Here is a 72,089-nt window from a genome sequence, read left to right as displayed (position 1 = left end):
CTTCATCGTCCAGGAAGGGTATAAAAGGGGGCCGCGCCGCCCTGAGAGTCACTAGATAGATAGATAGAGATAGAGACATATAGATAGATAGATAGATAGATAGATAGATAGATAGATAGATAGATAGATAGATAGATAGATAGATAGATAGATAGATAGATAGATAGATAGATAGATAGACACAGCAGCCAATGAGACTGTTCCTACACAGCAGCCAATGAAGATGTTCCAACACAGCAGCCATTGAGGATGTTCCTACACAGCAGCCAATGAAAATGTTCTTACACAGCAGCCAGATTGTGACATCACAGGGATGCTCTGTGATGTCACAATCTGGCTGCTGTGTAGGAACATTTTCATTGGCTGCTGTGTAGGAACATCCTCAATGGCTGCTGTGTAGGAACATCTTCATGTGCAGGAACATCTTCATCGTCCAGGAAGGGTATAAAAGGGGGCCGCGCCGCCCTGAGAGTCACTAGATAGATAGATAGAGATAGAGACATATAGATAGATAGATAGATAGATAGATAGATAGATAGATAGATAGATAGATAGATAGATAGATAGATAGATAGATAGATAGATAGATAGATAGATAGATAGATAGATTGATAGACACAGCAGCCAATGAGACTGTTCCTACACAGCAGCCAATGAAGATGTTCTTACACAGCAGCCATTGAGGATGTTCCTACACAGCAGCCAATGAAAATGTTCTTACACAGCAGCCAGATTGTGACATCACAGGGATGCTCTGTGATGTCACAATCTGGCTGCTGTGTAGGAACATTTTCATTGGCTGCTGTGTAGGAACATCCTCAATGGCTGCTGTGTAGGAACATCTTCATGTGCAGGAACATCTTCATCGTCCAGGAAGGGTATAAAAGGGGGCCGCGCCGCCCTGAGAGTCACTAGATAGATAGATAGAGATAGAGACATATAGATAGATAGATAGATAGATAGATAGATAGATAGATAGATAGATAGATAGATAGATAGATAGATAGATAGATAGACACAGCAGCCAATGAGACTGTTCCTACACAGCAGCCAATGAAGATGTTCCTACACAGCAGCCATTGAGGATGTTCCTACACAGCAGCCAATGAAAATGTTCTTACACAGCAGCCAGATTGTGACATCACAGGGATGCTCTGTGATGTCACAATCTGGCTGCTGTGTAGGAACATTTTCATTGGCTGCTGTGTAGGAACATCCTCAATGGCTGCTGTGTAGGAACATCTTCATGTGCAGGAACATCTTCATCGTCCAGGAAGGGTATAAAAGGGGGCCGCGCCGCCCTCAGAGTCACTAGATAGATAGATAGAGATAGAGACATATAGATAGATAGATAGATAGATAGATAGATAGATAGATAGATAGATAGATAGATAGATAGATAGATAGATAGATAGATAGATAGATAGATAGATAGATAGATAGATTGATAGACACAACAGCCAATGAGACTGTTCCTACACAGCAGCCAATGAAGATGTTCCTACACAGCAGCCATTGAGGATGTTCCTACACAGCAGCCAATGAAAATGTTCTTACACAGCAGCCAGATTGTGACATCACAGGGATGCTCTGTGATGTCACAATCTGGCTGCTGTGTAGGAACATTTTCATTGGCTGCTGTGTAGGAACATCCTCAATGGCTGCTGTGTAGGAACATCTTCATGTGCAGGAACATCTTCATCGTCCAGGAAGGGTATAAAAGGGGGCCGCGCCGCCCTGAGAGTCACTAGATAGATAGATAGAGATAGAGACATATAGATAGATAGATAGATAGATAGATAGATAGATAGATAGATAGATAGATAGATAGATAGATAGATAGATAGATAGATAGATAGATAGATAGACACAGCAGCCAATGAGACTGTTCCTACACAGCAGCCAATGAAGATGTTCCTACATATCAGCCATTGAGGATGTTCCTACACAGCAGCCAATGAAAATGTTCTTACACAGCAGCCAGATTGTGACATCACAGGGATGCTCTGTGATGTCACAATCTGGCTGCTGTGTAGGAACATTTTCATTGGCTGCTGTGTAGGAACATCCTCAATGGCTGCTGTGTAGGAACATCTTCATGTGCAGGAACATCTTCATCGTCCAGGAAGGGTATAAAAGGGGGCCGCGCCGCCCTGAGAGTCACTAGATAGATAGATAGAGATAGAGACATATAGATAGATAGATAGATAGATAGATAGATAGATAGATAGATAGATAGATAGATAGATAGATAGATAGATAGATAGATAGATAGATAGATAGATAGGTAGATTGATAGACACAACAGCCAATGAGACTGTTCCTACACAGCAGCCAATGAAGATGTTCCTACACAGCAGCCATTGAGGATGTTCCTACACAGCAGCCAATGAAAATGTTCTTACACAGCAGCCAGATTGTGACATCACAGGGATGCTCTGTGATGTCACAATCTGGCTGCTGTGTAGGAACATTTTCATTGGCTGCTGTGTAGGAACATCCTCAATGGCTGCTGTGTAGGAACATCTTCATGTGCAGGAACATCTTCATCGTCCAGGAAGGGTATAAAAGGGGGCCGCGCCGCCCTGAGAGTCACTAGATAGATAGATAGAGATAGAGACATATAGATAGATAGATAAATAGATAGATAGATAGATAGATAGATAGATAGATAGATAGATAGATAGATAGATAGATAGATAGATAGATAGATAGATAGATAGATAGATAGATAGATTGATAGACACAGCAGCCAATGAGACTGTTCCTACACAGCAGCCAATGAAGATGTTCTTACACAGCAGCCATTGAGGATGTTCCTACACAGCAGCCAATGAAAATGTTCTTACACAGCAGCCAGATTGTGACATCACAGGGATGCTCTGTGATGTCACAATCTGGCTGCTGTGTAGGAACATTTTCATTGGCTGCTGTGTAGGAACATCCTCAATGGCTGCTGTGTAGGAACATCTTCATGTGCAGGAACATCTTCATCGTCCAGGAAGGGTATAAAAGGGGGCCGCGCCGCCCTGAGAGTCACTAGATAGATAGATAGAGATAGAGACATATAGATAGATAGATAGATAGATAGATAGATAGATAGATAGATAGATAGATAGATAGATAGATAGATAGATAGATAGATAGATAGATAGACACAGCAGCCAATGAGACTGTTCCTACACAGCAGCCAATGAAGATGTTCCAACACAGCAGCCATTGAGGATGTTCCTACACAGCAGCCAATGAAAATGTTCTTACACAGCAGCCAGATTGTGACATCACAGGGATGCTCTGTGATGTCACAATCTGGCTGCTGTGTAGGAACATTTTCATTGGCTGCTGTGTAGGAACATCCTCAATGGCTGCTGTGTAGGAACATCTTCATGTGCAGGAACATCTTCATCGTCCAGGAAGGGTATAAAAGGGGGCCGCGCCGCCCTGAGAGTCACTAGATAGATAGATAGAGATAGAGACATATAGATAGATAGATAGATAGATAGATAGATAGATAGATAGATAGATAGATAGATAGATAGATAGATAGATAGATAGATAGATAGATTGATAGACACAGCAGCCAATGAGACTGTTCCTACACAGCAGCCAATGAAGATGTTCTTACACAGCAGCCATTGAGGATGTTCCTACACAGCAGCCAATGAAAATGTTCTTACACAGCAGCCAGATTGTGACATCACAGGGATGCTCTGTGATGTCACAATCTGGCTGCTGTGTAGGAACATTTTCATTGGCTGCTGTGTAGGAACATCCTCAATGGCTGCTGTGTAGGAACATCTTCATGTGCAGGAACATCTTCATCGTCCAGGAAGGGTATAAAAGGGGGCCGCGCCGCCCTGAGAGTCACTAGATAGATAGATAGAGATAGAGACATATAGATAGATAGATAGATAGATAGATAGATAGATAGATAGATAGATAGATAGATAGATAGATAGATAGATAGATAGATAGATAGATAGATAGATAGATAGACACAGCAGCCAATGAGACTGTTCCTACACAGCAGCCAATGAAGATGTTCCTACACAGCAGCCATTGAGGATGTTCCTACACAGCAGCCAATGAAAATGTTCTTACACAGCAGCCAGATTGTGACATCACAGGGATGCTCTGTGATGTCACAATCTGGCTGCTGTGTAGGAACATTTTCATTGGCTGCTGTGTAGGAACATCCTCAATGGCTGCTGTGTAGGAACATCTTCATGTGCAGGAACATCTTCATCGTCCAGGAAGGGTATAAAAGGGGGCCGCGCCGCCCTCAGAGTCACTAGATAGATAGATAGAGATAGAGACATATAGATAGATAGATAGATAGATAGATAGATAGATAGATAGATAGATAGATAGATAGATAGATAGATAGATAGATAGATAGATAGATAGATTGATAGACACAACAGCCAATGAGACTGTTCCTACACAGCAGCCAATGAAGATGTTCCTACACAGCAGCCATTGAGGATGTTCCTACACAGCAGCCAATGAAAATGTTCTTACACAGCAGCCAGATTGTGACATCACAGGGATGCTCTGTGATGTCACAATCTGGCTGCTGTGTAGGAACATTTTCATTGGCTGCTGTGTAGGAACATCCTCAATGGCTGCTGTGTAGGAACATCTTCATGTGCAGGAACATCTTCATCGTCCAGGAAGGGTATAAAAGGGGGCCGCGCCGCCCTGAGAGTCACTAGATAGATAGATAGAGATAGAGACATATAGATAGATAGATAGATAGATAGATAGATAGATAGATAGATAGATAGATAGATAGATAGATAGATAGATAGATAGATAGATAGATAGATAGATAGATAGATAGATTGATAGACACAGCAGCCAATGAGACTGTTCCTACACAGCAGCCAATGAAGATGTTCTTACACAGCAGCCATTGAGGATGTTCCTACACAGCAGCCAATGAAAATGTTCTTACACAGCAGCCAGATTGTGACATCACAGGGATGCTCTGTGATGTCACAATCTGGCTGCTGTGTAGGAACATTTTCATTGGCTGCTGTGTAGGAACATCCTCAATGGCTGCTGTGTAGGAACATCTTCATGTGCAGGAACATCTTCATCGTCCAGGAAGGGTATAAAAGGGGGCCGCGCCGCCCTGAGAGTCACTAGATAGATAGATAGAGATAGAGACATATAGATAGATAGATAGATAGATAGATAGATAGATAGATAGATAGATAGATAGATAGATAGATAGATAGATAGATAGATAGATAGATAGATAGATAGATAGATAGATAGATAGACACAGCAGCCAATGAGACTGTTCCTACACAGCAGCCAATGAAGATGTTCCTACACAGCAGCCATTGAGGATGTTCCTACACAGCAGCCAATGAAAATGTTCTTTCACAGCAGCCAGATTGTGACATCACAGGGATGCTCTGTGATGTCACAATCTGGCTGCTGTGTAGGAACATTTTCATTGGCTGCTGTGTAGGAACATCCTCAATGGCTGCTGTGTAGGAACATCTTCATGTGCAGGAACATCTTCATCGTCCAGGAAGGGTATAAAAGGGGGCCGCGCCGCCCTGAGAGTCACTAGATAGATAGATAGAGATAGAGACATATAGATAGATAGATAGATAGATAGATAGATAGATAGATAGATAGATAGATAGATAGATAGACACAGCAGCCAATGAGACTGTTCCTACACAGCAGCCAATGAAGATGTTCCTACATATCAGCCATTGAGGATGTTCCTACACAGCAGCCAATGAAAATGTTCTTACACAGCAGCCAGATTGTGACATCACAGGGATGCTCTGTGATGTCACAATCTGGCTGCTGTGTAGGAACATTTTCATTGGCTGCTGTGTAGGAACATCCTCAATGGCTGCTGTGTAGGAACATCTTCATGTGCAGGAACATCTTCATCGTCCAGGAAGGGTATAAAAGGGGGCCGCGCCGCCCTGAGAGTCACTAGATAGATAGATAGAGATAGAGACATATAGATAGATAGATAGATAGATAGATAGATAGATAGATAGATAGATAGATAGATTGATAGACACAGCAGCCAATGAGACTGTTCCTACACAGCAGCCAATGAAGATGTTCTTACACAGCAGCCATTGAGGATGTTCCTACACAGCAGCCAATGAAAATGTTCTTACACAGCAGCCAGATTGTGACATCACAGGGATGCTCTGTGATGTCACAATCTGGCTGCTGTGTAGGAACATTTTCATTGGCTGCTGTGTAGGAACATCCTCAATGGCTGCTGTGTAGGAACATCTTCATGTGCAGGAACATCTTCATCGTCCAGGAAGGGTATAAAAGGGGGCCGCGCCGCCCTGAGAGTCACTAGATAGATAGATAGAGATAGAGACATATAGATAGATAGATAGATAGATAGATAGATAGATAGATAGATAGATAGATAGATAGATAGATAGATAGATAGATAGATAGATAGATAGATAGACACAGCAGCCAATGAGACTGTTCCTACACAGCAGCCAATGAAGATGTTCCTACACAGCAGCCATTGAGGATGTTCCTACACAGCAGCCAATGAAAATGTTCTTACACAGCAGCCAGATTGTGACATCACAGGGATGCTCTGTGATGTCACAATCTGGCTGCTGTGTAGGAACATTTTCATTGGCTGCTGTGTAGGAACATCCTCAATGGCTGCTGTGTAGGAACATCTTCATGTGCAGGAACATCTTCATCGTCCAGGAAGGGTATAAAAGGGGGCCGCGCCGCCCTCAGAGTCACTAGATAGATAGATAGAGATAGAGACATATAGATAGATAGATAGATAGATAGATAGATAGATAGATAGATAGATAGATAGATAGATAGATAGATAGATAGATAGATAGATAGATAGATAGATAGATAGATAGATAGATTGATAGACACAACAGCCAATGAGACTGTTCCTACACAGCAGCCAATGAAGATGTTCCTACACAGCAGCCATTGAGGATGTTCCTACACAGCAGCCAATGAAAATGTTCTTACACAGCAGCCAGATTGTGACATCACAGGGATGCTCTGTGATGTCACAATCTGGCTGCTGTGTAGGAACATTTTCATTGGCTGCTGTGTAGGAACATCCTCAATGGCTGCTGTGTAGGAACATCTTCATGTGCAGGAACATCTTCATCGTCCAGGAAGGGTATAAAAGGGGGCCGCGCCGCCCTGAGAGTCACTAGATAGATAGATAGAGATAGAGACATATAGATAGATAGATAGATAGATAGATAGATAGATAGATAGATAGATAGATAGATAGATAGATAGATAGATAGATAGATAGATAGATAGATAGATAGATAGATAGATAGATAGATAGATTGATAGACACAGCAGCCAATGAGACTGTTCCTACACAGCAGCCAATGAAGATGTTCTTACACAGCAGCCATTGAGGATGTTCCTACACAGCAGCCAATGAAAATGTTCTTACACAGCAGCCAGATTGTGACATCACAGGGATGCTCTGTGATGTCACAATCTGGCTGCTGTGTAGGAACATTTTCATTGGCTGCTGTGTAGGAACATCCTCAATGGCTGCTGTGTAGGAACATCTTCATGTGCAGGAACATCTTCATCGTCCAGGAAGGGTATAAAAGGGGGCCGCGCCGCCCTGAGAGTCACTAGATAGATAGATAGAGATAGAGACATATAGATAGATAGATAGATAGATAGATAGATAGATAGATAGATAGATAGATAGATAGATAGATAGATAGATAGATAGATAGATAGATAGATAGATAGATAGATAGACACAGCAGCCAATGAGACTGTTCCTACACAGCAGCCAATGAAGATGTTCCTACACAGCAGCCATTGAGGATGTTCCTACACAGCAGCCAATGAAAATGTTCTTTCACAGCAGCCAGATTGTGACATCACAGGGATGCTCTGTGATGTCACAATCTGGCTGCTGTGTAGGAACATTTTCATTGGCTGCTGTGTAGGAACATCCTCAATGGCTGCTGTGTAGGAACATCTTCATGTGCAGGAACATCTTCATCGTCCAGGAAGGGTATAAAAGGGGGCCGCGCCGCCCTGAGAGTCACTAGATAGATAGATAGAGATAGAGACATATAGATAGATAGATAGATAGATAGATAGATAGATAGATAGATAGATAGATAGATAGACACAGCAGCCAATGAGACTGTTCCTACACAGCAGCCAATGAAGATGTTCCTACATATCAGCCATTGAGGATGTTCCTACACAGCAGCCAATGAAAATGTTCTTACACAGCAGCCAGATTGTGACATCACAGGGATGCTCTGTGATGTCACAATCTGGCTGCTGTGTAGGAACATTTTCATTGGCTGCTGTGTAGGAACATCCTCAATGGCTGCTGTGTAGGAACATCTTCATGTGCAGGAACATCTTCATCGTCCAGGAAGGGTATAAAAGGGGGCCGCGCCGCCCTGAGAGTCACTAGATAGATAGATAGAGATAGAGACATATAGATAGATAGATAGATAGATAGATAGATAGATAGATAGATAGATAGATTGATAGACACAACAGCCAATGAGACTGTTCCTACACAGCAGCCAATGAAGATGTTCCTACACAGCAGCCATTGAGGATGTTCCTACACAGCAGCCAATGAAAATGTTCTTAAACAGCAGCCAGATTGTGACATCACAGGGATGCTCTGTGATGTCACAATCTGGCTGCTGTGTAGGAACATTTTCATTGGCTGCTGTGTAGGAACATCCTCAATGGCTGCTGTGTAGGAACATCTTCATGTGCAGGAACATCTTCATCGTCCAGGAAGGGTATAAAAGAGGGCCGCGCCGCCCTGAGAGTCACTAGATAGATAGATAGAGATAGAGACATATAGATAGATAGATAGATAGATAGATAGATAGATAGATAGATAGATAGATAGATAGATAGATAGATAGATAGATAGATAGATAGATAGATAGATAGATAGATAGATAGATTGATAGACACAGCAGCCAATGAGACTGTTCCTACACAGCAGCCAATGAAGATGTTCTTACACAGCAGCCATTGAGGATGTTCCTACACAGCAGCCAATGAAAATGTTCTTACACAGCAGCCAGATTGTGACATCACAGGGATGCTCTGTGATGTCACAATCTGGCTGCTGTGTAGGAACATTTTCATTGGCTGCTGTGTAGGAACATCCTCAATGGCTGCTGTGTAGGAACATCTTCATGTGCAGGAACATCTTCATCGTCCAGGAAGGGTATAAAAGGGGGCCGCGCCGCCCTGAGAGTCACTAGATAGATAGATAGAGATAGAGACATATAGATAGATAGATAGATAGATAGATAGATAGATAGATAGATAGATAGATAGATAGATAGATAGATAGATAGATAGATAGATTGATAGACACAGCAGCCAATGAGACTGTTCCTACACAGCAGCCAATGAAGATGTTCTTACACAGCAGCCATTGAGGATGTTCCTACACAGCAGCCAATGAAAATGTTCTTACACAGCAGCCAGATTGTGACATCACAGGGATGCTCTGTGATGTCACAATCTGGCTGCTGTGTAGGAACATTTTCATTGGCTGCTGTGTAGGAACATCCTCAATGGCTGCTGTGTAGGAACATCTTCATGTGCAGGAACATCTTCATCGTCCAGGAAGGGTATAAAAGGGGGCCGCGCCGCCCTGAGAGTCACTAGATAGATAGATAGAGATAGAGACATATAGATAGATAGATAGATAGATAGATAGATAGATAGATAGATAGATAGATAGATAGATAGATAGATAGATAGATAGATAGATAGACACAGCAGCCAATGAGACTGTTCCTACACAGCAGCCAATGAAGATGTTCCTACATATCAGCCATTGAGGATGTTCCTACACAGCAGCCAATGAAAATGTTCTTACACAGCAGCCAGATTGTGACATCACAGGGATGCTCTGTGATGTCACAATCTGGCTGCTGTGTAGGAACATTTTCATTGGCTGCTGTGTAGGAACATCCTCAATGGCTGCTGTGTAGGAACATCTTCATATGCAGGAACATCTTCATCGTCCAGGAAGGGTATAAAAGGGGGCCGCGCCGCCCTGAGAGTCACTAGATAGATAGATAGAGATAGAGACATATAGATAGATAGATAGATAGATAGATAGATAGATAGATAGATAGATAGATAGATAGATAGATAGATAGATAGATAGATAGATAGATAGATAGATAGATAGATTGATAGACACAGCAGCCAATGAGACTGTTCCTACACAGCAGCCAATGAAGATGTTCCTACACAGCAGCCATTGAGGATGTTCCTACACAGCAGCCAATGAAAATGTTCTTACACAGCAGCCAGATTGTGACATCACAGGGATGCTCTGTGATGTCACAATCTGGCTGCTGTGTAGGAACATTTTCATTGGCTGCTGTGTAGGAACATCCTCAATGGCTGCTGTGTAGGAACATCTTCATGTGCAGGAACATCTTCATCGTCCAGGAAGGGTATAAAAGGGGGCCGCGCCGCCCTGAGAGTCACTAGATAGATAGATAGAGATAGAGACATATAGATAGATAGATAGATAGATAGATAGATAGATAGATAGATAGATAGATAGATAGATAGATAGATAGATAGATAGATAGATAGATAGATAGATAGATAGACACAGCAGCCAATGAGACTGTTCCTACACAGCAGCCAATGAAGATGTTCCTACATATCAGCCATTGAGGATGTTCCTACACAGCAGCCAATGAAAATGTTCTTACACAGCAGCCAGATTGTGACATCACAGGGATGCTCTGTGATGTCACAATCTGGCTGCTGTGTAGGAACATTTTCATTGGCTGCTGTGTAGGAACATCCTCAATGGCTGCTGTGTAGGAACATCTTCATGTGCAGGAACATCTTCATCGTCCAGGAAGGGTATAAAAGGGGGCCGCGCCGCCCTGAGAGTCACTAGATAGATAGATAGAGATAGAGACATATAGATAGATAGATAGATAGATAGATAGATAGATAGATAGATAGATAGATAGATAGATAGATAGATAGGTAGATTGATAGACACAACAGCCAATGAGACTGTTCCTACACAGCAGCCAATGAAGATGTTCCTACACAGCAGCCATTGAGGATGTTCCTACACAGCAGCCAATGAAAATGTTCTTACACAGCAGCCAGATTGTGACATCACAGGGATGCTCTGTGATGTCACAATCTGGCTGCTGTGTAGGAACATTTTCATTGGCTGCTGTGTAGGAACATCCTCAATGGCTGCTGTGTAGGAACATCTTCATGTGCAGGAACATCTTCATCGTCCAGGAAGGGTATAAAAGGGGGCCGCGCCGCCCTGAGAGTCACTAGATAGATAGATAGAGATAGAGACATATAGATAGATAGATAAATAGATAGATAGATAGATAGATAGATAGATAGATAGATAGATAGATAGATAGATAGATAGATAGATAGATAGATAGATAGATAGATAGATAGATAGATAGATAGATTGATAGACACAGCAGCCAATGAGACTGTTCCTACACAGCAGCCAATGAAGATGTTCTTACACAGCAGCCATTGAGGATGTTCCTACACAGCAGCCAATGAAAATGTTCTTACACAGCAGCCAGATTGTGACATCACAGGGATGCTCTGTGATGTCACAATCTGGCTGCTGTGTAGGAACATTTTCATTGGCTGCTGTGTAGGAACATCCTCAATGGCTGCTGTGTAGGAACATCTTCATGTGCAGGAACATCTTCATCGTCCAGGAAGGGTATAAAAGGGGGCCGCGCCGCCCTCAGAGTCACTAGATAGATAGATAGAGATAGAGACATATAGATAGATAGATAGATAGATAGATAGATAGATAGATAGATAGATAGATAGATAGATAGATAGATAGATAGATAGATAGATAGATAGATAGATAGATAGATAGATTGATAGACACAACAGCCAATGAGACTGTTCCTACACAGCAGCCAATGAAGATGTTCCTACACAGCAGCCATTGAGGATGTTCCTACACAGCAGCCAATGAAAATGTTCTTACACAGCAGCCAGATTGTGACATCACAGGGATGCTCTGTGATGTCACAATCTGGCTGCTGTGTAGGAACATTTTCATTGGCTGCTGTGTAGGAACATCCTCAATGGCTGCTGTGTAGGAACATCTTCATGTGCAGGAACATCTTCATCGTCCAGGAAGGGTATAAAAGGGGGCCGCGCCGCCCTGAGAGTCACTAGATAGATAGATAGAGATAGAGACATATAGATAGATAGATAGATAGATAGATAGATAGATAGATAGATAGATAGATAGATAGATAGATAGATAGATAGATAGATAGATAGATAGATAGATAGATAGATAGATAGATAGATTGATAGACACAGCAGCCAATGAGACTGTTCCTACACAGCAGCCAATGAAGATGTTCTTACACAGCAGCCATTGAGGATGTTCCTACACAGCAGCCAATGAAAATGTTCTTACACAGCAGCCAGATTGTGACATCACAGGGATGCTCTGTGATGTCACAATCTGGCTGCTGTGTAGGAACATTTTCATTGGCTGCTGTGTAGGAACATCCTCAATGGCTGCTGTGTAGGAACATCTTCATGTGCAGGAACATCTTCATCGTCCAGGAAGGGTATAAAAGGGGGCCGCGCCGCCCTGAGAGTCACTAGATAGATAGATAGAGATAGAGACATATAGATAGATAGATAGATAGATAGATAGATAGATAGATAGATAGATAGATAGATAGATAGATAGATAGATAGATAGATAGATAGATAGATAGACACAGCAGCCAATGAGACTGTTCCTACACAGCAGCCAATGAAGATGTTCCTACACAGCAGCCATTGAGGATGTTCCTACACAGCAGCCAATGAAAATGTTCTTTCACAGCAGCCAGATTGTGACATCACAGGGATGCTCTGTGATGTCACAATCTGGCTGCTGTGTAGGAACATTTTCATTGGCTGCTGTGTAGGAACATCCTCAATGGCTGCTGTGTAGGAACATCTTCATGTGCAGGAACATCTTCATCGTCCAGGAAGGGTATAAAAGGGGGCCGCGCCGCCCTGAGAGTCACTAGATAGATAGATAGAGATAGAGACATATAGATAGATAGATAGATAGATAGATAGATAGATAGATAGATAGATAGATAGATAGACACAGCAGCCAATGAGACTGTTCCTACACAGCAGCCAATGAAGATGTTCCTACATATCAGCCATTGAGGATGTTCCTACACAGCAGCCAATGAAAATGTTCTTACACAGCAGCCAGATTGTGACATCACAGGGATGCTCTGTGATGTCACAATCTGGCTGCTGTGTAGGAACATTTTCATTGGCTGCTGTGTAGGAACATCCTCAATGGCTGCTGTGTAGGAACATCTTCATGTGCAGGAACATCTTCATCGTCCAGGAAGGGTATAAAAGGGGGCCGCGCCGCCCTGAGAGTCACTAGATAGATAGATAGAGATAGAGACATATAGATAGATAGATAGATAGATAGATAGATAGATAGATAGATAGATAGATAGATAGATTGATAGACACAACAGCCAATGAGACTGTTCCTACACAGCAGCCAATGAAGATGTTCCTACACAGCAGCCATTGAGGATGTTCCTACACAGCAGCCAATGAAAATGTTCTTAAACAGCAGCCAGATTGTGACATCACAGGGATGCTCTGTGATGTCACAATCTGGCTGCTGTGTAGGAACATTTTCATTGGCTGCTGTGTAGGAACATCCTCAATGGCTGCTGTGTAGGAACATCTTCATGTGCAGGAACATCTTCATCGTCCAGGAAGGGTATAAAAGAGGGCCGCGCCGCCCTGAGAGTCACTAGATAGATAGATAGAGATAGAGACATATAGATAGATAGATAGATAGATAGATAGATAGATAGATAGATAGATAGATAGATAGATAGATAGATAGATAGATAGATAGATAGATAGATAGATAGATAGATAGATAGATAGATAGATAGATTGATAGACACAGCAGCCAATGAGACTGTTCCTACACAGCAGCCAATGAAGATGTTCTTACACAGCAGCCATTGAGGATGTTCCTACACAGCAGCCAATGAAAATGTTCTTACACAGCAGCCAGATTGTGACATCACAGGGATGCTCTGTGATGTCACAATCTGGCTGCTGTGTAGGAACATTTTCATTGGCTGCTGTGTAGGAACATCCTCAATGGCTGCTGTGTAGGAACATCTTCATGTGCAGGAACATCTTCATCGTCCAGGAAGGGTATAAAAGGGGGCCGCGCCGCCCTGAGAGTCACTAGATAGATAGATAGAGATAGAGACATATAGATAGATAGATAGATAGATAGATAGATAGATAGATAGATAGATAGATAGATAGATAGATAGATAGATAGATAGATAGATAGATTGATAGACACAGCAGCCAATGAGACTGTTCCTACACAGCAGCCAATGAAGATGTTCTTACACAGCAGCCATTGAGGATGTTCCTACACAGCAGCCAATGAAAATGTTCTTACACAGCAGCCAGATTGTGACATCACAGGGATGCTCTGTGATGTCACAATCTGGCTGCTGTGTAGGAACATTTTCATTGGCTGCTGTGTAGGAACATCCTCAATGGCTGCTGTGTAGGAACATCTTCATGTGCAGGAACATCTTCATCGTCCAGGAAGGGTATAAAAGGGGGCCGCGCCGCCCTGAGAGTCACTAGATAGATAGATAGAGATAGAGACATATAGATAGATAGATAGATAGATAGATAGATAGATAGATAGATAGATAGATAGATAGATAGATAGATAGATAGATAGATAGATAGATAGATAGATAGATAGACACAGCAGCCAATGAGACTGTTCCTACACAGCAGCCAATGAAGATGTTCCTACATATCAGCCATTGAGGATGTTCCTACACAGCAGCCAATGAAAATGTTCTTACACAGCAGCCAGATTGTGACATCACAGGGATGCTCTGTGATGTCACAATCTGGCTGCTGTGTAGGAACATTTTCATTGGCTGCTGTGTAGGAACATCCTCAATGGCTGCTGTGTAGGAACATCTTCATATGCAGGAACATCTTCATCGTCCAGGAAGGGTATAAAAGGGGGCCGCGCCGCCCTGAGAGTCACTAGATAGATAGATAGAGATAGAGACATATAGATAGATAGATAGATAGATAGATAGATAGATAGATAGATAGATAGATAGATAGATAGATAGATAGATAGATAGATAGATAGATAGATAGATAGATAGATTGATAGACACAGCAGCCAATGAGACTGTTCCTACACAGCAGCCAATGAAGATGTTCCTACACAGCAGCCATTGAGGATGTTCCTACACAGCAGCCAATGAAAATGTTCTTACACAGCAGCCAGATTGTGACATCACAGGGATGCTCTGTGATGTCACAATCTGGCTGCTGTGTAGGAACATTTTCATTGGCTGCTGTGTAGGAACATCCTCAATGGCTGCTGTGTAGGAACATCTTCATGTGCAGGAACATCTTCATCGTCCAGGAAGGGTATAAAAGGGGGCCGCGCCGCCCTGAGAGTCACTAGATAGATAGATAGAGATAGAGACATATAGATAGATAGATAGATAGATAGATAGATAGATAGATAGATAGATAGATAGATAGATAGATAGATAGATAGATAGATAGATAGATAGATAGATAGATAGACACAGCAGCCAATGAGACTGTTCCTACACAGCAGCCAATGAAGATGTTCCTACATATCAGCCATTGAGGATGTTCCTACACAGCAGCCAATGAAAATGTTCTTACACAGCAGCCAGATTGTGACATCACAGGGATGCTCTGTGATGTCACAATCTGGCTGCTGTGTAGGAACATTTTCATTGGCTGCTGTGTAGGAACATCCTCAATGGCTGCTGTGTAGGAACATCTTCATGTGCAGGAACATCTTCATCGTCCAGGAAGGGTATAAAAGGGGGCCGCGCCGCCCTGAGAGTCACTAGATAGATAGATAGAGATAGAGACATATAGATAGATAGATAGATAGATAGATAGATAGATAGATAGATAGATAGATAGATAGATAGATAGATAGGTAGATTGATAGACACAACAGCCAATGAGACTGTTCCTACACAGCAGCCAATGAAGATGTTCCTACACAGCAGCCATTGAGGATGTTCCTACACAGCAGCCAATGAAAATGTTCTTACACAGCAGCCAGATTGTGACATCACAGGGATGCTCTGTGATGTCACAATCTGGCTGCTGTGTAGGAACATTTTCATTGGCTGCTGTGTAGGAACATCCTCAATGGCTGCTGTGTAGGAACATCTTCATGTGCAGGAACATCTTCATCGTCCAGGAAGGGTATAAAAGGGGGCCGCGCCGCCCTGAGAGTCACTAGATAGATAGATAGAGATAGAGACATATAGATAGATAGATAAATAGATAGATAGATAGATAGATAGATAGATAGATAGATAGATAGATAGATAGATAGATAGATAGATAGATAGATAGATAGATAGATAGATTGATAGACACAGCAGCCAATGAGACTGTTCCTACACAGCAGCCAATGAAGATGTTCTTACACAGCAGCCATTGAGGATGTTCCTACACAGCAGCCAATGAAAATGTTCTTACACAGCAGCCAGATTGTGACATCACAGGGATGCTCTGTGATGTCACAATCTGGCTGCTGTGTAGGAACATTTTCATTGGCTGCTGTGTAGGAACATCCTCAATGGCTGCTGTGTAGGAACATCTTCATGTGCAGGAACATCTTCATCGTCCAGGAAGGGTATAAAAGGGGGCCGCGCCGCCCTGAGAGTCACTAGATAGATAGATAGAGATAGAGACATATAGATAGTTAGATAGATAGATAGATAGATAGATATATAGATAGATAGATAGATAGATAGATAGATAGATAGATAGATAGATAGATAGATAGATAGATAGATAGATAGATAGATAGACACAGCAGCCAATGAGACTGTTCCTACACAGCAGCCAATGAAGATGTTCCAACACAGCAGCCATTGAGGATGTTCCTACACAGCAGCCAATGAAAATGTTCTTACACAGCAGCCAGATTGTGACATCACAGGGATGCTCTGTGATGTCACAATCTGGCTGCTGTGTAGGAACATTTTCATTGGCTGCTGTGTAGGGACATCCTCAATGGCTGCTGTGTAGGAACATCTTCATGTGCAGGAACATCTTCATCGTCCAGGAAGGGTATAAAAGGGGGCCGCGCCGTCCTGAGAGTCACTAGATAGATAGATAGAGATAGAGACATATAGATAGATAGATAGATAGATAGATAGATAGATAGATAGATAGATAGATAGATAGATAGATAGATAGATAGATAGATAGATAGATAGATAGATAGATAGATTGATAGACACAACAGCCAATGAGACTGTTCCTACACAGCAGCCAATGAAGATGTTCCTACACAGCAGCCATTGAGGATGTTCCTACACAGCAGCCAATGAAAATGTTCTTACACAGCAGCCAGATTGTGACATCACAGGGATGCTCTGTGATGTCACAATCTGGCTGCTGTGTAGGAACATTTTCATTGGCTGCTGTGTAGGAACATCCTCAATGTCTGCTGTGTGGGAACATCTTCATGTGCAGGAACATCTTCATCGTCCAGGTAGGGTATAAAAGGGGGCCGCGCCGCCCTGAGAGTCACTAGATAGATAGATAGAGATAGAGACATATAGATAGATAGATAGATAGATAGATAGATAGATAGATAGATAGATAGATAGACACAGCAGCCAATGAGACTGTTCCTACACAGCAGCCAATGAAGATGTTCCTACATATCAGCCATTGAGGATGTTCCTACACAGCAGCCAATGAAAATGTTCTTACACAGCAGCCAGATTGTGACATCACAGGGATGCTCTGTGATGTCACAATCTGGCTGCTGTGTAGGAACATTTTCATTGGCTGCTGTGTAGGAACATCCTCAATGGCTGCTGTGTAGGAACATCTTCATGTGCAGGAACATCTTCATCGTCCAGGAAGGGTATAAAAGGGGGCCGCGCCGCCCTGAGAGTCACTAGATAGATAGATAGAGATAGAGACATATAGATAGATAGATAGATAGATAGATAGATAGATAGATAGATAGATAGATAGATAGATAGATAGATAGATAGATAGATAGACACAGCAGCCAATGAGACTGTTCCTACACAGCAGCCAATGAAGATATTCCTACACAGCAGCCATTGAGGATGTTCCTACACAGCAGCCAATGAAAATGTTCCTACACAGCAGCCAGATTGTGACATCACAGGGATGCTCTGTGATGTCACAATCTGGCTGCTGTGTAGTGTCCAGGAATTTACATCCAAACACCTTAAACCACACCTTAAACCTTTGTCCTGGTAATTCATCACTTTCCCCCAAGTCCCCTGCAAACCCCAGTTTCAGTCTAATGTAAAACACCAACTCTCCCCCTTTTGTAATTGTAAACACACTCTGCATAGCTCTTCCTCATCTCTTTGTTTAAGTCAGAAGGGCCCCACCTTAGTCTTCCTCGTCCTGATTCAGAGCTTTGTTTTCTTTGTTTCACATGTCTATACTCTTGGCCACGCCTGCCATTTCACATGACGTGCAATGAGTTAGCCAATCTGTATATAAGCCAGAGCGAAGTGACTGACTTCACTTCTCTGACTGAACCACCTTTGCTGCGTTTGTCAGGAAGTCCTTGCGCTCGTAATGTTTTCCACAATAAAACCAGACTCAACCTTGTGAACGTATCTTGGTAAATCTTTTTGACTACACCAGTCTAAAATACTATCACAGTTTGGCGAACGGGAATGGGAGCACTGCCTGCGTTTGCTTCGGGATTCCAGTGGATAGGACTGATCGGCAGACGTGTCGGTCCATATGGGCTTGGAAAATCAATTTTCTCTCTTGCGCCAGAGCGCTAGCCGAGATTATTTCCTCAGTTCTGCCACTGGATTCTTGAAGCTCACAGGTACGTTTAAACGAACCCTCTTATGGGTTGAGTTGTATTTGCCTTGATTTGGTTCAGCTTGTTGGTCTGGATTGTTTGAAAACGGAAAACCCCAGCGTGGGTATTTAGTAAGTAACTATCTAAGGAGATGTGAACAGCAATAGATTTTATATCGTATTGTCTTTTGACTTCGTCCTTGTTTCGTTACGAGGGTATCAGCTGTTCAAGTGAGAGTTTGGCACAGAACAGGTTTCCTTTTGGCCGGTCGCGGGAGAGTTTTAACCGCGAGCACGTTGAGAGAGTTTTGCTCAATGGAGATGTAGCTACAGCGCGTGATTGAGAGTTTTGCAATCCGCGTTTCTGGTAGAGATTTGACCAAGGGGCTGTACAATTTGGTAGGATCTAGACGGAAGGTTTAGCCTGGACCAAATTGCTAGTGCAGCCGAGAATGATTTGTTGTAAACGTGGGCTTTTGTTTCATGTTTGTGTGTTAAGTCGTATATTAGTCGTTTTTGGTCGTCGTTTGGTCGTCCTTTGTTTGCGTTCCCGTGTGTCTGCTACGTTCTCTCTTGCATGTGCACGGGGGGTTGGTCGTCTTATGTGTTCACTGTTTGAGCCTCGGCTCTTGATTATTGTTTGTTATGCGCGCCATGGATCCAGGTAAAGTATTGTTTTGTACACTTTTAGACTGTTAAAATTCTGCTAGATTCCCAGTAGGCTATCTAACTGGTTGCCTAGGAGACGCAGGAAAACTCCGCTATCGCGGTGTTCCGCCATTGAGCCAGAAAGAACAAAGCACTTCGCTGACTGGGTGAGTAGAGCGAATTTAATGTGTCTTAATGTGTGTTCTTTCGAAATTGTATTCTTTCCCGCCGTGAGTTAACCATAAGGTTTCCTTTCATTGCTGTTTTGGGGTTTTTAGGCTGCGTTGTGGTTTTGGGATTTGTTTCTTTAAATTTCCCCGCGCTGCCAAAGACAACTTCCGGGTCATACATGCAACATTTTGGGAGCACCACTAGGTGTCAATGTAACCCCGGCTAATAACATAGGGCTAGAGGAGGTCACAGGATTCTACTGCTAGCCTGAGGAGATTGTTGCGCTGAAGCATTACTCTGCGAGCGTTTGTTGGCAGAATTTCGTTATGTGCTAAAGCATTTTCGATTTCTTACATCCACATCTGACATTTTAGTGTTAAATTCTAAGATTCGGGCTCAGCTAGAGGGTTAAGGGAAATGCCTGTTAATTCTCTAGACTGGTCTGTTTTTAAGATTTGGGAGAGTAGAACGAGAGTTTTTTTTTAGGTCAGGAAGGAAAGATAAGGAGATTCAGCAAACAGTCTCTCCACCATTTCCCCAGCAGAATAACTCTGATTTAAAATTAGATTCCCCCCTCGACTTGTTGCGCCATTAGCCACGCCCCTTCTCTCTACGAGTTAAGCCACCCCTTTCTACGAGGTATTTGTCCGAACAGGGCCGGAAGGAAGAGCCTCCGATTTTGGGGTCGAGCGCCACCTGCTGGAGTTCCCTTGAACAACCCATAAGGGAGATTTTAAACTAGCCAAGATAGAGAGTTTTAATTTTTAAGGTAAATAAACAGGATAAAATAGATGTAGAGCGAACTCAAAAGTCTGACAGGGTTTTGAATAGGTGTTTGATTCAGGAGTTTTGTTTCAATAGTCAATGAATGGCCATAAGCTGTTCGTTTTATGCATTTCTACTGTATGAATTTTCATTCATATAATGATAATGTGTTTTTTGAGGAGTTGGCATTAGGCCTTCTCCTCTGCTATTGAACCCAGTCTGTGTTTTGAGTCTTAATTTTCAGGTGCTATGGACCCTGGGCGGCAGGTCTTTGAGGAGCCTGGATCATGCCTTCCTGGGGACATTGGAACCTGCTGTTGGTCTGTTTAACTGTTGTTTGTTTTGTCTCTCTTTCTGATATGTAGCTTAAGACATAAGGTTTGTGCATAATAGTGGGGGGAATAGATAAGGGTTGCTAGTGTCTTAATCTGAATGCAGCATCTCATAACCCAATTATATTTTTTAAATGGTTATGTTAAATATCTCATGTTTATAGTTTGAGGCACATTCATCGGGCCTGAGTGTTTTTTCTGAGTGGTTTTTTACAGACAACTGTCGTTCCGGGAGTGATGGGTGAATGCCGAACCAGGAGGCGGGCACAGGACCGGAGGTGCAGATGGAGGTTACTGGCCTGTTTCCCTACAGATGGGCGATCTGGGGTTCGTGGGATGCAGACCAACGCCATGTCACCAACTCACTGTGAGCGACAGATAAGTATGAAACAGGAGCAGTGCCCAAATACTCTGTCCTCAAATGCAGAAGAGGGAGGTTTTAGATATACAAATTTTTAGCTATACAAATGAAGCTTTGATGGAGTTTAGGGAGGGGGAGTGGGCACCCCTGGACCTAGACTCCAACAGACGGGGGCGGGACCGCAAGGTCCCAAAAGGGCACGTTAAAATCTTCATATAGTGCTGGGGAGACGACTGAAGGCCCCCGTGTCTGAGGAAGTATGAATTAACATACTGCTCTGGTACCGTCTAGTCAGCACTGTGTCGCCGTTAAGGGGTTGGCACTGTGTGGTACGTGGACGACAGTCCACACCTAAGCAGAGGGGCGTTAGAGACGACCTCTGTGAATAGGCAAGGCTGGTGAAAACGGTCAAAGTTCTAATATTCATAGCACAAGTGGAATTAGGATCAGACCGTCGGTTCTGAGCTGGGTGACTAACAATCACTACGGTGTCCGGGATCGCTATCGACTGGGTCACCGGCCGGTCGGGTCGCATAGGGCAGTAAGACCTGAGATGGCCGCCGCGCTCGGCTCAATGTACAGTCAGGCCACTACAAGCCAAAAGCGAATGCGTTAGTAGGCGAGTAGTGCTTCTGTGATCGGTGGGCTTTGAAAAGAAGACACCGGGAAGCAGAAGGCTGAGCTCTCATTCCAGGGGAGCCTGGCTTGAGGCCTCGGACGGAACGGGGTCTAGCCTGGGATTGCGCCCTGGATGGGAGGTCCGAAAGACTTAAGCGTTTTGATTAGTTAATTGTAAATGAAGCCAGTTCATTTTAGTGTCATTTTCTTTGCCCCATCTCTATTTTTATCCTGACTTCAGGAAATTTTTGCTTTCACCCTTAGGGGGTGTTGTTTTGTTGAGACGAGAATATGGTTATTTTATTTTCATAAAATCGCAAGAGAACTGCTAGAGCCAAATCCAATTGCCTTGATCATGACTGGGGACTGGGCGTGTTGAAGTCATTCTAACACTGCCCTTGATGTCACTATAGGCTACTGCAGACTGGCTCTAAATGACACTTGAACAGTCACCCTGTTTAAGTTTTCCTGACAGAATAACAAAATTTTTTCCCCAAAGCAGGAGCTTGCGCTTAACCATATTTCTGAGAATCTCCAACAGATTTTGAATAACCGTTCCTGACCAAAGAAGGGAACAGGGAGACCAGACCAGAGGACTCTCCTTTTGCTCTTCTGTTTTGTCTCTGTTTGTCTCTCTCATCTGTGGATCCACAGACGGAGCACTTCATCAGCCTGTGCTGGGGGAGCGGGGAGCGCCGAGATGAGCCCTCCAGCAGCACGACCCGGGCCGGCCCTACGTGGAGCAGTACAGGGATGGACCGGGTTCAGTTCAAGAGCCTGTACGTGCTGCTGGCGCCCTGGCTGTGTGGTGTCCCACCGCACCTTCACTCTGCTGAACCAGGACAGGGACTCCCTCCTCACCTTCCGAGAGCTCGCTGGCTGACCGCTCTATGTGGACCTGCCCAGTGGGGAGAGAAGAGACTACCAGGAGCAGATAAGCAGCCTGAGAACAGGCCAGAAAACATGGAAGAGAAGTAGATGTTGCGGGAGGAACCTAACCGTCAAAAATGGAACTGTCAGCACATCCTCGGCCAAGTGGGCCATGGGAACATGTAATAATGGATTTTATTTGAACTCTCTCCATGCCAGGGATGTCTTCAACAGAGTGAGGACCGCCTTCCTGAGGCTAAGGAGGGGTTCCTGCATCACATCTCTCCTGGGGATTGGGTCCTGGTCCGCGACCACAGACGAAGGAGCTGGAACTCGCCGAGGTGGCTGGGGCCGTACCAGGTTCTACTCACCACGCAGTGGATCCATGCAAGCCATTGCCGACGGGTCCAAGCAGCAGAGGACGGTCCACCAGGGGATCGCAAACACCAGGAGATCAGAATGCAGCTGAACCAGAGGACTCAGAGGCCAAAACCATGGGCCATCACACTGTCCTCTCCTCTGACGAGGAATCGGAGGAAAAATGACCTTGCTGGTCACCTCCTCACAAGATGCACCACACACGCACACACACCTGCACACACTGCAACTAACATTGAACATAACTGATTTCAAACAACGCGACATTGAAGTTGCGAACTAGAAGAGAAGACGCCTTGCATTCCCCAATGACATTCTATTGCCCAAAAGAGAAGTGCCACCTAAATGACTGTTGGGATACACTGTGAACAAGAGTGACCTTGACAGTCACCGCCACACTCTCCCCTCCTCTGATGAGCAATCGGAGACTGACCTTGCCGGTCACCTCCTCACAAGAGTGAATGAACTTTGAAATAATCTGAAAAATATCATATTTGTTTACAAGAGTTGCAATGATTGAAACATGAGTTGATAAATAAGTTTGGGTTTTTCCTCTAAATTGACCAAGAGGTTTTTTGCCCCTGTTACACTGGTAACCATTTTATCTTTTTTTGCCTTGTTAAATCAAGTTTGTTTTTTGGTGAATGGTTGTCCACTCTTAGACTATAAATAGTAAATAATCATGTCATCTTTTTTATCTTGTTTCCTGTCAAATTTCTGAAACAAGGGGTTTTGGTGCGTGATTTTGCACGTGGAAAGAAAATAATAAAAAAAAAAATGAGAATTTTTTTTTTTTTTGCTCCACCTAGTGGAGAGATTATTTCCTTTCCACATGTATAGCATAGCTGACTGTTTACACTGTGTTTGGATTTTATATTTTATTTTTGTGTGCCTGTTCAGGCACAAATGAGGGATTGTCCAGGAATTTACATCCAAACACCTTAAACCACACCTTAAACCTTTGTCCTGGTAATTCATCACTTTCCCCCAAGTCCCCTGCAAACCCCAGTTTCAGTCTAATGTAAAACACCAACTCTCCCCCTTTTGTAATTGTAAACACACTCTGCATAGCTCTTCCTCATCTCTTTGTTTAAGTCAGAAGGGCCCCACCTTAGTCTTCCTCGTCCTGATTCAGAGCTTTGTTTTCTTTGTTTCACATGTCTATACTCTTGGCCACGCCTGCCATTTCACATGACGTGCAATGAGTTAGCCAATCTGTATATAAGCCAGAGCGAAGTGACTGACTTCACTTCTCTGACTGAACCACCTTTGCTGTGTTTGTCAGGAAGTCCTTGCGCTCGTAATGTTTTCCACAATAAAACCAGACTCAACCTTGTGAACGTATCTTGGTAAATCTTTTTGACTACACCAGTCTAAAATACTATCACAGTAGGAACATTTTCATTGGCTGCTGTGTAGGAACATCCTCAATGGCTGCTGTGTAGGAACATCTTCATGTGCAGGAACATCTTCATCGTCCAGGAAGGGTATAAAAGGGGGCCGCGCCGCCCTGAGAGTCACTAGATAGATAGATAGAGATAGAGACATATAGATAGATAGATAGATAGATAGATAGATAGATAGATAGATAGACACAGCAGCCAATGAGACTGTTCCTACACAGCAGCCAATGAAGATGTTCCTACATAGCAGCCATTGAGGATGTTCCTACACAGCAGCCAATGAAAATGTTCTTACACAGCAGCCAGATTGTGACATCACAGGGATGCTCTGTGATGTCACAATCTGGCTGCTGTGTAGGAACATTTTCATTGGCTGCTGTGTAGGAACATCCTCAATGGCTGCTGTGTAGGAACATCTTCATGTGCAGGAACATCTTCATCATCCAGGAAGGGTATAAAAGGGGGCCGCGCCGCCCTGAGAGTCACTAGATAGATAGATAGATAGAGATAGAGACATATAGATAGATAGATAGATAGATAGATAGATAGATAGATAGATAGATAGATAGATAGATAGATAGATAGATAGATAGATAGATAGATAGATAGATAGATAGATAGACACAGCAGCCAATGAGACTGTTCCTACACAGCAGCCAATGAAGATGTTCCAACACAGCAGCCATTGAGGATGTTCCTACACAGCAGCCAATGAAAATGTTCTTACACAGCAGCCAGATTGTGACATCACAGGGAAGCTCTGTGATGTCACAATCTGGCTGCTGTGTAGGAACATCTTCATGTGCAGGAACATCTTCATCGTCCAGGAAGGGTATAAAAGGGGGCCGCGCCGCCCTGAGAGTCACTAGATAGATAGATAGAGATAGAGACATATAGATAGATAGATAGATAGATAGATAGATAGATAGATAGATAGATAGATAGATAGATAGATAGATAGATAGATAGATAGATAGATAGACACAGCAGCCAATGAGACTGTTCCTACACAGCAGCCAATGAAGATGTTCCTACATATCAGCCATTGAGGATGTTCCTACACAGCAGCCAATGAAAATGTTCTTACACAGCAGCCAGATTGTGACATCACAGGGATGCTCTGTGATGTCACAATCTGGCTGCTGTGTAGGAACATTTTCATTGGCTGCTGTGTAGGAACATCCTCAATGGCTGCTGTGTAGGAACATCTTCATATGCAGGAACATCTTCATCGTCCAGGAAGGGTATAAAAGGGGGCCGCGCCGCCCTGAGAGTCACTAGATAGATAGATAGAGATAGAGACATATAGATAGATAGATAGATAGATAGATAGATAGATAGATAGATAGATAGATAGATAGATAGATAGATAGATAGATAGATAGATAGATAGATAGATAGATAGATAGATAGATTGATAGACACAGCAGCCAATGAGACTGTTCCTACACAGCAGCCAATGAAGATTTTCCTACACAGCAGCCATTGAGGATGTTCCTACACAGCAGCCAATGAAAATGTTCTTACACAGCAGCCAGATTGTGACATCACAGGGATGCTCTGTGATGTCACAATCTGGCTGCTGTGTAGGAACATTTTCATTGGCTGCTGTGTAGGAACATCCTCAATGGCTGCTGTGTAGGAACATCTTCATGTGCAGGAACATCTTCATCGTCCAGGAAGGGTATAAAAGGGGGCCGCGCCGCCCTGAGAGTCACTAGATAGATAGATAGAGATAGAGACATATAGATAGATAGATAGATAGATAGATAGATAGATAGATAGATAGATAGATAGATAGATAGATAGATAGATAGACACAGCAGCCAATGAGACTGTTCCTACACAGCAGCCAATGAAGATGTTCCTACATATCAGCCATTGAGGATGTTCCTACACAGCAGCCAATGAAAATGTTCTTACACAGCAGCCAGATTGTGACATCACAGGGATGCTCTGTGATGTCACAATCTGGCTGCTGTGTAGGAACATTTTCATTGGCTGCTGTGTAGGAACATCCTCAATGGCTGCTGTGTAGGAACATCTTCATATGCAGGAACATCTTCATCGTCCAGGAAGGGTATAAAAGGGGGCCGCGCCGCCCTGAGAGTCACTAGATAGATAGATAGAGATAGAGACATATAGATAGATAGATAGATAGATAGATAGATAGATAGATAGATAGATAGATAGATAGATAGATAGATAGATAGATAGATAGATAGATAGATAGATAGATTGATAGACACAGCAGCCAATGAGACTGTTCCTACACAGCAGCCAATGAAGATGTTCTTACACAGCAGCCATTGAGGATGTTCCTACACAGCAGCCAATGAAAATGTTCTTACACAGCAGCCAGATTGTGACATCACAGGGATGCTCTGTGATGTCACAATCTGGCTGCTGTGTAGGAACATTTTCATTGGCTGATGTGTAGGAACATCCTCAATGGCTGCTGTGTAGGAACATCTTCATGTGCAGGAACATCTTCATCGTCCAGGAAGGGTATAAAAGGGGGCCGCGCCGCCCTGAGAGTCACTAGATAGATAGATAGAGATAGAGACATATAGATAGATAGATAGATAGATAGATAGATAGATAGATAGATAGATAGATAGATAGATAGATAGATAGATAGATAGATAGATAGATAGATAGATAGATAGATAGATAGATAGACACAGCAGCCAATGAGACTGTTCCTACACAGCAGCCAATGAAGATGTTCCAACACAGCAGCCATTGAGGATGTTCCTACACAGCAGCCAATGAAAATGTTCTTACACAGCAGCCAGATTGTGACATCACAGGGATGCTCTGTGATGTCACAATCTGGCTGCTGTGTAGGAACATTTTCATTGGCTGCTGTGTAGGAACATCCTCAATGGCTGCTGTGTAGGAACATCTTCATGTGCAGGAACATCTTCATCGTCCAGGAAGGGTATAAAAGGGGGCCGCGCCGCCCTGAGAGTCACTAGATAGATAGATAGAGATAGAGACATATAGATAGATAGATAGATAGATAGATAGATAGATAGATAGATAGATAGATAGATAGATAGATAGATAGATAGATAGATAGATAGACACAGCAGCCAATGAGACTGTTCCTACACAGCAGCCAATGAAGATGTTCCAACACAGCAGCCATTGAGGATGTTCCTACACAGCAGCCAATGAAAATGTTCTTACACAGCAGCCAGATTGTGACATCACAGGGATGCTCTGTGATGTCACAATCTGGCTGCTGTGTAGGAACATCTTCATGTGCAGGAACATCTTCATCGTCCAGGAAGGGTATAAAAGGGGGCCGCGCCGCCCTGAGAGTCACTAGATAGATAGATAGAGATAGAGACATATAGATAGATAGATAGATAGATAGATAGATAGATAGATAGATAGATAGATAGATAGATAGATAGATAGATAGATAGATAGATAGATAGATAGATAGATAGATAGATAGATAGATAGATAGATAGATAGATAGACACAGCAGCCAATGAGACTGTTCCTACACAGCAGCCAATGAAGATGTTCCTACATATCAGCCATTGAGGATGTTCCTACACAGCAGCCAATGAAAATGTTCTTACACAGCAGCCAGATTGTGACATCACAGGGATGCTCTGTGATGTCACAATCTGGCTGCTGTGTAGGAACATCTTCATGTGCAGGAACATCTTCATCGTCCAGGAAGGGTATAAAAGGGGGCCGCGCCGCCCTGAGAGTCACTAGATAGATAGATAGATAGATAGATAGATAGATAGATAGATAGATAGATAGATAGATAGATAGATAGATAGATAGATAGATAGATAGATAGATAGATAGATAGATAGATCGATAAATAGATAGATAGATAGATAGATAGATAGATAGACACAGCAGCCAATGAGACTGTTCCTACACAGCAGCCAATGAAGATGTTCCAACACAGCAGCCATTGAGGATGTTCCTACACAGCAGCCAATGAAAATGTTCTTACACAGCAGCCAGATTGTGACATCACAGGGATGCTCTGTGATGTCACAATCTGGCTGCTGTGTAGGAACATTTTCATTGGCTGCTGTGTAGGAACATCCTCAATGGCTGCTGTGTAGGAACATCTTCATGTGCAGGAACATCTTCATCGTCCAGGAAGGGTATAAAAGGGGGCCGCGCCGCCCTGAGAGTCACTAGATAGATAGATAGAGATAGAGACATATAGATAGATAGATAGATAGATAGATAGATAGATAGATAGATAGATAGATAGATAGATAGATAGATAGATAGACACAGCAGCCAATGAGACTGTTCCTACACAGCAGCCAATGAAGATGTTCCAACACAGCAGCCATTGAGGATGTTCCTACACAGCAGCCAATGAAAATGTTCTTACACAGCAGCCAGATTGTGACATCACAGGGATGCTCTGTGATGTCACAATCTGGCTGCTGTGTAGGAACATCTTCATGTGCAGGAACATCTTCATCGTCCAGGAAGGGTATAAAAGGGGGCCGCGCCGCCCTGAGAGTCACTAGATAGATAGATAGAGATAGAGACATATAGATAGATAGATAGATAGATAGATAGATAGATAGATAGATAGATAGATAGATAGATAGATAGATAGATAGATAGATAGATAGATAGATAGATAGATAGATAGATAGATAGATAGATAGATAGATAGATAGACACAGCAGCCAATGAGACTGTTCCTACACAGCAGCCAATGAAGATGTTCCTACATATCAGCCATTGAGGATGTTCCTACACAGCAGCCAATGAAAATGTTCTTACACAGCAGCCAGATTGTGACATCACAGGGATGCTCTGTGATGTCACAATCTGGCTGCTGTGTAGGAACATCTTCATGTGCAGGAACATCTTCATCGTCCAGGAAGGGTATAAAAGGGGGCCGCGCCGCCCTGAGAGTCACTAGATAGATAGATAGAGATAGAGACATATAGATAGATAGATAGATAGATAGATAGATAGATAGATAGATAGATAGATAGATAGACACAGCAGCCAATGAGACTGTTCCTACACAGCAGCCAATGAAGATGTTCCAACACAGCAGCCATTGAGGATGTTCCTACACAGCAGCCAATGAAAATGTTCTTACACAGCAGCCAGATTGTGACATCACAGGGATGCTCTGTGATGTCACAATCTGGCTGCTGTGTAGGAACATCTTCATGTGCAGGAACATCTTCATCGTCCAGGAAGGGTATAAAAGGGGGCCGCGCCGCCCTGAGAGTCACTAGATAGATAGATAGAGATAGAGACATATAGATAGATAGATAGATAGATAGATAGATAGATAGATAGATAGATAGATAGATAGATAGATAGATAGATAGATAGATAGATAGATAGATAGATAGATAGATAGATAGATAGACACAGCAGCCAATGAGACTGTTCCTACACAGCAGCCAATGAAGATGTTCCTACATATCAGCCATTGAGGATGTTCCTACACAGCAGCCAATGAAAATGTTCTTACACAGCAGCCAGATTGTGACATCACAGGGATGCTCTGTGATGTCACAATCTGGCTGCTGTGTAGGAACATCTTCATGTGCAGGAACATCTTCATCGTCCAGGAAGGGTATAAAAGGGGGCCGCGCCGCCCTGAGAGTCACTAGATAGATAGATAGATAGATAGATAGATAGATAGATAGATAGATAGATAGATAGATAGATAGATAGATAGATAGATAGATAGATAGATAGATAGATAGACACAGCAGCCAATGAGACTGTTCCTACACAGCAGCCAATGAAGATGTTCCAACACAGCAGCCATTGAGGATGTTCCTACACAGCAGCCAATGAAAATGTTCTTACACAGCAGCCAGATTGTGACATCACAGGGATGCTCTGTGATGTCACAATCTGGCTGCTGTGTAGGAACATTTTCATTGGCTGCTGTGTAGGAACATCCTCAATGGCTGCTGTGTAGGAACATCTTCATGTGCAGGAACATCTTCATCGTCCAGGAAGGGTATAAAAGGGGGCCGCGCCGCCCTGAGAGTCACTAGATAGATAGATAGAGATAGAGACATATAGATAGATAGATAGATAGATAGATAGATAGATAGATAGATAGATAGATAGATAGATAGATAGATAGATAGATAGATAGACACAGCAGCCAATGAGACTGTTCCTACACAGCAGCCAATGAAGATGTTCCAACACAGCAGCCATTGAGGATGTTCCTACACAGCAGCCAATGAAAATGTTCTTACACAGCAGCCAGATTGTGACATCACAGGGATGCTCTGTGATGTCACAATCTGGCTGCTGTGTAGGAACATCTTCATGTGCAGGAACATCTTCATCGTCCAGGAAGGGTATAAAAGGGGGCCGCGCCGCCCTGAGAGTCACTAGATAGATAGATAGAGATAGAGACATATAGATAGATAGATAGATAGATAGATAGATAGATAGATAGATAGATAGATAGATAGATAGATAGATAGATAGATAGATAGACACAGCAGCCAATGAGACTGTTCCTACACAGCAGCCAATGAAGATGTTCCTACATATCAGCCATTGAGGATGTTCCTACACAGCAGCCAATGAAAATGTTCTTACACAGCAGCCAGATTGTGACATCACAGGGATGCTCTGTGATGTCACAATCTGGCTGCTGTGTAGGAACATCTTCATGTGCAGGAACATCTTCATCGTCCAGGAAGGGTATAAAAGGGGGCCGCGCCGCCCTGAGAGTCACTAGATAGATAGATAGAGATAGAGACATATAGATAGATAGATAGATAGATAGATAGATAGATAGATAGATAGATAGATAGATAGATAGATAGATAGATAGATAGATAGATAGATAGATAGATAGACACAGCAGCCAATGAGACTGTTCCTACACAGCAGCCAATGAAGATGTTCCTACATATCAGCCATTGAGGATGTTCCTACACAGCAGCCAATGAAAATGTTCTTACACAGCAGCCAGATTGTGACATCACAGGGATGCTCTGTGATGTCACAATCTGGCTGCTGTGTAGGAACATCTTCATGTGCAGGAACATCTTCATCGTCCAGGAAGGGTATAAAAGGGGGCCGCGCCGCCCTGAGAGTCACTAGATAGATAGATAGAGATAGAGACATATAGATAGATAGATAGATAGATAGATAGATAGATAGATAGATAGATAGATAGATAGATAGATAGATAGATAGATAGATAGATAGATAGATAGATAGATAGACACAGCAGCCAATGAGACTGTTCCTACACAGCAGCCAATGAAGATGTTCCTACATATCAGCCATTGAGGATGTTCCTACACAGCAGCCAATGAAAATGTTCTTACACAGCAGCCAGATTGTGACATCACAGGGATGCTCTGTGATGTCACAATCTGGCTGCTGTGTAGGAACATCTTCATGTGCAGGAACATCTTCATCGTCCAGGAAGGGTATAAAAGGGGGCCGCGCCGCCCTGAGAGTCACTAGATAGATAGATAGATAGATAGATAGATAGATAGATAGATAGATAGATAGATAGATAGATAGATAGATAGATCGATAGATAGATAGATAGATAGATAGATAGACACAGCAGCCAATGAGACTGTTCCTACACAGCAGCCAATGAAGATGTTCCAACACAGCAGCCATTGAGGATGTTCCTACACAGCAGCCAATGAAAATGTTCTTACACAGCAGCCAGATTGTGACATCACAGGGATGCTCTGTGATGTCACAATCTGGCTGCTGTGTAGGAACATTTTCATTGGCTGCTGTGTAGGAACATCCTCAATGGCTGCTGTGTAGGAACATCTTCATGTGCAGGAACATCTTCATCGTCCAGGAAGGGTATAAAAGGGGGCCGCGCCGCCCTGAGAGTCACTAGATAGATAGATAGAGATAGAGACATATAGATAGATAGATAGATAGATAGATAGATAGATAGATAGATAGATAGATAGATAGATAGATAGATAGATAGATAGACACAGCAGCCAATGAGACTGTTCCTACACAGCAGCCAATGAAGATGTTCCAACACAGCAGCCATTGAGGATGTTCCTACACAGCAGCCAATGAAAATGTTCTTACACAGCAGCCAGATTGTGACATCACAGGGATGCTCTGTGATGTCACAATCTGGCTGCTGTGTAGGAACATCTTCATGTGCAGGAACATCTTCATCGTCCAGGAAGGGTATAAAAGGGGGCCGCGCCGCCCTGAGAGTCACTAGATAGATAGATAGAGATAGAGACATATAGATAGATAGATAGATAGATAGATAGATAGATAGATAGATAGATAGATAGATAGATAGATAGATAGATAGATAGATAGATAGATAGATAGACACAGCAGCCAATGAGACTGTTCCTACACAGCAGCCAATGAAGATGTTCCTACATATCAGCCATTGAGGATGTTCCTACACAGCAGCCAATGAAAATGTTCTTACACAGCAGCCAGATTGTGACATCACAGGGATGCTCTGTGATGTCACAATCTGGCTGCTGTGTAGGAACATCTTCATGTGCAGGAACATCTTCATCGTCCAGGAAGGGTATAAAAGGGGGCCGCGCCGCCCTGAGAGTCACTAGATAGATAGATAGATAGAGATAGAGACATATAGATAGATAGATAGATAGATAGATAGATAGATAGATAGATAGATAGATAGATAGATAGATAGATAGATAGATAGATAGATAGATAGATAGATAGATAGATAGATAGACACAGCAGCCAATGAGACTGTTCCTACACAGCAGCCAATGAAGATGTTCTTACACAGCAGCCATTGAGGATGTTCCTACACAGCAGCCAATGAAAATGTTCTTACACAGCAGCCAGATTGTGACATCACAGGGATGCTCTGTGATGTCACAATCTGGCTGCTGTGTAGGAACATTTTCATTGGCTGCTGTGTAGGAACATCCTCAATGGCTGCTGTGTAGGAACATCTTCATGTGTAGGAACATCTTCATCGTCCAGGAAGGGTATAAAAGGGGGCCGCGCCGCCCTGAGAGTCACTAGATAGATAGATAGAGATAGAGACATATAGATAGATAGATAGATAGATAGATAGATAGATAGATAGATAGATAGATAGATAGATAGATAGATAGATAGATAGATAGATAGATAGATAGATAGATAGATAGACACAGCAGCCAATGAGACTGTTCCTACACAGCAGCCAATGAAGATGTTCCTACATATCAGCCATTGAGGATGTTCCTACACAGCAGCCAATGAAAATGTTCTTACACAGCAGCCAGATTGTGACATCACAGGGATGCTCTGTGATGTCACAATCTGGCTGCTGTGTAGGAACATTTTCATTGGCTGCTGTGTAGGAACATCCTCAATGGCTGCTGTGTAGGAACATCTTCATATGCAGGAACATCTTCATCGTCCAGGAAGGGTATAAAAGGGGGCCGCGCCGCCCTGAGAGTCACTAGATAGATAGATAGAGATAGAGACATATAGATAGATAGATAGATAGATAGATAGATAGATAGATAGATAGATAGATAGATAGATAGATAGATAGATAGATAGATAGATAGATAGATAGATTGATAGACACAGCAGCCAATGAGACTGTTCCTACACAGCAGCCAATGAAGATGTTCCTACACAGCAGCCATTGAGGATGTTCCTACACAGCAGCCAATGAAAATGTTCTTACACAGCAGCCAGATTGTGACATCACAGGGATGCTCTGTGATGTCACAATCTGGCTGCTGTGTAGGAACATTTTCATTGGCTGCTGTGTAGGAACATCCTCAATGGCTGCTGTGTAGGAACATCTTCATGTGCAGGAACATCTTCATCGTCCAGGAAGGGTATAAAAGGGGGCCGCGCCGCCCTGAGAGTCACTAGATAGATAGATAGAGATAGAGACATATAGATAGATAGATAGATAGATAGATAGATAGATAGATAGATAGATAGATAGATAGATAGATAGATAGATAGATAGATAGATAGATAGATAGATAGACAGATAGATAGATAGATAGATAGATAGATAGATAGATAGATAGATAGACACAGCAGCCAATGAGACTGTTCCTACACAGCAGCCAATGAAGATGTTCCTACATATCAGCCATTGAGGATGTTCCTACACAGCAGCCAATGAAAATGTTCTTACACAGCAGCCAGATTGTGACATCACAGGGATGCTCTGTGATGTCACAATCTGGCTGCTGTGTAGGAACATTTTCATTGGCTGCTGTGTAGGAACATCCTCAATGGCTGCTGTGTAGGAACATCTTCATGTGCAGGAACATCTTCATCGTCCAGGAAGGGTATAAAAGGGGGCCGCGCCGCCCTGAGAGTCACTAGATAGATAGATAGAGATAGAGACATATAGATAGATAGATAGATAGATAGATAGATAGATAGATAGATAGATAGATAGATAGATAGATAGATAGATAGATAGATAGATAGATAGATAGATAGATAGATAGACACAGCAGCCAATGAGACTGTTCCTACACAGCAGCCAATGAAGATGTTCCAACACAGCAGCCATTGAGGATGTTCCTACACAGCAGCCAATGAAAATGTTCTTACACAGCAGCCAGATTGTGACATCACAGGGATGCTCTGTGATGTCACAATCTGGCTGCTGTGTAGGAACATCTTCATGTGCAGGAACATCTTCATCGTCCAGGAAGGGTATAAAAGGGGGCCGCGCCGCCCTGAGAGTCACTAGATAGATAGATAGAGATAGAGACATATAGATAGATAGATAGATAGATAGATAGATAGATAGATAGATAGATAGATAGATAGATAGATAGATAGATAGATAGATAGACACAGCAGCCAATGAGACTGTTCCTACACAGCAGCCAATGAAGATGTTCCTACATATCAGCCATTGAGGATGTTCCTACACAGCAGCCAATGAAAATGTTCTTACACAGCAGCCAGATTGTGACATCACAGGGATGCTCTGTGATGTCACAATCTGGCTGCTGTGTAGGAACATCTTCATGTGCAGGAACATCTTCATCGTCCAGGAAGGGTATAAAAGGGGGCCGCGCCGCCCTGAGAGTCACTAGATAGATAGATAGATAGATAGATAGATAGATAGATAGATAGATAGATAGATAGATAGATAGATCGATAGATAGATAGATAGATAGATAGATAGACACAGCAGCCAATGAGACTGTTCCTACACAGCAGCCAATGAAGATGTTCCAACACAGCAGCCATTGAGGATGTTCCTACACAGCAGCCAATGAAAATGTTCTTACACAGCAGCCAGATTGTGACATCACAGGGATGCTCTGTGATGTCACAATCTGGCTGCTGTGTAGGAACATTTTCATTGGCTGCTGTGTAGGAACATCCTCAATGGCTGCTGTGTAGGAACATCTTCATGTGCAGGAACATCTTCATCGTCCAGGAAGGGTATAAAAGGGGGCCGCGCCGCCCTGAGAGTCACTAGATAGATAGATAGAGATAGAGACATATAGATAGATAGATAGATAGATAGATAGATAGATAGATAGATAGATAGATAGATAGATAGATAGATAGATAGATAGATAGATAGATAGATAGATAGACACAGCAGCCAATGAGACTGTTCCTACACAGCAGCCAATGAAGATGTTCCAACACAGCAGCCATTGAGGATGTTCCTACACAGCAGCCAATGAAAATGTTCTTACACAGCAGCCAGATTGTGACATCACAGGGATGCTCTGTGATGTCACAATCTGGCTGCTGTGTAGGAACATCTTCATGTGCAGGAACATCTTCATCGTCCAGGAAGGGTATAAAAGGGGGCCGCGCCGCCCTGAGAGTCACTAGATAGATAGATAGAGATAGAGACATATAGATAGATAGATAGATAGATAGATAGATAGATAGATAGATAGATAGATAGATAGATAGATAGATAGATAGATAGATAGATAGATAGATAGATAGATAGATAGATAGACACAGCAGCCAATGAGACTGTTCCTACACAGCAGCCAATGAAGATGTTCCTACATATCAGCCATTGAGGATGTTCCTACACAGCAGCCAATGAAAATGTTCTTACACAGCAGCCAGATTGTGACATCACAGGGATGCTCTGTGATGTCACAATCTGGCTGCTGTGTAGGAACATCTTCATGTGCAGGAACATCTTCATCGTCCAGGAAGGGTATAAAAGGGGGCCGCGCCGCCCTGAGAGTCACTAGATAGATAGATAGAGATAGAGACATATAGATAGATAGATAGATAGATAGATAGATAGATAGATAGATAGATAGATAGATAGATAGATAGATAGATAGATAGATAGATAGATAGATAGATAGACACAGCAGCCAATGAGACTGTTCCTACACAGCAGCCAATGAAGATGTTCTTACACAGCAGCCATTGAGGATGTTCCTACACAGCAGCCAATGAAAATGTTCTTACACAGCAGCCAGATTGTGACATCACAGGGATGCTCTGTGATGTCACAATCTGGCTGCTGTGTAGGAACATTTTCATTGGCTGCTGTGTAGGAACATCCTCAATGGCTGCTGTGTAGGAACATCTTCATGTGTAGGAACATCTTCATCGTCCAGGAAGGGTATAAAAGGGGGCCGCGCCGCCCTGAGAGTCACTAGATAGATAGATAGAGATAGAGACATATAGATAGATAGATAGATAGATAGATAGATAGATAGATAGATAGATAGATAGATAGATAGATAGATAGATAGATAGATAGATAGATAGATAGATAGATAGATAGATAGATAGATAGATAGATAGATTGATAGACACAGCAGCCAATGAGACTGTTCCTACACAGCAGCCAATGAAGATGTTCCTACACAGCAGCCATTGAGGATGTTCCTACACAGCAGCCAATGAAAATGTTCTTACACAGCAGCCAGATTGTGACATCACAGGGATGCTCTGTGATGTCACAATCTGGCTGCTGTGTAGGAACATTTTCATTGGCTGCTGTGTAGGAACATCCTCAATGGCTGCTGTGTAGGAACATCTTCATGTGCAGGAACATCTTCATCGTCCAGGAAGGGTATAAAAGGGGGCCGCGCCGCCCTGAGAGTCACTAGATAGATAGATAGAGATAGAGACATATAGATAGATAGATAGATAGATAGATAGATAGATAGATAGATAGATAGATAGATAGATAGATAGATAGATAGATAGATAGATAGATAGATAGATAGATAGATAGATAGATAGATAGATAGATAGATAGACAGATAGATAGATAGATAGATAGATAGATAGATAGACACAGCAGCCAATGAGACTGTTCCTACACAGCAGCCAATGAAGATGTTCCTACATATCAGCCATTGAGGATGTTCCTACACAGCAGCCAATGAAAATGTTCTTACACAGCAGCCAGATTGTGACATCACAGGGATGCTCTGTGATGTCACAATCTGGCTGCTGTGTAGGAACATTTTCATTGGCTGCTGTGTAGGAACATCCTCAATGGCTGCTGTGTAGGAACATCTTCATGTGCAGGAACATCTTCATCGTCCAGGAAGGGTATAAAAGGGGGCCGCGCCGCCCTGAGAGTCACTAGATAGATAGATAGAGATAGAGACATATAGATAGATAGATAGATAGATAGATAGATAGATAGATAGATAGATAGATAGATAGATAGATAGATAGATAGATAGATAGATAGATAGATAGATAGATAGATAGATAGACACAGCAGCCAATGAGACTGTTCCTACACAGCAGCCAATGAAGATGTTCCAACACAGCAGCCATTGAGGATGTTCCTACACAGCAGCCAATGAAAATGTTCTTACACAGCAGCCAGATTGTGACATCACAGGGATGCTCTGTGATGTCACAATCTGGCTGCTGTGTAGGAACATCTTCATGTGCAGGAACATCTTCATCGTCCAGGAAGGGTATAAAAGGGGGCCGCGCCGCCCTGAGAGTCACTAGATAGATAGATAGAGATAGAGACATATAGATAGATAGATAGATAGATAGATAGATAGATAGATAGATAGATAGATAGATAGATAGATAGACACAGCAGCCAATGAGACTGTTCCTACACAGCAGCCAATGAAGATGTTCCTACATATCAGCCATTGAGGATGTTCCTACACAGCAGCCAATGAAAATGTTCTTACACAGCAGCCAGATTGTGACATCACAGGGATGCTCTGTGATGTCACAATCTGGCTGCTGTGTAGGAACATCTTCATGTGCAGGAACATCTTCATCGTCCAGGAAGGGTATAAAAGGGGGCCGCGCCGCCCTGAGAGTCACTAGATAGATAGATAGAGATAGAGACATATAGATAGATAGATAGATAGATAGATAGATAGATAGATAGATAGATAGATAGATAGATAGATAGATAGATAGATAGATAGATAGATAGATTGATAGATAGATAGATAGACACAGCAGCCAATGAGACTGTTCCTACACAGCAGCCAATGAAGATGTTCTTACACAGCAGCCATTGAGGATGTTCCTACACAGCAGCCAATGAAAATGTTCTTACACAGCAGCCAGATTGTGACATCACAGGGATGCTCTGTGATGTCACAATCTGGCTGCTGTGTAGGAACATTTTCATTGGCTGCTGTGTAGGAACATCCTCAATGGCTGCTGTGTAGGAACATCTTCATGTGTAGGAATATCTTCATCGTCCAGGAAGGGTATAAAAGGGGGCCGCGCCGCCCTGAGAGTCACTAGATAGATAGATAGAGATAGAGACATATAGATAGATAGATAGATAGATAGATAGATAGATAGATAGATAGATAGATAGATAGATAGATAGATAGATAGATAGATAGATAGATAGATAGATAGATAGATAGATAGATAGACACAGCAGCCAATGAGACTGTTCCTACACAGCAGCCAATGAAGATGTTCCTACATATCAGCCATTGAGGATGTTCCTACACAGCAGCCAATGAAAATGTTCTTACACAGCAGCCAGATTGTGACATCACAGGGATGCTCTGTGATGTCACAATCTGGCTGCTGTGTAGGAACATTTTCATTGGCTGCTGTGTAGGAACATCCTCAATGGCTGCTGTGTAGGAACATCTTCATATGCAGGAACATCTTCATCGTCCAGGAAGGGTATAAAAGGGGGCCGCGCCGCCCTGAGAGTCACTAGATAGATAGATAGAGATAGAGACATATAGATAGATAGATAGATAGATAGATAGATAGATAGATAGATAGATAGATAGATAGATAGATAGATAGATAGATAGATAGATAGATAGATAGATAGATTGATAGACACAGCAGCCAATGAGACTGTTCCTACACAGCAGCCAATGAAGATGTTCCTACACAGCAGCCATTGAGGATGTTCCTACACAGCAGCCAATGAAAATGTTCTTACACAGCAGCCAGATTGTGACATCACAGGGATGCTCTGTGATGTCACAATCTGGCTGCTGTGTAGGAACATTTTCATTGGCTGCTGTGTAGGAACATCCTCAATGGCTGCTGTGTAGGAACATCTTCATGTGCAGGAACATCTTCATCGTCCAGGAAGGGTATAAAAGGGGGCCGCGCCGCCCTGAGAGTCACTAGATAGATAGATAGAGATAGAGACATATAGATAGATAGATAGATAGATAGATAGATAGATAGATAGATAGATAGATAGATAGATAGATAGATAGATAGATAGATAGATAGATAGATAGATAGACAGATAGATAGATAGATAGATAGATAGATAGATAGATAGACACAGCAGCCAATGAGACTGTTCCTACACAGCAGCCAATGAAGATGTTCCTACATATCAGCCATTGAGGATGTTCCTACACAGCAGCCAATGAAAATGTTCTTACACAGCAGCCAGATTGTGACATCACAGGGATGCTCTGTGATGTCACAATCTGGCTGCTGTGTAGGAACATTTTCATTGGCTGCTGTGTAGGAACATCCTCAATGGCTGCTGTGTAGGAACATCTTCATATGCAGGAACATCTTCATCGTCCAGGAAGGGTATAAAAGGGGGCCGCGCCGCCCTGAGAGTCACTAGATAGATAGATAGAGATAGAGACATATAGATAGATAGATAGATAGATAGATAGATAGATAGATAGATAGATAGATAGATAGATAGATAGATAGATAGATAGATAGATAGATAGATTGATAGACACAGCAGCCAATGAGACTGTTCCTACACAGCAGCCAATGAAGATGTTCCTACACAGCAGCCATTGAGGATGTTCCTACACAGCAGCCAATGAAAATGTTCTTACACAGCAGCCAGATTGTGACATCACAGGGATGCTCTGTGATGTCACAATCTGGCTGCTGTGTAGGAACATTTTCATTGGCTGCTGTGTAGGAACATCCTCAATGGCTGCTGTGTAGGAACATCTTCATGTGCAGGAACATCTTCATCGTCCAGGAAGGGTATAAAAGGGGGCCGCGCCGCCCTGAGAGTCACTAGATAGATAGATAGAGATAGAGACATATAGATAGATAGATAGATAGATAGATAGATAGATAGATAGATAGATAGATAGATAGATAGATAGATAGATAGATAGATAGATAGATAGATAGATAGATAGATAGATAGATAGATAGATAGATAGATAGACAGATAGATAGATAGATAGATAGATAGATAGATAGACACAGCAGCCAATGAGACTGTTCCTACACAGCAGCCAATGAAGATGTTCCTACATATCAGCCATTGAGGATGTTCCTACACAGCAGCCAATGAAAATGTTCTTACACAGCAGCCAGATTGTGACATCACAGGGATGCTCTGTGATGTCACAATCTGGCTGCTGTGTAGGAACATTTTCATTGGCTGCTGTGTAGGAACATCCTCAATGGCTGCTGTGTAGGAACATCTTCATGTGCAGGAACATCTTCATCGTCCAGGAAGGGTATAAAAGGGGGCCGCGCCGCCCTGAGAGTCACTAGATAGATAGATAGAGATAGAGACATATAGATAGATAGATAGATAGATAGATAGATAGATAGATAGATAGATAGATAGATAGATAGATAGATAGATAGATAGATAGATAGATAGATAGATAGATAGATAGATAGATAGACACAGCAGCCAATGAGACTGTTCCTACACAGCAGCCAATGAAGATGTTCCAACACAGCAGCCATTGAGGATGTTCCTACACAGCAGCCAATGAAAATGTTCTTACACAGCAGCCAGATTGTGACATCACAGGGATGCTCTGTGATGTCACAATCTGGCTGCTGTGTAGGAACATCTTCATGTGCAGGAACATCTTCATCGTCCAGGAAGGGTATAAAAGGGGGCCGCGCCGCCCTGAGAGTCACTAGATAGATAGATAGAGATAGAGACATATAGATAGATAGATAGATAGATAGATAGATAGATAGATAGATAGATAGATAGATAGATAGATAGACACAGCAGCCAATGAGACTGTTCCTACACAGCAGCCAATGAAGATGTTCCTACATATCAGCCATTGAGGATGTTCCTACACAGCAGCCAATGAAAATGTTCTTACACAGCAGCCAGATTGTGACATCACAGGGATGCTCTGTGATGTCACAATCTGGCTGCTGTGTAGGAACATCTTCATGTGCAGGAACATCTTCATCGTCCAGGAAGGGTATAAAAGGGGGCCGCGCCGCCCTGAGAGTCACTAGATAGATAGATAGAGATAGAGACATATAGATAGATAGATAGATAGATAGATAGATAGATAGATAGATAGATAGATAGATAGATAGATAGATAGATAGATAGATAGATAGATAGATTGATAGATAGATAGATAGACACAGCAGCCAATGAGACTGTTCCTACACAGCAGCCAATGAAGATGTTCTTACACAGCAGCCATTGAGGATGTTCCTACACAGCAGCCAATGAAAATGTTCTTACACAGCAGCCAGATTGTGACATCACAGGGATGCTCTGTGATGTCACAATCTGGCTGCTGTGTAGGAACATTTTCATTGGCTGCTGTGTAGGAACATCCTCAATGGCTGCTGTGTAGGAACATCTTCATGTGTAGGAATATCTTCATCGTCCAGGAAGGGTATAAAAGGGGGCCGCGCCGCCCTGAGAGTCACTAGATAGATAGATAGAGATAGAGACATATAGATAGATAGATAGATAGATAGATAGATAGATAGATAGATAGATAGATAGATAGATAGATAGATAGATAGATAGATAGATAGATAGATAGATAGATAGATAGATAGATAGATAGATAGACACAGCAGCCAATGAGACTGTTCCTACACAGCAGCCAATGAAGATGTTCCTACATATCAGCCATTGAGGATGTTCCTACACAGCAGCCAATGAAAATGTTCTTACACAGCAGCCAGATTGTGACATCACAGGGATGCTCTGTGATGTCACAATCTGGCTGCTGTGTAGGAACATTTTCATTGGCTGCTGTGTAGGAACATCCTCAATGGCTGCTGTGTAGGAACATCTTCATATGCAGGAACATCTTCATCGTCCAGGAAGGGTATAAAAGGGGGCCGCGCCGCCCTGAGAGTCACTAGATAGATAGATAGAGATAGAGACATATAGATAGATAGATAGATAGATAGATAGATAGATAGATAGATAGATAGATAGATAGATAGATAGATAGATAGATAGATAGATAGATAGATAGATTGATAGACACAGCAGCCAATGAGACTGTTCCTACACAGCAGCCAATGAAGATGTTCCTACACAGCAGCCATTGAGGATGTTCCTACACAGCAGCCAATGAAAATGTTCTTACACAGCAGCCAGATTGTGACATCACAGGGATGCTCTGTGATGTCACAATCTGGCTGCTGTGTAGGAACATTTTCATTGGCTGCTGTGTAGGAACATCCTCAATGGCTGCTGTGTAGGAACATCTTCATGTGCAGGAACATCTTCATCGTCCAGGAAGGGTATAAAAGGGGGCCGCGCCGCCCTGAGAGTCACTAGATAGATAGATAGAGATAGAGACATATAGATAGATAGATAGATAGATAGATAGATAGATAGATAGATAGATAGATAGATAGATAGATAGATAGATAGATAGATAGATAGATAGATAGACAGATAGATAGATAGATAGATAGATAGATAGATAGATAGACACAGCAGCCAATGAGACTGTTCCTACACAGCAGCCAATGAAGATGTTCCTACATATCAGCCATTGAGGATGTTCCTACACAGCAGCCAATGAAAATGTTCTTACACAGCAGCCAGATTGTGACATCACAGGGATGCTCTGTGATGTCACAATCTGGCTGCTGTGTAGGAACATTTTCATTGGCTGCTGTGTAGGAACATCCTCAATGGCTGCTGTGTAGGAACATCTTCATATGCAGGAACATCTTCATCGTCCAGGAAGGGTATAAAAGGGGGCCGCGCCGCCCTGAGAGTCACTAGATAGATAGATAGAGATAGAGACATATAGATAGATAGATAGATAGATAGATAGATAGATAGATAGATAGATAGATAGATAGATAGATAGATAGATAGATAGATAGATAGATTGATAGACACAGCAGCCAATGAGACTGTTCCTACACAGCAACCAATGAAGATGTTCCTACACAGCAGCCATTGAGGATGTTCCTACACAGCAGCCAATGAAAATGTTCTTACACAGCAGCCAGATTGTGACATCACAGGGATGCTCTGTGATGTCACAATCTGGCTGCTGTGTAGGAACATTTTCATTGGCTGCTGTGTAGGAACATCCTCAATGGCTGCTGTGTAGGAACATCTTCATGTGCAGGAACATCTTCATCGTCCAGGAAGGGTATAAAAGGGGGCCGCGCCGCCCTGAGAGTCACTAGATAGATAGATAGAGATAGAGACATATAGATAGATAGATAGATAGATAGATAGATAGATAGATAGATAGATAGATAGATAGATAGATAGATAGATAGATAGATAGACACAGCAGCCAATGAGACTGTTCCTACACAGCAGCCAATGAAGATGTTCCAACACAGCAGCCATTGAGGATGTTCCTACACAGCAGCCAATGAAAATGTTCTTACACAGCAGCCAGATTGTGACATCACAGGGATGCTCTGTGATGTCACAATCTGGCTGCTGTTTAGGAACATCTTCATGTGCAGGAACATCTTCATCGTCCAGGAAGGGTATAAAAGGGGGCCGCGCCGCCCTGAGAGTCACTAGATAGATAGATAGAGATAGAGACATATAGATAGATAGATAGATAGATAGATAGATAGATAGATAGACACAGCAGCCAATGAGACTGTTCCTACACAGCAGCCAATGAAGATGTTCCTACATATCAGCCATTGAGGATGTTCCTACACAGCAGCCAATGAAAATGTTCTTACACAGCAGCCAGATTGTGACATCACAGGGATGCTCTGTGATGTCACAATCTGGCTGCTGTGCAGGAACATCTTCATGTGCAGGAACATCTTCATCGTCCAGGAAGGGTATAAAAGGGGGCCGCGCCGCCCTGAGAGTCACTAGATAGATAGATAGAGATAGAGACATATAGATAGATAGATAGATAGATAGATAGATAGATAGATAGATAGATAGATAGATAGATAGATAGATAGATAGATAGATAGATAGATAGATAGATAGATAGATAGATAGATAGATAGATAGATAGATAGATAGATAGATAGATAGATAGATAGACACAGCAGCCAATGAGACTGTTCCTACACAGCAGCCAATGAAGATGTTCCAACACAGCAGCCATTGAGGATGTTCCTACACAGCAGCCAATGAAAATGTTCTTACACAGCAGCCAGATTGTGACATCACAGGGATGCTCTGTGATGTCACAATCTGGCTGCTGTGTAGGAACATTTTCATTGGCTGCTGTGTAGGAACATCCTCAATGGCTGCTGTGTAGGAACATCTTCATGTGCAGGAACATCTTCATCGTCCAGGAAGGGTATAAAAGGGGGCCGCGCCGCCCTGAGAGTCACTAGATAGATAGATAGAGATAGAGACATATAGATAGATAGATAGATAGATAGATAGATAGATAGATAGATAGATAGATAGATAGATAGATAGATAGATAGATAGATAGATAGATAGATAGATAGATAGATAGATAGATAGATAGATAGACACAGCAGCCAATGAGACTGTTCCTACACAGCAGCCAATGAAGATGTTCCAACACAGCAGCCATTGAGGATGTTCCTACACAGCAGCCAATGAAAATGTTCTTACACAGCAGCCAGATTGTGACATCACAGGGATGCTCTGTGATGTCACAATCTGGCTGCTGTGTAGGAACATCTTCATGTGCAGGAACATCTTCATCGTCCAGGAAGGGTATAAAAGGGGGCCGCGCCGCCCTGAGAGTCACTAGATAGATAGATAGAGATAGAGACATATAGATAGATAGATAGATAGATAGATAGATAGATAGATAGATAGATAGATAGATAGATAGATAGATAGATAGATAGATAGATAGATAGATAGATAGATAGATAGATAGATAGATAGACACAGCAGCCAATGAGACTGTTCCTACACAGCAGCCAATGAAGATGTTCCTACATATCAGCCATTGAGGATGTCCCTACACAGCAGCCAATGAAAATGTTCTTACACAGCAGCCAGATTGTGACATCACAGGGATGCTCTGTGATGTCACAATCTGGCTGCTGTGTAGGAACATCTTCATGTGCAGGAACATCTTCATCGTCCAGGAAGGGTATAAAAGGGGGCCGCGCCGCCCTGAGAGTCACTAGATAGATAGATAGATAGATAGATAGATAGATAGATAGATAGATAGATAGATAGATAGATAGATAGATAGATAGATAGATAGATAGATCGATAGATAGATAGATAGATAGATAGATAGACACAGCAGCCAATGAGACTGTTCCTACACAGCAGCCAATGAAGATGTTCCAACACAGCAGCCATTGAGGATGTTCCTACACAGCAGCCAATGAAAATGTTCTTACACAGCAGCCAGATTGTGACATCACAGGGATGCTCTGTGATGTCACAATCTGGCTGCTGTGTAGGAACATTTTCATTGGCTGCTGTGTAGGAACATCCTCAATGGCTGCTGTGTAGGAACATCTTCATGTGCAGGAACATCTTCATCGTCCAGGAAGGGTATAAAAGGGGGCCGCGCCGCCCTGAGAGTCACTAGATAGATAGATAGAGATAGAGACATATAGATAGATAGATAGATAGATAGATAGATAGATAGACACAGCAGCCAATGAGACTGTTCCTACACAGCAGCCAATGAAGATGTTCCAACACAGCAGCCATTGAGGATGTTCCTACACAGCAGCCAATGAAAATGTTCTTACACAGCAGCCAGATTGTGACATCACAGGGATGCTCTGTGATGTCACAATCTGGCTGCTGTGTAGGAACATCTTCATGTGCAGGAACATCTTCATCGTCCAGGAAGGGTATAAAAGGGGGCCGCGCCGCCCTGAGAGTCACTAGATAGATAGATAGAGATAGAGACATATAGATAGATAGATAGATAGATAGATAGATAGATAGATAGATAGATAGATAGATAGATAGATAGATAGATAGATAGATAGATAGATAGATAGATAGACACAGCAGCCAATGAGACTGTTCCTACACAGCAGCCAATGAAGATGTTCCTACATATCAGCCATTGAGGATGTTCCTACACAGCAGCCAATGAAAATGTTCTTACACAGCAGCCAGATTGTGACATCACAGGGATGCTCTGTGATGTCACAATCTGGCTGCTGTGTAGGAACATCTTCATGTGCAGGAACATCTTCATCGTCCAGGAAGGGTATAAAAGGGGGCCGCGCCGCCCTGAGAGTCACTAGATAGATAGATAGAGATAGAGACATATAGATAGATAGATAGATAGATAGATAGATAGATAGATAGATAGATAGATAGATAGATAGATAGATAGATAGATAGATAGATAGATAGATAGATAGATAGATAGATAGACACAGCAGCCAATGAGACTGTTCCTACACAGCAGCCAATGAAGATGTTCCTACATATCAGCCATTGAGGATGTTCCTACACAGCAGCCAATGAAAATGTTCTTACACAGCAGCCAGATTGTGACATCACAGGGATGCTCTGTGATGTCACAATCTGGCTGCTGTGTAGGAACATTTTCATTGGCTGCTGTGTAGGAACATCCTCAATGGCTGCTGTGTAGGAACATCTTCATATGCAGGAACATCTTCATCGTCCAGGAAGGGTATAAAAGGGGGCCGCGCCGCCCTGAGAGTCACTAGATAGATAGATAGAGATAGAGACATATAGATAGATAGATAGATAGATAGATAGATAGATAGATAGATAGATAGATAGATAGATAGATAGATTGATAGACACAACAGCCAATGAGACTGTTCCTACACAGCAGCCAATGAAGATGTTCCTACACAGCAGCCATTGAGGATGTTCCTACACAGCAGCCAATGAAAATGTTCTTACACAGCAGCCAGATTGTGACATCACAGGGATGCTCTGTGATGTCACAATCTGGCTGCTGTGTAGGAACATTTTCATTGGCTGCTGTGTAGGAACATCCTCAATGGCTGCTGTGTAGGAACATCTTCATGTGCAGGAACATCTTCAAAGTCCAGGAAGGGTATAAAAGGGGGCCGCGCCGCCCTGAGAGTCACTAGATAGATAGATAGAGATAGAGACATATAGATAGATAGATAGATAGATAGATAGATAGATAGATAGATAGATAGATAGATAGATAGATAGATAGATAGATAGATAGATAGATAGATAGATAGATAGATAGATAGATTGATAGACACAGCAGCCAATGAGACTGTTCCTACACAGCAGCCAATGAAGATGTTCTTACACAGCAGCCATTGAGGATGTTCCTACACAGCAGCCAATGAAAATGTTCTTACACAGCAGCCAGATTGTGACATCACAGGGATGCTCTGTGATGTCACAATCTGGCTGCTGTGTAGGAACATTTTCATTGGCTGCTGTGTAGGAACATCCTCAATGGCTGCTGTGTAGGAACATCTTCATGTGCAGGAACATCTTCATCGTCCAGGAAGGGTATAAAAGGGGGCCGCGCCGCCCTGAGAGTCACTAGATAGATAGATAGAGATAGAGACATATAGATAGATAGATAGATAGATAGATAGATAGATAGATAGATAGATAGATAGATAGATAGATAGATAGATAGATAGATAGATAGATAGATAGATAGATCGATAGATCGATAGATCGATAGATAGATAGATAGATAGACACAGCAGCCAATGAGACTGTTCCTACACAGCAGCCAATGAAGATGTTCCAACACAGCAGCCATTGAGGATGTTCATACACAGCAGCCAATGAAAATGTTCTTACACAGCAGCCAGATTGTGACATCACAGGGATGCTCTGTGATTTCACAATCTGGCTGCTGTGTAGGAACATTTTCATTGGCTGCTGTGTAGGAACATCCTCAATGGCTGCTGTGTAGGAACATCTTCATGTGCAGGAACATCTTCATCGTCCAGGAAGGGTATAAAAGGGGGCCGCGCCGCCCTGAGAGTCACTAGATAGATAGATAGAGATAGAGACATATAGATAGATAGATAGATAGATAGATAGATAGATAGATAGATAGATAGATAGATAGATAGATAGATAGATAGATAGATAGATAGATAGATAGATGGATAGATAGATAGATAGATAGATAGATAGATAGATAGATAGATAGATAGATAGATAGATAGATAGATAGACACAGCAGCCAATGAGACTGTTCCTACACAGCAGCCAATGAAGATGTTCCTACATATCAGCCATTGAGGATGTTCCTACACAGCAGCCAATGAAAATGTTCTTACACAGCAGCCAGATTGTGACATCACAGGGATGCTCTGTGATGTCACAATCTGGCTGCTGTGTAGGAACATCTTCATGTGCAGGAACATCTTCATCGTCCAGGAAGGGTATAAAAGGGGGCCGCGCCGCCCTGAGAGTCACTAGATAGATAGATAGATAGATAGATAGATAGATAGATAGATAGATAGATAGATAGATAGATAGATAGATAGATAGATCGATAGATCGATAGATCGATAGATAGATAGATAGATAGATAGACACAGCAGCCAATGAGACTGTTCCTACACAGCAGCCAATGAAGATGTTCCAACACAGCAGCCATTGAGGATGTTCCTACACAGCAGCCAATGAAAATGTTCTTACACAGCAGCCAGATTGTGACATCACAGGGATGCTCTGTGATGTCACAATCTGGCTGCTGTGTAGGAACATTTTCATTGGCTGCTGTGTAGGAACATCCTCAATGGCTGCTGTGTAGGAACATCTTCATGTGCAGGAACATCTTCATCGTCCAGGAAGGGTATAAAAGGGGGCCGCGCCGCCCTGAGAGTCACTAGATAGATAGATAGAGATAGAGACATATAGATAGATAGATAGATAGATAGATAGATAGATAGATAGATAGATAGATAGATAGATAGATAGATAGATAGATAGATAGATAGATAGATAGACACAGCAGCCAATGAGACTGTTCCTACACAGCAGCCAATGAAGATGTTCCAACACAGCAGCCATTGAGGATGTTCCTACACAGCAGCCAATGAAAATGTTCTTACACAGCAGCCAGATTGTGACATCACAGGGATGCTCTGTGATGTCACAATCTGGCTGCTGTGTAGGAACATCTTCATGTGCAGGAACATCTTCATCGTCCAGGAAGGGTATAAAAGGGGGCCGCGCCGCCCTGAGAGTCACTAGATAGATAGATAGAGATAGAGACATATAGATAGATAGATAGATAGATAGATAGATAGATAGATAGATAGATAGATAGATAGATAGATAGATAGATAGATAGATAGATAGATAGATAGATAGATAGATAGATAGATAGATAGATAGATAGATAGATAGATAGACACAGCAGCCAATGAGACTGTTCCTACACAGCAGCCAATGAAGATGTTCCTACATATCAGCCATTGAGGATGTTCCTACACAGCAGCCAATGAAAATGTTCTTACACAGCAGCCAGATTGTGACATCACAGGGATGCTCTGTGATGTCACAATCTGGCTGCTGTGTAGGAACATCTTCATGTGCAGGAACATCTTCATCGTCCAGGAAGGGTATAAAAGGGGGCCGCGCCGCCCTGAGAGTCACTAGATAGATAGATAGAGATAGAGACATATAGATAGATAGATAGATAGATAGATAGATAGATAGATAGATAGATAGATAGATAGATAGATAGATAGATAGATAGATAGATAGATAGATAGATAGATAGATAGATAGATAGATAGATAGATAGACACAGCAGCCAATGAGACTGTTCCTACACAGCAGCCAATGAAGATGTTCCTACATATCAGCCATTGAGGATGTTCCTACACAGCAGCCAATGAAAATGTTCTTACACAGCAGCCAGATTGTGACATCACAGGGATGCTCTGTGATGTCACAATCTGGCTGCTGTGTAGGAACATCTTCATGTGCAGGAACATCTTCATCGTCCAGGAAGGGTATAAAAGGGGGCCGCGCCGCCCTGAGAGTCACTAGATAGATAGATAGAGATAGAGACATATAGATAGATAGATAGATAGATAGATAGATAGATAGATAGATAGATAGATAGATAGATAGATAGATAGATAGATAGATAGATAGACACAGCAGCCAATGAGACTGTTCCTACACAGCAGCCAATGAAGATGTTCCTACATATCAGCCATTGAGGATGTTCCTACACAGCAGCCAATGAAAATGTTCTTACACAGCAGCCAGATTGTGACATCACAGGGATGCTCTGTGATGTCACAATCTGGCTGCTGTGTAGGAACATTTTCATTGGCTGCTGTGTAGGAACATCCTCAATGGCTGCTGTGTAGGAACATCTTCATATGCAGGAACATCTTCATCGTCCAGGAAGGGTATAAAAGGGGGCCGCGCCGCCCTGAGAGTCACTAGATAGATAGATAGAGATAGAGACATATAGATAGATAGATAGATAGATAGATAGATAGATAGATAGATAGATAGATTGATAGACACAACAGCCAATGAGACTGTTCCTACACAGCAGCCAATGAAGATGTTCCTACACAGCAGCCATTGAGGATGTTCCTACACAGCAGCCAATGAAAATGTTCTTACACAGCAGCCAGATTGTGACATCACAGGGATGCTCTGTGATGTCACAATCTGGCTGCTGTGTAGGAACATTTTCATTGGCTGCTGTGTAGGAACATCCTCAATGGCTGCTGTGTAGGAACATCTTCATGTGCAGGAACATCTTCAAAGTCCAGGAAGGGTATAAAAGGGGGCCGCGCCGCCCTGAGAGTCACTAGATAGATAGATAGAGATAGAGACATATAGATAGATAGATAGATAGATAGATAGATAGATAGATAGATCGATAGATCGATAGATCGATAGATCGATAGATAGATAGATAGATAGATAGATAGATAGACACAGCAGCCAATGAGACTGTTCCTACACAGCAGCCAATGAAGATGTTCCAACACAGCAGCCATTGAGGATGTTCATACACAGCAGCCAATGAAAATGTTCTTACACAGCAGCCAGATTGTGACATCACAGGGATGCTCTGTGATTTCACAATCTGGCTGCTGTGTAGGAACATTTTCATTGGCTGCTGTGTAGGAACATCCTCAATGGCTGCTGTGTAGGAACATCTTCATGTGCAGGAACATCTTCATCGTCCAGGAAGGGTATAAAAGGGGGCCGCGCCGCCCTGAGAGTCACTAGATAGATAGATAGAGATAGAGACATATAGATAGATAGATAGATAGATAGATAGATAGATAGATAGATAGATAGATAGATAGATAGATAGATAGATAGATAGATAGATAGATAGATAGATAGATAGATAGATAGATAGACACAGCAGCCAATGAGACTGTTCCTACACAGCAGCCAATGAAGATGTTCCTACATATCAGCCATTGAGGATGTTCCTACACAGCAGCCAATGAAAATGTTCTTACACAGCAGCCAGATTGTGACATCACAGGGATGCTCTGTGATGTCACAATCTGGCTGCTGTGTAGGAACATCTTCATGTGCAGGAACATCTTCATCGTCCAGGAAGGGTATAAAAGGGGGCCGCGCCGCCCTGAGAGTCACTAGATAGATAGATAGATAGATAGATAGATAGATAGATAGATAGATAGATCGATAGATCGATAGATCGATAGATAGATAGATAGACACAGCAGCCAATGAGACTGTTCCTACACAGCAGCCAATGAAGATGTTCCAACACAGCAGCCATTGAGGATGTTCCTACACAGCAGCCAATGAAAATGTTCTTACACAGCAGCCAGATTGTGACATCACAGGGATGCTCTGTGATGTCACAATCTGGCTGCTGTGTAGGAACATTTTCATTGGCTGCTGTGTAGGAACATCCTCAATGGCTGCTGTGTAGGAACATCTTCATGTGCAGGAACATCTTCATCGTCCAGGAAGGGTATAAAAGGGGGCCGCGCCGCCCTGAGAGTCACTAGATAGATAGATAGAGATAGAGACATATAGATAGATAGATAGATAGATAGATAGATAGATAGATAGATAGATAGATAGATAGATAGATAGATAGATAGATAGATAGATAGATAGATAGATAGATAGACACAGCAGCCAATGAGACTGTTCCTACACAGCAGCCAATGAAGATGTTCCAACACAGCAGCCATTGAGGATGTTCCTACACAGCAGCCAATGAAAATGTTCTTACACAGCAGCCAGATTGTGACATCACAGGGATGCTCTGTGATGTCACAATCTGGCTGCTGTGTAGGAACATCTTCATGTGCAGGAACATCTTCATCGTCCAGGAAGGGTATAAAAGGGGGCCGCGCCGCCCTGAGAGTCACTAGATAGATAGATAGAGATAGAGACATATAGATAGATAGATAGATAGATAGATAGATAGATAGATAGATAGATAGATAGATAGATAGATAGATAGATAGATAGATAGATAGATAGATAGATAGATAGACACAGCAGCCAATGAGACTGTTCCTACACAGCAGCCAATGAAGATGTTCCTACATATCAGCCATTGAGGATGTTCCTACACAGCAGCCAATGAAAATGTTCTTACACAGCAGCCAGATTGTGACATCACAGGGATGCTCTGTGATGTCACAATCTGGCTGCTGTGTAGGAACATCTTCATGTGCAGGAACATCTTCATCGTCCAGGAAGGGTATAAAAGGGGGCCGCGTCGCCCTGAGAGTCACTAGATAGATAGATAGAGATAGAGACATATAGATAGATAGATAGATAGATAGATAGATAGATAGATAGATAGATAGATAGATAGATAGATAGATAGATAGATAGACACAGCAGCCAATGAGACTGTTCCTACACAGCAGCCAATGAAGATGTTCCTACATATCAGCCATTGAGGATGTTCCTACACAGCAGCCAATGAAAATGTTCTTACACAGCAGCCAGATTGTGACATCACAGGGATGCTCTGTGATGTCACAATCTGGCTGCTGTGTAGGAACATCTTCATGTGCAGGAACATCTTCATCGTCCAGGAAGGGTATAAAAGGGGGCCGCGCCGCCCTGAGAGTCACTAGATAGATAGATAGAGATAGAGACATATAGATAGATAGATAGATAGATAGATAGATAGATAGATAGATAGATAGATAGATAGATAGATAGATAGATAGATAGATAGATAGATAGATAGATAGATAGATAGATAGATAGACACAGCAGCCAATGAGACTGTTCCTACACAGCAGCCAATGAAGATGTTCCTACATATCAGCCATTGAGGATGTTCCTACACAGCAGCCAATGAAAATGTTCTTACACAGCAGCCAGATTGTGACATCACAGGGATGCTCTGTGATGTCACAATCTGGCTGCTGTGTAGGAACATTTTCATTGGCTGCTGTGTAGGAACATCCTCAATGGCTGCTGTGTAGGAACATCTTCATATGCAGGAACATCTTCATCGTCCAGGAAGGGTATAAAAGGGGGCCGCGCCGCCCTGAGAGTCACTAGATAGATAGATAGAGATAGAGACATATAGATAGATAGATAGATAGATAGATAGATAGATAGATAGATAGATAGATAGATAGATAGATAGATAGATAGATTGATAGACACAACAGCCAATGAGACTGTTCCTACACAGCAGCCAATGAAGATGTTCCTACACAGCAGCCATTGAGGATGTTCCTACACAGCAGCCAATGAAAATGTTCTTACACAGCAGCCAGATTGTGACATCACAGGGATGCTCTGTGATGTCACAATCTGGCTGCTGTGTAGGAACATTTTCATTGGCTGCTGTGTAGGAACATCCTCAATGGCTGCTGTGTAGGAACATCTTCATGTGCAGGAACATCTTCAAAGTCCAGGAAGGGTATAAAAGGGGGCCGCGCCGCCCTGAGAGTCACTAGATAGATAGATAGAGATAGAGACATATAGATAGATAGATAGATAGATAGATAGATAGATAGATAGATAGATAGATAGATCGATAGATCGATAGATCGATAGATAGATAGATAGATAGATAGATAGACACAGCAGCCAATGAGACTGTTCCTACACAGCAGCCAATGAAGATGTTCCAACACAGCAGCCATTGAGGATGTTCATACACAGCAGCCAATGAAAATGTTCTTACACAGCAGCCAGATTGTGACATCACAGGGATGCTCTGTGATTTCACAATCTGGCTGCTGTGTAGGAACATTTTCATTGGCTGCTGTGTAGGAACATCCTCAATGGCTGCTGTGTAGGAACATCTTCATGTGCAGGAACATCTTCATCGTCCAGGAAGGGTATAAAAGGGGGCCGCGCCGCCCTGAGAGTCACTAGATAGATAGATAGAGATAGAGACATATAGATAGATAGATAGATAGATAGATAGATAGATAGATAGATAGATAGATAGATAGATAGATAGATGGATAGATAGATAGATAGATAGATAGATAGATAGATAGATAGATAGATAGATAGATAGATAGATAGATAGATAGATAGATAGATAGATAGATAGATAGATAGATAGATAGACACAGCAGCCAATGAGACTGTTCCTACACAGCAGCCAATGAAGATGTTCCTACATATCAGCCATTGAGGATGTTCCTACACAGCAGCCAATGAAAATGTTCTTACACAGCAGCCAGATTGTGACATCACAGGGATGCTCTGTGATGTCACAATCTGGCTGCTGTGTAGGAACATCTTCATGTGCAGGAACATCTTCATCGTCCAGGAAGGGTATAAAAGGGGGCCGCGCCGCCCTGAGAGTCACTAGATAGATAGATAGATAGATAGATAGATAGATAGATAGATAGATAGATAGATAGATAGATAGATAGATAGATAGATAGATCGATAGATCGATAGATCGATAGATAGATAGATAGACACAGCAGCCAATGAGACTGTTCCTACACAGCAGCCAATGAAGATGTTCCAACACAGCAGCCATTGAGGATGTTCCTACACAGCAGCCAATGAAAATGTTCTTACACAGCAGCCAGATTGTGACATCACAGGGATGCTCTGTGATGTCACAATCTGGCTGCTGTGTAGGAACATTTTCATTGGCTGCTGTGTAGGAACATCCTCAATGGCTGCTGTGTAGGAACATCTTCATGTGCAGGAACATCTTCATCGTCCAGGAAGGGTATAAAAGGGGGCCGCGCCGCCCTGAGAGTCACTAGATAGATAGATAGAGATAGAGACATATAGATAGATAGATAGATAGATAGATAGATAGATAGATAGATAGATAGATAGATAGATAGATAGATAGATAGATAGATAGATAGATAGATAGATAGATAGATAGATAGATAGACACAGCAGCCAATGAGACTGTTCCTACACAGCAGCCAATGAAGATGTTCCAACACAGCAGCCATTGAGGATGTTCCTACACAGCAGCCAATGAAAATGTTCTTACACAGCAGCCAGATTGTGACATCACAGGGATGCTCTGTGATGTCACAATCTGGCTGCTGTGTAGGAACATCTTCATGTGCAGGAACATCTTCATCGTCCAGGAAGGGTATAAAAGGGGGCCGCGCCGCCCTGAGAGTCACTAGATAGATAGATAGAGATAGAGACATATAGATAGATAGATAGATAGATAGATAGATAGATAGATAGATAGATAGATAGATAGATAGATAGATAGATAGATAGATAGACACAGCAGCCAATGAGACTGTTCCTACACAGCAGCCAATGAAGATGTTCCTACATATCAGCCATTGAGGATGTTCCTACACAGCAGCCAATGAAAATGTTCTTACACAGCAGCCAGATTGTGACATCACAGGGATGCTCTGTGATGTCACAATCTGGCTGCTGTGTAGGAACATCTTCATGTGCAGGAACATCTTCATCGTCCAGGAAGGGTATAAAAGGGGGCCGCGCCGCCCTGAGAGTCACTAGATAGATAGATAGAGATAGAGACATATAGATAGATAGATAGATAGATAGATAGATAGATAGATAGATAGATAGATAGACACAGCAGCCAATGAGACTGTTCCTACACAGCAGCCAATGAAGATGTTCCTACATATCAGCCATTGAGGATGTTCCTACACAGCAGCCAATGAAAATGTTCTTACACAGCAGCCAGATTGTGACATCACAGGGATGCTCTGTGATGTCACAATCTGGCTGCTGTGTAGGAACATCTTCATGTGCAGGAACATCTTCATCGTCCAGGAAGGGTATAAAAGGGGGCCGCGCCGCCCTGAGAGTCACTAGATAGATAGATAGAGATAGAGACATATAGATAGATAGATAGATAGATAGATAGATAGATAGATAGATAGATAGATAGATAGATAGATAGATAGATAGATAGATAGATAGATAGATAGATAGATAGATAGATAGATAGATAGATAGACACAGCAGCCAATGAGACTGTTCCTACACAGCAGCCAATGAAGATGTTCCTACATATCAGCCATTGAGGATGTTCCTACACAGCAGCCAATGAAAATGTTCTTACACAGCAGCCAGATTGTGACATCACAGGGATGCTCTGTGATGTCACAATCTGGCTGCTGTGTAGGAACATTTTCATTGGCTGCTGTGTAGGAACATCCTCAATGGCTGCTGTGTAGGAACATCTTCATATGCAGGAACATCTTCATCGTCCAGGAAGGGTATAAAAGGGGGCCGCGCCGCCCTGAGAGTCACTAGATAGATAGATAGAGATAGAGACATATAGATAGATAGATAGATAGATAGATAGATAGATAGATAGATTGATAGACACAACAGCCAATGAGACTGTTCCTACACAGCAGCCAATGAAGATGTTCCTACACAGCAGCCATTGAGGATGTTCCTACACAGCAGCCAATGAAAATGTTCTTACACAGCAGCCAGATTGTGACATCACAGGGATGCTCTGTGATGTCACAATCTGGCTGCTGTGTAGGAACATTTTCATTGGCTGCTGTGTAGGAACATCCTCAATGGCTGCTGTGTAGGAACATCTTCATGTGCAGGAACATCTTCAAAGTCCAGGAAGGGTATAAAAGGGGGCCGCGCCGCCCTGAGAGTCACTAGATAGATAGATAGAGATAGAGACATATAGATAGATAGATAGATAGATAGATAGATAGATAGATAGATAGATAGATAGATAGATAGATAGATAGATAGATAGATAGATAGATAGATAGATTGATAGACACAGCAGCCAATGAGACTGTTCCTACACAGCAGCCAATGAAGATGTTCTTACACAGCAGCCATTGAGGATGTTCCTACACAGCAGCCAATGAAAATGTTCTTACACAGCAGCCAGATTGTGACATCACAGGGATGCTCTGTGATGTCACAATCTGGCTGCTGTGTAGGAACATTTTCATTGGCTGCTGTGTAGGAACATCCTCAATGGCTGCTGTGTAGGAACATCTTCATGTGCAGGAACATCTTCATCGTCCAGGAAGGGTATAAAAGGGGGCCGCGCCGCCCTGAGAGTCACTAGATAGATAGATAGAGATAGAGACATATAGATAGATAGATAGATAGATAGATAGATAGATAGATAGATAGATAGATAGATAGATCGATAGATCGATAGATCGATAGATCGATAGATAGATAGATAGATAGATAGACACAGCAGCCAATGAGACTGTTCCTACACAGCAGCCAATGAAGATGTTCCAACACAGCAGCCATTGAGGATGTTCATACACAGCAGCCAATGAAAATGTTCTTACACAGCAGCCAGATTGTGACATCACAGGGATGCTCTGTGATTTCACAATCTGGCTGCTGTGTAGGAACATTTTCATTGGCTGCTGTGTAGGAACATCCTCAATGGCTGCTGTGTAGGAACATCTTCATGTGCAGGAACATCTTCATCGTCCAGGAAGGGTATAAAAGGGGGCCGCGCCGCCCTGAGAGTCACTAGATAGATAGATAGAGATAGAGACATATAGATAGATAGATAGATAGATAGATAGATAGATAGATAGATAGATAGATAGATAGATAGATAGATAGATAGATAGATAGATAGATAGATAGATGGATAGATAGATAGATAGATAGATAGATAGATAGATAGATAGATAGATAGATAGATAGATAGATAGATAGATAGATAGACACAGCAGCCAATGAGACTGTTCCTACACAGCAGCCAATGAAGATGTTCCTACATATCAGCCATTGAGGATGTTCCTACACAGCAGCCAATGAAAATGTTCTTACACAGCAGCCAGATTGTGACATCACAGGGATGCTCTGTGATGTCACAATCTGGCTGCTGTGTAGGAACATTTTCATTGGCTGCTGTGTAGGAACATCCTCAATGGCTGCTGTGTAGGAACATCTTCATGTGCAGGAACATCTTCAAAGTCCAGGAAGGGTATAAAAGGGGGCCGCGCCGCCCTGAGAGTCACTAGATAGATAGATAGAGATAGAGACATATAGATAGATAGATAGATAGATAGATAGATAGATAGATAGATAGATAGATAGATAGATAGATAGATTGATAGACACAGCAGCCAATGAGACTGTTCCTACACAGCAGCCAATGAAGATGTTCTTACACAGCAGCCATTGAGGATGTTCCTACACAGCAGCCAATGAAAATGTTCTTACACAGCAGCCAGATTGTGACATCACAGGGATGCTCTGTGATGTCACAATCTGGCTGCTGTGTAGGAACATTTTCATTGGCTGCTGTGTAGGAACATCCTCAATGGCTGCTGTGTAGGAACATCTTCATGTGCAGGAACATCTTCATCGTCCAGGAAGGGTATAAAAGGGGGCCGCGCCGCCCTGAGAGTCACTAGATAGATAGATAGAGATAGAGACATATAGATAGATAGATAGATAGATAGATAGATAGATAGATAGATAGATAGATAGATAGATAGATAGATAGATCGATAGATCGATAGATCGATAGATCGATAGATAGATAGATAGATAGATAGATAGACACAGCAGCCAATGAGACTGTTCCTACACAGCAGCCAATGAAGATGTTCCAACACAGCAGCCATTGAGGATGTTCATACACAGCAGCCAATGAAAATGTTCTTACACAGCAGCCAGATTGTGACATCACAGGGATGCTCTGTGATTTCACAATCTGGCTGCTGTGTAGGAACATTTTCATTGGCTGCTGTGTAGGAACATCCTCAATGGCTGCTGTGTAGGAACATCTTCATGTGCAGGAACATCTTCATCGTCCAGGAAGGGTATAAAAGGGGGCCGCGCCGCCCTGAGAGTCACTAGATAGATAGATAGAGATAGAGACATATAGATAGATAGATAGATAGATAGATAGATAGATAGATAGATAGATAGATAGATAGATAGATAGATAGATAGATAGATAGATGGATAGATAGATAGATAGATAGATAGATAGATAGATAGATAGATAGATAGATAGATAGATAGATAGATAGATAGACACAGCAGCCAATGAGACTGTTCCTACACAGCAGCCAATGAAGATGTTCCTACATATCAGCCATTGAGGATGTTCCTACACAGCAGCCAATGAAAATGTTCTTACACAGCAGCCAGATTGTGACATCACAGGGATGCTCTGTGATGTCACAATCTGGCTGCTGTGTAGGAACATCTTCATGTGCAGGAACATCTTCATCGTCCAGGAAGGGTATAAAAGGGGGCCGCGCCGCCCTGAGAGTCACTAGATAGATAGATAGATAGATAGATAGATAGATAGATAGATAGATAGATAGATAGATAGATAGATCGATAGATCGATAGATAGATAGATAGATAGATAGATAGACACAGCAGCCAATGAGACTGTTCCTACACAGCAGCCAATGAAGATGTTCCAACACAGCAGCCATTGAGGATGTTCCTACACAGCAGCCAATGAAAATGTTCTTACACAGCAGCCAGATTGTGACATCACAGGGATGCTCTGTGATGTCACAATCTGGCTGCTGTGTAGGAACATTTTCATTGGCTGCTGTGTAGGAACATCCTCAATGGCTGCTGTGTAGGAACATCTTCATGTGCAGGAACATCTTCATCGTCCAGGAAGGGTATAAAAGGGGGCCGCGCCGCCCTGAGAGTCACTAGATAGATAGATAGAGATAGAGACATATAGATAGATATATAGATAGATAGATAGATAGATAGATAGATAGATAGATAGATAGATAGATAGATAGATAGATAGATCGATAGATCGATAGATCGATAGATCGATAGATAGATAGATAGATAGATAGATAGACACAGCAGCCAATGAGACTGTTCCTACACAGCAGCCAATGAAGATGTTCCAACACAGCAGCCATTGAGGATGTTCATACACAGCAGCCAATGAAAATGTTCTTACACAGCAGCCAGATTGTGACATCACAGGGATGCTCTGTGATTTCACAATCTGGCTGCTGTGTAGGAACATTTTCATTGGCTGCTGTGTAGGAACATCCTCAATGGCTGCTGTGTAGGAACATCTTCATGTGCAGGAACATCTTCATCGTCCAGGAAGGGTATAAAAGGGGGCCGCGCCGCCCTGAGAGTCACTAGATAGATAGATAGAGATAGAGACATATAGATAGATAGATAGATAGATAGATAGATAGATAGATAGATAGATAGATAGATAGATAGATAGATAGATGGATAGATAGATAGATAGATAGATAGATAGATAGATAGATAGATAGATAGATAGATAGATAGATAGATAGATAGATAGATAGATAGATAGATAGATAGATAGATAGATAGATAGACACAGCAGCCAATGAGACTGTTCCTACACAGCAGCCAATGAAGATGTTCCTACATATCAGCCATTGAGGATGTTCCTACACAGCAGCCAATGAAAATGTTCTTACACAGCAGCCAGATTGTGACATCACAGGGATGCTCTGTGATGTCACAATCTGGCTGCTGTGTAGGAACATCTTCATGTGCAGGAACATCTTCATCGTCCAGGAAGGGTATAAAAGGGGGCCGCGCCGCCCTGAGAGTCACTAGATAGATAGATAGATAGATAGATAGATAGATAGATAGATAGATAGATAGATAGATAGATAGATAGATAGATAGATCGATAGATAGATAGATAGATAGATAGATAGATAGACACAGCAGCCAATGAGACTGTTCCTACACAGCAGCCAATGAAGATGTTCCAACACAGCAGCCATTGAGGATGTTCCTACACAGCAGCCAATGAAAATGTTCTTACACAGCAGCCAGATTGTGACATCACAGGGATGCTCTGTGATGTCACAATCTGGCTGCTGTGTAGGAACATTTTCATTGGCTGCTGTGTAGGAACATCCTCAATGGCTGCTGTGTAGGAACATCTTCATGTGCAGGAACATCTTCATCGTCCAGGAAGGGTATAAAAGGGGGCCGCGCCGCCCTGAGAGTCACTAGATAGATAGATAGAGATAGAGACATATAGATAGATAGATAGATAGATAGATAGATAGATAGATAGATAGATAGATAGATAGATAGATAGATAGATAGATAGATAGATAGATAGATAGATAGATAGATAGATAGATAGATAGATAGACACAGCAGCCAATGAGACTGTTCCTACACAGCAGCCAATGAAGATGTTCCAACACAGCAGCCATTGAGGATGTTCCTACACAGCAGCCAATGAAAATGTTCTTACACAGCAGCCAGATTGTGACATCACAGGGATGCTCTGTGATGTCACAATCTGGCTGCTGTGTAGGAACATCTTCATGTGCAGGAACATCTTCATCGTCCAGGAAGGGTATAAAAGGGGGCCGCGCCGCCCTGAGAGTCACTAGATAGATAGATAGATAGATAGATAGATAGATAGATAGATAGATAGATAGATAGATAGATAGATAGATAGATAGATAGATAGATAGATAGATAGATAGATAGATAGATAGATAGATAGACACAGCAGCCAATGAGACTGTTCCTACACAGCAGCCAATGAAGATGTTCCAACACAGCAGCCATTGAGGATGTTCCTACACAGCAGCCAATGAAAATGTTCTTACACAGCAGCCAGATTGTGACATCACAGGGATGCTCTGTGATGTCACAATCTGGCTGCTGTGTAGGAACATTTTCATTGGCTGCTGTGTAGGAACATCCTCAATGGCTGCTGTGTAGGAACATCTTCATGTGCAGGAACATCTTCAAAGTCCAGGAAGGGTATAAAAGGGGGCCGCGCCGCCCTGAGAGTCACTAGATAGATAGATAGAGATAGAGACATATAGATAGATAGATAGATAGATAGATAGATAGATAGATAGATAGATAGATAGATAGATAGATAGATAGATAGATAGATAGATAGATAGATAGATAGATAGATAGATAGATAGATAGATAGATAGATTGATAGACACAGCAGCCAATGAGACTGTTCCTACACAGCAGCCAATGAAGATGTTCTTACACAGCAGCCATTGAGGATGTTCCTACACAGCAGCCAATGAAAATGTTCTTACACAGCAGCCAGATTGTGACATCACAGGGATGCTCTGTGATGTCACAATCTGGCTGCTGTGTAGGAACATTTTCATTGGCTGCTGTGTAGGAACATCCTCAATGGCTGCTGTGTAGGAACATCTTCATGTGCAGGAACATCTTCATCGTCCAGGAAGGGTATAAAAGGGGGCCGCGCCGCCCTGAGAGTCACTAGATAGATAGATAGAGATAGAGACATATAGATAGATAGATAGATAGATAGATAGATAGATAGATAGATAGATAGATCGATAGATCGATAGATCGATAGATAGATAGATAGATAGATAGATAGACACAGCAGCCAATGAGACTGTTCCTACACAGCAGCCAATGAAGATGTTCCAACACAGCAGCCATTGAGGATGTTCATACACAGCAGCCAATGAAAATGTTCTTACACAGCAGCCAGATAGTGACATCACAGGGATGCTCTGTGATTTCACAATCTGGCTGCTGTGTAGGAACATTTTCATTGGCTGCTGTGTAGGAACATCCTCAATGGCTGCTGTGTAGGAACATCTTCATGTGCAGGAACATCTTCATCGTCCAGGAAGGGTATAAAAGGGGGCCGCGCCGCCCTGAGAGTCACTAGATAGATAGATAGAGATAGAGACATATAGATAGATAGATAGATAGATAGATAGATAGATAGATAGATAGATAGATAGATAGATAGATAGATAGATAGATAGATAGATGGATAGATAGATAGATAGATAGATAGATAGATAGATAGATAGATAGATAGATAGATAGATAGATAGATAGATAGATAGATAGATAGATAGATAGATAGATAGATAGACACAGCAGCCAATGAGACTGTTCCTACACAGCAGCCAATGAAGATGTTCCTACATATCAGCCATTGAGGATGTTCCTACACAGCAGCCAATGAAAATGTTCTTACACAGCAGCCAGATTGTGACATCACAGGGATGCTCTGTGATGTCACAATCTGGCTGCTGTGTAGGAACATCTTCATGTGCAGGAACATCTTCATCGTCCAGGAAGGGTATAAAAGGGGGCCGCGCCGCCCTGAGAGTCACTAGATAGATAGATAGATAGATAGATAGATAGATAGATAGATAGATAGATAGATAGATAGATAGTTAGATAGATAGATAGATAGATAGATCGATAGATAGATAGATAGATAGATAGATAGATAGACACAGCAGCCAATGAGACTGTTCCTACACAGCAGCCAATGAAGATGTTCCAACACAGCAGCCATTGAGGATGTTCCTACACAGCAGCCAATGAAAATGTTCTTACACAGCAGCCAGATTGTGACATCACAGGGATGCTCTGTGATGTCACAATCTGGCTGCTGTGTAGGAACATTTTCATTGGCTGCTGTGTAGGAACATCCTCAATGGCTGCTGTGTAGGAACATCTTCATGTGCAGGAACATCTTCATCGTCCAGGAAGGGTATAAAAGGGGGCCGCGCCGCCCTGAGAGTCACTAGATAGATAGATAGAGATAGAGACATATAGATAGATAGATAGATAGATAGATAGATAGATAGATAGATAGATAGATAGATAGATAGATAGATAGATAGATAGATAGATAGATAGATAGACACAGCAGCCAATGAGACTGTTCCTACACAGCAGCCAATGAAGATGTTCCAACACAGCAGCCATTGAGGATGTTCCTACACAGCAGCCAATGAAAATGTTCTTACACAGCAGCCAGATTGTGACATCACAGGGATGCTCTGTGATGTCACAATCTGGCTGCTGTGTAGGAACATCTTCATGTGCAGGAACATCTTCATCGTCCAGGAAGGGTATAAAAGGGGGCCGCGCCGCCCTGAGAGTCACTAGATAGATAGATAGAGATAGAGACATATAGATAGATAGATAGATAGATAGATAGATAGATAGATAGATAGATAGATAGATAGATAGATAGATAGATAGATAGATAGATAGATAGATAGATAGATAGATAGACACAGCAGCCAATGAGACTGTTCCTACACAGCAGCCAATGAAGATGTTCCTACATATCAGCCATTGAGGATGTTCCTACACAGCAGCCAATGAAAATGTTCTTACACAGCAGCCAGATTGTGACATCACAGGGATGCTCTGTGATGTCACAATCTGGCTGCTGTGTAGGAACATCTTCATGTGCAGGAACATCTTCATCGTCCAGGAAGGGTATAAAAGGGGGCCGCGCCGCCCTGAGAGTCACTAGATAGATAGATAGAGATAGAGACATATAGATAGATAGATAGATAGATAGATAGATGGATAGATAGATAGATAGATAGATAGATAGATAGATAGATAGATAGATAGATAGATAGATAGATAGATAGATAGATAGATAGATAGATAGATAGATAGACACAGCAGCCAATGAGACTGTTCCTACACAGCAGCCAATGAAGATGTTCCTACATATCAGCCATTGAGGATGTTCCTACACAGCAGCCAATGAAAATGTTCTTACACAGCAGCCAGATTGTGACATCACAGGGATGCTCTGTGATGTCACAATCTGGCTGCTGTGTAGGAACATCTTCATGTGCAGGAACATCTTCATCGTCCAGGAAGGGTATAAAAGGGGGCCGCGCCGCCCTGAGAGTCACTAGATAGATAGATAGATAGATAGATAGATAGATAGATAGATAGATAGATAGATAGATAGATAGATAGATAGATAGATAGATAGACACAGCAGCCAATGAGACTGTTCCTACACAGCAGCCAATGAAGATGTTCCAACACAGCAGCCATTGAGGATGTTCCTACACAGCAGCCAATGAAAATGTTCTTACACAGCAGCCAGATTGTGACATCACAGGGATGCTCTGTGATGTCACAATCTGGCTGCTGTGTAGGAACATTTTCATTGGCTGCTGTGTAGGAACATCCTCAATGGCTGCTGTGTAGGAACATCTTCATGTGCAGGAACATCTTCATCGTCCAGGAAGGGTATAAAAGGGGGCCGCGCCGCCCTGAGAGTCACTAGATAGATAGATAGAGATAGAGACATATAGATAGATAGATAGATAGATAGATAGATAGATAGATAGATAGATAGATAGATAGATAGATAGATAGATAGATAGATAGATAGATAGATAGATAGATAGATAGATAGATAGATAGATAGATAGATAGATAGATAGATAGACACAGCAGCCAATGAGACTGTTCCTACACAGCAGCCAATGAAGATGTTCCAACACAGCAGCCATTGAGGATGTTCCTACACAGCAGCCAATGAAAATGTTCTTACACAGCAGCCAGATTGTGACATCACAGGGATGCTCTGTGATGTCACAATCTGGCTGCTGTGTAGGAACATCTTCATGTGCAGGAACATCTTCATCGTCCAGGAAGGGTATAAAAGGGGGCCGCGCCGCCCTGAGAGTCACTAGATAGATAGATAGAGATAGAGACATATAGATAGATAGATAGATAGATAGATAGATAGATAGATAGATAGATAGATAGATAGATAGATAGATAGATAGATAGATAGATAGATAGATAGATAGATAGATAGATAGATAGACACAGCAGCCAATGAGACTGTTCCTACACAGCAGCCAATGAAGATGTTCCTACATATCAGCCATTGAGGATGTTCCTACACAGCAGCCAATGAAAATGTTCTTACACAGCAGCCAGATTGTGACATCACAGGGATGCTCTGTGATGTCACAATCTGGCTGCTGTGTAGGAACATTTTCATTGGCTGCTGTGTAGGAACATCCTCAATGGCTGCTGTGTAGGAACATCTTCATATGCAGGAACATCTTCATCGTCCAGGAAGGGTATAAAAGGGGGCCGCGCCGCCCTGAGAGTCACTAGATAGATAGATAGAGATAGAGACATATAGATAGATAGATAGATAGATAGATAGATAGATAGATAGATAGATAGATAGATAGATAGATAGATTGATAGACACAACAGCCAATGAGACTGTTCCTACACAGCAGCCAATGAAGATGTTCCTACACAGCAGCCATTGAGGATGTTCCTACACAGCAGCCAATGAAAATGTTCTTACACAGCAGCCAGATTGTGACATCACAGGGATGCTCTGTGATGTCACAATCTGGCTGCTGTGTAGGAACATTTTCATTGGCTGCTGTGTAGGAACATCCTCAATGGCTGCTGTGTAGGAACATCTTCATGTGCAGGAACATCTTCAAAGTCCAGGAAGGGTATAAAAGGGGGCCGCGCCGCCCTGAGAGTCACTAGATAGATAGATAGAGATAGAGACATATAGATAGATAGATAGATAGATAGATAGATAGATAGATAGATAGATAGATAGATAGATAGATAGATAGATAGATAGATAGATAGATAGATAGATAGATTGATAGACACAGCAGCCAATGAGACTGTTCCTACACAGCAGCCAATGAAGATGTTCTTACACAGCAGCCATTGAGGATGTTCCTACACAGCAGCCAATGAAAATGTTCTTACACAGCAGCCAGATTGTGACATCACAGGGATGCTCTGTGATGTCACAATCTGGCTGCTGTGTAGGAACATTTTCATTGGCTGCTGTGTAGGAACATCCTCAATGGCTGCTGTGTAGGAACATCTTCATGTGCAGGAACATCTTCATCGTCCAGGAAGGGTATAAAAGGGGGCCGCGCCGCCCTGAGAGTCACTAGATAGATAGATAGAGATAGAGACATATAGATAGATAGATAGATAGATAGATAGATAGATAGATAGATAGACACAGCAGCCAATGAGACTGTTCCTACACAGCAGCCAATGAAGATGTTCCAACACAGCAGCCATTGAGGATGTTCATACACAGCAGCCAATGAAAATGTTCTTACACAGCAGCCAGATTGTGACATCACAGGGATGCTCTGTGATGTCACAATCTGGCTGCTGTGTAGGAACATCTTCATGTGCAGGAACATCTTCATCGTCCAGGAAGGGTATAAAAGGGGGCCGCGCCGCCCTGAGAGTCACTAGATAGATAGATAGATAGATAGATAGATAGATAGATAGATAGATAGATAGATAGATAGATAGATAGATCGATAGATCGATAGATCGATAGATAGATAGATAGATAGATAGACACAGCAGCCAATGAGACTGTTCCTACACAGCAGCCAATGAAGATGTTCCAACACAGCAGCCATTGAGGATGTTCATACACAGCAGCCAATGAAAATGTTCTTACACAGCAGCCAGATAGTGACATCACAGGGATGCTCTGTGATTTCACAATCTGGCTGCTGTGTAGGAACATTTTCATTGGCTGCTGTGTAGGAACATCCTCAATGGCTGCTGTGTAGGAACATCTTCATGTGCAGGAACATCTTCATCGTCCAGGAAGGGTATAAAAGGGGGCCGCGCCGCCCTGAGAGTCACTAGATAGATAGATAGAGATAGAGACATATAGATAGATAGATAGATAGATAGATAGATAGATAGATAGATAGATAGATAGATAGATAGATAGATAGATAGATAGATAGATAGATAGATAGATAGATAGACACAGCAGCCAATGAGACTGTTCCTACACAGCAGCCAATGAAGATGTTCCTACATATCAGCCATTGAGGATGTTCCTACACAGCAGCCAATGAAAATGTTCTTACACAGCAGCCAGATTGTGACATCACAGGGATGCTCTGTGATGTCACAATCTGGCTGCTGTGTAGGAACATCTTCATGTGCAGGAACATCTTCATCGTCCAGGAAGGGTATAAAAGGGGGCCGCGCCGCCCTGAGAGTCACTAGATAGATAGATAGATAGATAGATAGATAGATAGATAGATAGATAGATAGATAGATAGATAGATAGATAGATAGTTAGATAGATAGATAGATAGATAGATAGATAGATCGATAGATAGATAGATAGATAGATAGATAGACACAGCAGCCAATGAGACTGTTCCTACACAGCAGCCAATGAAGATGTTCCAACACAGCAGCCATTGAGGATGTTCCTACACAGCAGCCAATGAAAATGTTCTTACACAGCAGCCAGATTGTGACATCACAGGGATGCTCTGTGATGTCACAATCTGGCTGCTGTGTAGGAACATTTTCATTGGCTGCTGTGTAGGAACATCCTCAATGGCTGCTGTGTAGGAACATCTTCATGTGCAGGAACATCTTCATCGTCCAGGAAGGGTATAAAAGGGGGCCGCGCCGCCCTGAGAGTCACTAGATAGATAGATAGAGATAGAGACATATAGATAGATAGATAGATAGATAGATAGATAGATAGATAGATAGATAGATAGATAGATAGATAGATAGATAGATAGATAGATAGATAGATAGATAGATAGATAGACACAGCAGCCAATGAGACTGTTCCTACACAGCAGCCAATGAAGATGTTCCAACACAGCAGCCATTGAGGATGTTCCTACACAGCAGCCAATGAAAATGTTCTTACACAGCAGCCAGATTGTGACATCACAGGGATGCTCTGTGATGTCACAATCTGGCTGCTGTGTAGGAACATCTTCATGTGCAGGAACATCTTCATCGTCCAGGAAGGGTATAAAAGGGGGCCGCGCCGCCCTGAGAGTCACTAGATAGATAGATAGAGATAGAGACATATAGATAGATAGATAGATAGATAGATAGATAGATAGATAGATAGATAGATAGATAGATAGATAGATAGATAGATAGATAGATAGATAGATAGACACAGCAGCCAATGAGACTGTTCCTACACAGCAGCCAATGAAGATGTTCCTACATATCAGCCATTGAGGATGTTCCTACACAGCAGCCAATGAAAATGTTCTTACACAGCAGCCAGATTGTGACATCACAGGGATGCTCTGTGATGTCACAATCTGGCTGCTGTGTAGGAACATCTTCATGTGCAGGAACATCTTCATCGTCCAGGAAGGGTATAAAAGGGGGCCGCGCCGCCCTGAGAGTCACTAGATAGATAGATAGAGATAGAGACATATAGATAGATAGATAGATAGATAGATAGATAGATAGATAGATAGATAGATAGATAGATAGATAGATAGATAGATAGATAGATAGATAGATAGATAGATAGATAGATAGATAGATAGATAGATAGATAGATAGACACAGCAGCCAATGAGACTGTTCCTACACAGCAGCCAATGAAGATGTTCCTACATATCAGCCATTGAGGATGTTCCTACACAGCAGCCAATGAAAATGTTCTTACACAGCAGCCATTGAGGATGTTCCTACACAGCAGCCAATGAAAATGTTCTTACACAGCAGCCAGATTGTGACATCACAGGGATGCTCTGTGATGTCACAATCTGGCTGCTGTGTAGGAACATTTTCATTGGCTGCTGTGTAGGAACATCCTCAATGGCTGCTGTGTAGGAACATCTTCATGTGCAGGAACATCTTCATCGTCCAGGAAGGGTATAAAAGGGGGCCGCGCCGCCCTGAGAGTCACTAGATAGATAGATAGAGATAGAGACATATAGATAGATAGATAGATAGATAGATAGATAGATAGATAGATAGATAGATAGATAGATAGATAGATAGATAGATAGATAGATAGATAGATAGATAGATAGATAGATAGATAGATAGATAGACACAGCAGCCAATGAGACTGTTCCTACACAGCAGCCAATGAAGATGTTCCAACACAGCAGCCATTGAGGATGTTCCTACACAGCAGCCAATGAAAATGTTCTTACACAGCAGCCAGATTGTGACATCACAGGGATGCTCTGTGATGTCACAATCTGGCTGCTGTGTAGGAACATCTTCATGTGCAGGAACATCTTCATCGTCCAGGAAGGGTATAAAAGGGGGCCGCGCCGCCCTGAGAGTCACTAGATAGATAGATAGAGATAGAGACATATAGATAGATAGATAGATAGATAGATAGATAGATAGATAGATAGATAGATAGATAGATAGATAGATAGATAGATAGATAGATAGATAGATAGATAGATAGATAGATAGATAGACACAGCAGCCAATGAGACTGTTCCTACACAGCAGCCAATGAAGATGTTCCTACATATCAGCCATTGAGGATGTTCCTACACAGCAGCCAATGAAAATGTTCTTACACAGCAGCCAGATTGTGACATCACAGGGATGCTCTGTGATGTCACAATCTGGCTGCTGTGTAGGAACATCTTCATGTGCAGGAACATCTTCATCGTCCAGGAAGGGTATAAAAGGGGGCCGCGCCGCCCTGAGAGTCACTAGATAGATAGATAGAGATAGAGACATATAGATAGATAGATAGATAGATAGATAGATAGATAGATGGATAGATAGATAGATAGATAGATAGATAGATAGATAGATAGATAGATAGATAGATAGATAGATAGATAGATAGATAGATAGATAGATAGATAGATAGATAGACACAGCAGCCAATGAGACTG

Source organism: Borostomias antarcticus, assembly GCF_949987555.1.
Source record: "Borostomias antarcticus genome assembly, contig: scaffold_53, whole genome shotgun sequence".
NCBI classification, from domain to species: Eukaryota; Metazoa; Chordata; class Actinopteri; order Stomiiformes; family Stomiidae; genus Borostomias; species Borostomias antarcticus.
The sequence above is the reverse complement of the archived record's forward strand: the minus strand, read 5'-3'. Positions refer to the sequence as shown.